This window comes from Capricornis sumatraensis, chromosome 1 (assembly GCF_032405125.1).
Source record: "Capricornis sumatraensis isolate serow.1 chromosome 1, serow.2, whole genome shotgun sequence".
NCBI classification, from domain to species: Eukaryota; Metazoa; Chordata; class Mammalia; order Artiodactyla; family Bovidae; genus Capricornis; species Capricornis sumatraensis.
The window spans coordinates 149,083,724-149,155,812 of record NC_091069.1 but is presented as its reverse complement, the minus strand read 5'-3'; the positions used below and the strand labels follow the sequence as shown (position 1 = coordinate 149,155,812).

Here is a 72,089-nt window from a genome sequence, read left to right as displayed (position 1 = left end):
TGGAGCTATTTCAAATCCTAAAAGATGATGCTGTGAAAGTGCTGCACTCAATATGCCAGCAAGCTTAGAAAACTCAGCAGTGGCCACAGGACTGGAAAATGTCAGTTTCCATTCCAATCCCAAAGAAAGGCAATGCCAAAGAATGCTCAAACTACCGCACAATTGCACTCATCTCACACACTAGCAAAGTAATGCTCAAAATTCTCCAAGCCAGGCTTCAGCAATATGTGAACTGTGAACTTCCTGATGTTCAAGCTGGTTTTAGAAATGGCAGAGGAGCCAGAGATCAAGCTGCCAACATCTGCTGGATCATTGAAAAAGCAAGAGAGTTCCAGAAAAACATCTATTTCTGCTTTTTTGACTATGCCAAAGCCTTGGACTGTATAGATCACAACAACCTGTGGAAAATTCTGAAAGAGATGGGAATATCAGACCACCTGACCTGCCTCTTGAGAAATCTGTATGCAGGTCAGGAAACAACAGTTAGAACTGGACATGGAACAACAGACTGGTTCCAAATAGGAAAAGGAGTACGTCAAGGCTGAATATTGTCACCTTGCTTATTTAACTTATATGCAGAGTACATCATGAGAAACGCTGGGCTGGAGGAAGCATAAGCTGGAATCAAGATTGCCAGGAGAAATATCAATAACCTCAGATATGCAGAGGACACCACCCTTATGGGAGAAAGTGAAGAAGAACTAAAGAGCCTCTTGATGAAAGTAAAAGAGGAGAGTGAAAAAGTTGGCTTAAAGCTCAACATTCAGAAAACTAAGATCATGTCATCTGGTCCCATCACTTCATGGCAAATAGATGGGGAAAGAGTGGGAACAGTGGCTGACCTTATTTTTCTGGGCTCCGAGATCACTGCAGATGGTGATGGCAGCCATAAAATTAAAGACGTTTACTCCTTGGAAGGAAAGTTATGAACAACCTAGATGGCATGTTAAAAAGCAGAGACATTACTTTGTCAAAAAAAGTCTGTCTAGTCAAGGCTATGGTTTTTCCAGTGGTCATGTATGGATGTGAGAGTTGGACTATAAAGAAAGCTGAGTGCCAAAGAATTGATGCTTTTGAACTGTGGTGTTGGAGAAGACTCTTGAGAGTCCCTTGGACTGCAAGGAGATCCAACCAGTCCATCCTAAAGATCAGTCCTGAATATTCATTGGAAATACTGATGTTGAAGCTGAAACTCCAATACTTTGGCCACCTGATGCGAAAAACTGACTCATTTGAAAAGACCCTCTGAGTCCAAAAGTCCGTTATACACAGCTGTGTCTTTTTTCCTGTCTTGCATACAGGGTCGTCATTGCCATCTTTCTAAATTCCATATATATGTGTTAGTATACTGTATTGGTGTTTTTCTTTCTGGCTTACTTCACTCTGTATAATCGGCTCCAGTTTCATCCATCTCATCAGAACTGATTCAAATGAATTCTTTTTAACGGCGGAGTAATACTCCATTGTGTATATGTACCACAGCTTTCTTATCCATTCATCTGCTGATGGACATCTAGGTTGTTTCCATGTCCTGGCTATGATAAACAGTGCTGCGAGGAACATTGGGGTACATGTGTCTCTTTCAATTCTGGTTTCCTCGGTGTGTATGCCCAGCAGTGGGATTGCTGGGTCATAAGGTAGTTCTATTTGCAATTTTTTAAGGAATCTCCACACTGTTCTCCATAGTGGCTGTACTAGTTTGCATTCCCACCAACAGTGTAGGAGGGTTCCCTTTTCTCCACACCCTCTCCAGCATTTATTGCTTGCAGATTTTTGGATCGCAGCCCTTCTGACTGGTGTGAAGTGGTACCTCATTGTGGTTTTGATTTGCATTTCTCTGATAATGAGTGATGTTGAGCATCTTTTCATGTGTTTGTTAGCCATCTGTATGTCTTCTTTGGAGAAATGTCTATTTAGTTCTTTGGCCCATTTTTTGATTGGGTCATTTATTTTCCTGTAATTGAGCTGCATAAGTTGCTTGTATATTTTTGAGATTAGTTGTTTGCCAGTGCATTCTATCATGTATACTATCATGTAAGAATTGAATCGCCATTCTATGCCTGACGCAGGATACAGCATGCTTGGGGTTGGTGCATGGGGATGACCCACTGAGATGTTATGGGGAGGGAGGTGGGAGGGGGGTTCATGTTTGGGAACACATGTAAGAATTAAAGATTTTAAAATTTAAAAAAAATAAAATAAAATAAAATAAAAAATGAAAAGACCCTGATGCTGGAAAGATTGAGGGCAGGAGGAGAAGGGGATGACAGAGGATGAGATGTTTGGATGGCATCACCGACTCAATGGACATGGGTTTGGGTGGACTCCGGGAGTTGGTGATGGACAGGGAGGCCTGGCGTGCTGCAGTCCATGGAATTGCAAAGAGTTGGACATGACTGAGCAACTGAACTGAATAGTAATAATAAGTATTCACTTATTTCACAATCATTTGAACCAGATTATTGGCTAGTTATGAACATGTCAAACCAGAAATATATTAATTCACTGATTTGACAAGATAATTTACATTATAAATTTCTATTGTTGGTAAATATGCTACCTCTACTTAGAGTGTCTGTTGTCACAGAGTGGTGACATTCTCTAGAAGCTGGATTTAATTGAGAGTACTTATTGCCCTACCAGTTTTATAGAAAAAAAATTTAACCCCCAGCCTGGAATATTAATACAGGCAATGTAAATAAACAGTGGCAACAGCTGCAGTTGCTAAATATATGTTTGAATGTGCTTTCTTCTATATAATTTTAAACAATTCAACAAACAAAAAATTTCAATTTAATGTGTAAGTACTTGAGCCATAAATTTGAAAGAGCACTTAGGAAGCACTTTCTGCATACAGTTTTATATACATATATATGCACACAAACATATATATATATACATACACACACACACATACCTGCAACCTTTGTGAGTGTGTGTATATATATATGTATAAAATCAATTTCATATATATGTATGAAATTATATTTCAATGAAATTATTTTATTTCCAAACAAATTGCTGTCAGAATTGGGTTAAAGGAAAGAGAGGTTATTATTTCAGTGATTTAACTTGAAAATCAATCAAAGAATGTACTTAAGTTAATGGAATATATATTTTGAGCAAAATTATCAGAAGGATTTCTTACAGAGGAAGGATTATGATTCTATAAACTCACATTTATTTTTTTAATGTTCTAGTTCACCAAAACATATCCTATGAAATCATTATAATTAATCATATAATTATGTATCATTAAAGAGTACAATACAGTCTTAAATCTATTTTGCTCATCTAGATTTGACTCATAATAATAAAATAGACAGATTATTCACTATTTGTTTTCCATTCTCAACTGTCTTTGTTGGCATTTTGTAAACCAAATCAAATTAGTATAAAATTTAACAGTATTTTAACATCAGTTTTAAAAATAGATGTTATGGAAATCGTTCTGTCTTACCTATAACTACCCAAGTTGGCATCCTTTTAGTGTTTGACTATTCAAAGTAAAAAATAGTGCAAAAGTACTGCTTTGACAAGAACACCAGCAGCAATATTTTGCACATTGATTCATTTTGGAGGTTTCACTTTCCAAGCTCAGGAAAATGCTTTTTATATGAATTTGTTTTGAACACAAGACTCAACCAGTTTTATAACTGTGTGCTTTTGGCAGAAAAAGTGTGATTGAAGAACTGTTAATAAGATTCCCCTGATAGATCCTATGGACTCCCATTAGGACAAACCTAAGATTTTCTTCTCCTGGGCATTTTGAGCTTGGACATTTATGAAAAATTCAGGTTGTTACACAGGAAATTATAGACTCTGAAATCATAAGAAGCAGTCACTATAGAGAGTTCAGTTTTTAAATTAATTTTTGTTGGTATATAACTGCTTTAGAATGTTGTATTAGTTTCTACTGTATAGCAAAATGAACCAGTCATACATGTATATTTACCCCCTCCCTTTTGGACTTCCCTCCCATTCAGGTACCACAGTGCATTGAAACTAGTACACTCCCTAACACCATACACACAAATGAACTCAAAATAGATTAACCTGAATGTCAGGTCAGACACAATGGAACTCTTAGAGGAGAACATAGGCAGAACTGTGACATAAATTTCAGCGAGATCTTTTCTGACCCACCTCTTAGAGTCATGAAAATAAAAACAAAAATAAATAAATGGAATTGAATGAAACTCAAAAGCTTTTTCACAGCAAAGTAAACTATAAACAAGTTGAAAAGACAACCCTCAGAATAGTAGGAAATATTTGCAAACAAAGCAATGGACAAGGATTAATCTCCAAAATATACAAGCAGCTTATACAGCTCAATATCAAAAAGCAAACAACCCAATAAAAAATGGGCAGAGACCTATTAGACATTTATGTCTAAATAGACATTTATGCAAAGACATACAGATGGCCAACAAACAAGTGAAAAGATGCTCAACATCACTAATTACTAGAGAAATGCAAATCAAAAATATTAATACAATGAGGCATCACTTCACACAGGTCAGAATGGCCATCATCAATCTACAAAGAATAAATGCTGAGGAGGGTATGGAGAAAAGGGAACCTCCATGCCCTATTCTTGTGAGTGTAAAAGTAGACAACCACTCTGGAAAACAGTATGGAAGTTTCTTAAAAAATGAAACATTCAATTACCATATGACCCAGTAATCCCACTCCTGGGTGTATACCCAAGAAAATCACAATTCAAATAATACATGCAGCCCAATGTTCATAGCTGCACTATTTACAAGAGCCAGGACATGGAAGCAACCTAACCTGACAGCATCAGAAAGTGAATAGCTGTTGCACTGAAACTCCTCTCCTTGACATCCCTGAAGGACACTGGTGATGGGAAAACATTCCAGTGAGCAGAACTGTAATCATTGCACCTGGTTGTTCAATTTATTCTGGAGAAATGGACAGATATGTGACTATATACCCATTCATTGGCTTTGGCCAGTGGTTTGGTGGGATGTTCAAAGCCTTTAAAGGAAAATGACTGGAAATTGATGACAAGGAAATCTGTAAAAGAGTTATATTAATAATTTATCTAAATGGGCACAAACATGAAGATATTTGTGTCCCATGTGAATGTTCACACACACACACACAAATATATATATATATAGTGACCTCAGCAGAATAGGATATTAAGTGATTTAGATAACCCAATGACTGGACACTAGTTACTCTTTCTCAAGTAACCTTGTCATCATTCAATTGTTGTTCAGTTGCCCAGGCATGTCCAATGCTTTGCAATTGTACGGACAGAAACACGCCAAACTTCCCTGTCCTTCACCATCTCCCAAAGTTTGCTTAAACTCATGTCCATTGAGTGGATGATGCCATCCATCCATCTTGTCCTCTGATATTCCCATCTCCTCCTGTCAGCTATCTTTCCTAGAATCAGGGTCTTTTCTAATCAGTCAGCTCTTCAAGTCAGGTGGCCAAAATATTGGAGATTGCTTCTCAACATAAGTTCCTCCAACAAATTTTCAGGATTGATTTTCTTTAGAATTGAATGGTTTGATCTCCTTGCAGTCCAAGGAACTCTCAAGAGTCTTCTCCAACACCATAGTTCAAAACCATCAATTCTTTGGTGCTCAGCCTTATTTATGGTCCAACTATCACATCTATACATGACTACTGGAAAAATCATAGCTTTGACAACATGGACCTTTGTTGGCAAAGTAATATCTCTGCTTTTTAATATGCTGTCTAGGTTTATCATAGTTTTTCTTCCAAGGAGCAAGCGTATTTTAATTTCATGGCTGCACTCACCATCTGCAGTGATTTTGGAGCTCCCCTCAAAATAAAGTCTTTCTCTGTTTTCATTGTTTCCTCATCTATTTGCTACGAAGTGATGGGACTGGATGGCATGATCCTAGTTTTTTCAATGTTGAGTTTTAAGCCAGCTTTTTCACTCTCCTCTTTCACCTTCATCAAGGGGCTGTTTAGTTCCTCTTCCTTGTCTGCCATAAGGGTGGTGTCATCTGCATACCTGAGGTTATTGATATTTCTCCCGGCAATCTTGATTCCAACTTATGCTTCATCCACCCTGGCATCTTCACATGATGTAATCTGCATATAAGTTAAATAAGTGGGGTAACAATATACAGCCTTGATATACTCCTTTCCCAATTTGGAACCAGTTCATTGTTCCATGTCCAGTTCTAACTGTTGCTTCTTGACCTGCATGCATGTTTCACAGGAGGCAGGTAAGGTGGTCTGGTATTCCCATCTCTTTAAGAATTTTCTAGTTTGTTGTGATCCACACAGTCAAAGGCTTCAGCATAGTCAATGAAGCAAAAGTAGGTGTTTTTCTGGAATTCTTGCTTTTTCTATGATCCAACAGATGTTAGAAATTTTATCTCTGGTGCCTCTGCTTTTTCTAAATCCAGCTTTAACATCTGGAAGCTCTCAGCTTAGAGAATTTTGAGCATTACTTTGCTAGCATGTGAGATGAATACAGTTGTGTGGTAGTCTGAACATTCTTTGGCATTGCCCTTCTTTGAGATTGGGATGAAAACTGACCTTTTACAGTCCTGTGGCCACTGCTGAGTGTTCTAAATTTGCTGGCATATTGAGTGCAGCTCTTTAACAGCATCATCTTTTAGGATTTGAAATAGCTCAACTGGAATTCCATCACCTCCACTAGCTTTGGTTTTAGTGATGCTTCCTAAGGCCCACTTGACTTCACACTCCAAGATGTCTGGCTGTAGGTCATTGTGGTTATCTGTGTCATGAAAATCTTTTTTGTATAGTTCTTTTGTGTATTCTTGCCACCTCTTCTTAATATCTTCTGCTTCTGTTAGGTCCTGACCATTTCTGTCCTTTAGTGTGCCCATCTTTACATGAAATGTTCCCTTGGTATCTCTAATTTTCTTGAAGAGATCTCTAGTCTTTCCCATTCTATTGTCTTCCTCTATTTCTTTGCATTGCTCACTTAGAAAGGCTTTCTTATCTCTCTTTGCTGTTCTTTGGAACTCTGCATTCAAATGGGTATATCTTTCCTTTTCTCCGTTGTCTTTCACTTCTCTTCTTTTCTCAGCTACTTGTAAGGCCTCCTCAGACAACGATTTTGCCTTTTTGCATTTCTTTTTCTTGCGGATGGTCTTGATCACTGCCTCCTGTACAATGTCATAAACTTCTGTCCGTAGTTCTTCAGGCATTCTGTCTATTAGATCTATTCCCTTGAATCTATTTGTCAGTTGGCTGTATAATCATAAGGGGTTTGATTTAGGTCATACCTGAATGGTCTAGTGCTTTTCCCTACTTTCTTTAATTTAAGTCTGAATTTTGCAATAAGGAGTTCATGTTCTGAGCCACAGTCAGCTCCCAGTGTTGTTTTTGCTGACTGTATAGAGCTTCTCCATTTTTGGCTGCAAAGAATATAACCAATTTCACTTCAGTATTGAGCATCTGGTGATGTCCATGTGTAGAGTCATCTTGTGTTGTTGGAAGACAGTGTTTGCTATGACCGGCTCATTCTCTTGACAAAACTCTGTTGGCCTTTTCCCTGCTTCACATTGTACTCCAAGGCCAAACTTGCCTGTTACTCCAGGTATCTCTTGACTTCCTGCTTTTACATTCCAGTCCCCCATGATGAAAAGGACATATTTTTTGGTGTTAGTTGTAGAAGGCCTTGTAGGGGAATCTTAGACGCTATCCTTGATTCTCCAGACAAGAATACTGGAGTGGATTACCACACCCTCTTCCAGAGGATCTTCCTTATCCAGGGGTCAAACCCGTGTCTCCTGTGTCTCCTGACTTTCAGGCAGATTCTGTACCTCTGAGGCACCAGGGAAGCCCCATCATTTAATGGGCTCCTAACCAAAGTGGCCATGGTGGCAGGGACTGAGGTTATTGATTGGCTCAACAATATTGACTTTCCCTTCCGAAGTCCCTAAACTTTACTCTGTCCTCTGCTGGGTGTGCAGCCACAGCTGAGACCAACATTGCATCCTTAATGTGGCCCCATCATTCATTAGAGTGATCAGTTGTGTATTTGGTGGCAGCATGATTTCACTGGAAGTGGAAGTAGAAATGGAAATAAAAGTGGAAGTAGAAATGGAAATAAAAGTGATCTGTTCTACTGGAATAGATACTTACTCTAGATACAGATATGTCTAGATATGTGACATTCCTGCAGTCAATGCTTCTGCCCAAATTATCAGCCTTATTCTAAAATATTTCCTATTCCAATGTCATAATGTTCTTAACAGTACTGATTATGGTCAAGGAACTCACTTCAGAGCTAAATAAGTGTGGCAGTGTGCCCCTGCTTCTGGAATTCAGTGGCCTTACCCTGTGCACCACTCTCTGAAGCATATAGTTTGATAGAATGGTAAATGGCCATTGTAAAGCTTCAGTTATAGCAGAACTATATGGCAATATCTCACAAAGCTAGGACAAGTATCTCCAGAAAGCTGAAATTTCTGAACCAAACACCAGTGTATGATACTGTTTCATGGGTCTAGGAATCAAGGGGCAGAATTGGGAGTGGCAGCAGTGACTACTGCCCCTAGTGACCACTACAAAATATTTATTTCTTGTTCCTGTGTTTTTCTGCCCTTCTGGCATTGCACTCTCCCTTCCAAATGGAGGATTGTTTCTACCCAGACACAAACTGTGATTTCATTGACCTGAAAGTAAACTACCACTCACTACTTTTGAATCTGTATTCCTCTGTGTTATCAAACAAACAAAGGAGTTACTGTGCTGATTGAGGTGATAGATGGCAACTACCAAGAGGAAACAGGACTGTTCCACAAAGATAGTAGGAAGAGTAGATCTGGAATGCGAATGATACACTAGGGTGAAGCTTTCAGACTATTTTTATCGTGCTATTCAAATAGGAACCAGTAGATGTGTAGAAACTCCATTCTTCTTGTTCTCTAAATATCTTAATATTGTAAATTTTTTGCCACTGATTGTTTCAAAATAGTGGGTTTTTTTTTTATTAACTCACACTTTCTATAATCAAATATCATAGATTTTTGGCCTTATAACACGGACATTTATTTTTTACATTCTGGAGGTTGGGAAGTCTGAGTCCAAGGGTCCAACAAACACTCCACTGGTGAGAACTTGCTTTCTGGCTGGCAAACAGCTGCCTTCTCATATGGCCTTTCCTAGCTGAGTACACCTGTAGAGGAAGCTAGCTCTCTTGTCTCTCTCTCTCTTACTATAAGGGGACAAATCCCATCATGAAAAGCCTTACCCTTATGACCTCAGTTAGTCAGTTCAGTCACTCGGTCATGTCCAACTCTTTGCAACCTCATGAATTGCAGCACACCAGGCTTCCTTGTCCAGCACCAAATCCCAGAGCTTGCTCAAACTCATGTCCATTGAGTTGGTGATGCCATCAAACCATGTCATCCTCTGTCATCCCCTTCTCCTCCTGCCTTCAATCTTTCCCAGCATCAGGGTCTTTTCCAATGAGTCAGTTCTCCACATCAGGTGGCCAAAGTACTGGAGTTTCAGCTTTAGCATCAGTCCTACCAATGAATATTCAAGTCTGATTTCCTTTAGGATTGACTGGTTGGATCTCCTTGCATCTAAGGGACTCTCAAGAGTCTTCTCCAACACAACAGTTCAAAAGCATCAGTTTTTTGGTGCTCAGCTTTCTTTATAGTCCAACTGTCACATTCATACATGACTAATGGAAAACCATAGTTTAACTAGATGGACCTTTGTTGGCAAAGTAATGTCTCTGCTCTTTAATATGCTGTCTAGGTTTGTCATAGCTTTTCTTTCAGGGAGCAAGCATCTTTTAATTTCATGGCTACACTCACCACCGGCAGTGATTTTGGAGCCCCCCACAAAATAAAGTCTCTCACTGTTTCCACTATTTCCCCATCTATTTGCCATGAAGTGATGGGACCAGATGCCATGATCTTAGTTTTCTGAATGTTGAATTTTAACCCAGCTTTTCCACTCTCCTCTTTCACTTTCATCAAGAGGCTCTTTAGTTCTTCACTTTCTGTCATAAGGATGGTGTCCTCTGCGTATCTGAGGTTATTGATATTTCTCCCGACAATCTTGATTCCAGCATGTGCTTCATCCAGCCTGGCATTCTGCATGATGTACTCTGCATATAAGTTAAATAAGCAGGGTGGCAATATACAGCCTTGACGTACTCCTTTCCAAATTTGGAACCAGGCTGTTCCATGTCCAGTTCTAACTGTTGCTTCTTGATCTGCATACAGCTTTCTCAGGAGACAGGTCAGGTGGGCTGGTATTCCCATATCTTTCAGAATTTTCCACAGTTTATTGTGATCCATATACAGTCAAAGGCTTCAGCATAGTCAATGAAACAGAAACAGATGTTTTTCTGGAATTCTCTTGCTTTTTCTATGATCCAAAAGATGTTGGTAATTTGATCTCTTATTCTTCTGCTTTTTCTAAATCCAGATTGAACATCTGGAAGTTCATGGTTCGCATACTGTTCAAGCCCAGCTTGGAGAATTTTGAGCATTACTTTCCTAGCATGTGAGATGAGTGCAATCATATGGTAGTTTGAATATTTTTTGGCGTTTCCTCTCTTTGGGACTGGAATAAAATGTGACCTTTTCCAGTCCTATGGCCACTACTGCATTTTCCAAATTTGCTGGCATATTGAGTGCAACACTTTAACAGCATCATCATTTAGGATTTGAAGTAGCTTAACTGGAATTCCATTGCCTCCACTAGCTTTGTTCATAGTGATGCTTCCTAAGGCCCACTTGATTTCACATTCCAGGATGTCTGCTCTAGGTGAGTGATCAGACCATCATGGTTATCTGTGTCATGAAGATCTTTTTTGTATAGTTCTTCTGTGTGTTCTTGCCACCTCTCTTAATATCTTTTGCTCTGTTAAGTCCATACCATTTCTGTCCTTTATTGAGCCCGTCTTTGCATGAAATGTTCCCTAGGTATCTCTAATTTTCTTGAAGAGATCTCTGGTCTTTCCCATTCTATTGTTTTCCTCTATTTCTTTGCATTGATCACTGAGAAGGCTTTCTTGTCTCTCCTTGCTATTCTTTGGAACTCTGCATTCAAATGGGTATATCTTTCCTTTTCTCCTTTCCCTTTAACTTTTCTTTTCTCAGCTCTTTGTAAGGCCTCCTCAGACAATCATTTTGCCTTTTTGCATTTCTTTTTCTTGGGAATGGTCTTGATCACTCTTTCCTGTACAATGTCATGAACCTTTGTCCATATTTTTTCAGGCACTCTGTCTATCAAATCTAATCCCTTGAGTTTGTTTCTCACTTCCACTGTATAATCATAAGGGATTTGACTTAGGTCATACCTGATTGGTTTCGTGTTTTCCCTACTTCCTTCAATTAAAGTCTGAATTTTGAAACAAGGAGTTCATGATCTGAGCCTCATGATCTTATGACCTCATCTGAGACTAATTACCTGCCAAAGAGTCTACTCTAATACCACCATATTAAGGGGTTGGTGCTTCAACATACAAATTTGGGGAAAAACTGACATTCAGCCCCTACGGTAGTCTGCACTTGTGTGCTCATTGTGTGCTCAGGACTCTTTGTGACCCTGTGGACTGTTCCACCTGACTCCTCTGTTCGTGGAATTTTCCAGGTAGGAATACTGGAGGGGGTTGCCATTTCCTCCTCTAGGGGATCTCCCTCGCCCAGGGATCTAACCCACATGTCTTGTGTCTCCTCTATTGGCAGGCAGATTCTTTACCACTGTGCTAATTGGCAGATTTCAAAGACTGAGACCATTTCCTTCCTATTCTGCCACTTGTTTCTTTCCCATGCCCATTTCAAATTAGGTCCTCAATTTAAACTGTTAGCTTTCTGACACAGTGAAGATTTCCAGACTACCCAATAGCTAGAAGGGGCCTTAGAAAGCATTATGGACAGTGAGAGGCAACTCACTCCTTTTTGGTCCTCATAGAAGCAGGCTGAGTAAAGACTTCAACAGTGAAAGTCAGGTCAAAATCCTTGAATCCTTTCTCATGTTTTCTTCATTGCTTTCCCATTGTGTTTATAGTTCTGTGTCAAATGAAAGTTGAATACACAAGAAGTGAGCTCACTATGTCCTAAATATAGTAGAATAGAAGACCTTTCGATGGTCAGCAACGTTCCTGGGATCTACCTCTGTTCACTCAAACCCTACATGCTTACTGTGTGGAGTTATATGTAATATGAGTCTCCAGACTATATGATTGATTACGGTCAAAGGCCTATATTTGAGTTCTTTGCAGAGGTACAGCACAATTTTAGTGCTTAATATATGTTTAGTAGATACACTTATAAAACCACAATGAAGACTATGCAAGAATGTAAAATATTTTCATTTCTCCTTATTTTTGTATGATATGAATACTTGATTAAAATTTCCTGTGTGTTTAAATAATATATATAAATATTTAAAATCACTTATTAGATATTAAAACCTTAAGTGATTAAAATAATAGAACAGTTATGAATGCAAAAAACTTTAAACATTAAACACAATTAAACATTTAATCTACATAATTTTATGCTGTTTTCATATAAGAGAGCACATATTAGTATTAAATCTAAATGTTTCTTTTTAATATTTTTAGCAGTGAATATATGACTTTTTTATTTCTCAGGCTGTAGATAATGGGATTTAGGAAAGGAATTATGACAGTGTAAAACAGAGAGTCCATCATATCCTGATCATCTGCTTGTGTGGATCCAGGGCGCACATACATAAAAAGAAGAGGGCCATAGTATAAACAGACAGAGAGAAGGTGGGCCCCACAGGTGGAGAAGGCCTTCCTTATGCCTTGCACAGACTTCTTTTTTAAAATTGTGAAGAGAACTAGTGTATAAGAGATAAGAACAATAAGAATGGTGAACACCTGTATTGAACCAGAGAAAATAAATATCATCAGAACATTAATAGAAGGGTCAGTGCAAGAAATTTTAAACAAGGGCATGATGTCACAATAAAAGTGATGTATTATGTTGTTGTTACAAAAGGTTAATCTGAATAAAAAGCCTGTATGAATTAAGGCATGAAAAACGCCACCAACAAATGATGAAACTAACATTCCCAAGCATTGTCTATGAGTCATAATCGCTGGATAAAGTAGTGGGCTGCATATGGCTAGATAACGATCATACGACATCATTGCCAGCAGAAAACATTCCGTAGTTGCACTGACTGCAAACGAAAAAAATTGCACCATGCATTCAGAGAGAGATATCCTCTTATTCTGGGTAATAATGTTGACCAGCATTTTGGGAGTCACTGTGGAGGATAACCAAATATCCACTAAGGCCAAATTCCCCAGGAATAAGTACATGGGAATTTGAAGATGAGGGTCGTTCCAGATGAGAGCAATCAGACAAAGGTTTCCCATGATAGTGATGAGGTATATCATCAAGAACAGCAGGAACAGGGGGACTTGCCATACTGGTTCATATGTAAGTCCTGTGAGGACAAACTCTGTCAGCTCTGTTGCATTTTTTGTTTCCATATCCTTAATAGACGGTCTCTGAAATACAGTGCAGTAGATGGAAAAAGGACAGTCACCAGTTATTAAAAAGAAAATTTCAGGAAGAGAATAGAAATACAAACATACACTTTATTTTATTTACTCTTACTGAAATACATGAAAAGTATTTGGTGGAAATTATTGTGCTGGGAAAAAACCAACTATTACGTTGGCCAAAAATTTTGCTCAGTTTTTCTGTATGGTCTTATGGAAAAACCCAAACAAACTTTTTGACCAACCACCTAGTGTATCTCAAAATGTATATGAGAGTGAACAGACGTAGAATAGAGGAAAGACATTCTGAACATGAGCAAATTTATGGGAAAACTGCTGCTGCTGCTGCTGCTAAGTTACTTCAGTCATGTCCGACTCTGTGAACCCCAGAGACGGTAGCCCCCCAGGCTCCCCCATCCCTGGGATTCTCCAGGCAAGAACACTGGTGTGGGTTACCATTTCCTTCTCCAATGCATGAAAGTGAAAAGTGAAAGTGAAGTCACTCAATCGTGTCTGAATCTTAGCGACCTCATGGACTGTAGCCTACCAGGCTCCTCCGTCCATGGGATTTTCCAGGCAAGAGTACTGGAGTGGGGTGCCAGTGCCTTCTCCGATGCACATCATAAGAGTCAGACATGACAGCAACTTTCACTAGCCCACTCTTCATATCTCGTGTGTCACCAAGTCCCAGTAACTCTACATTGTAATTTATTTTGATCGGTTTCTTTGCCTTCTCAAAAACTCCCAATGTCATATCACATATGAACTAAAAACTTCAGATACATTTAAATCACTTGGGGAGCACTTATAAAATAAGTGATTTAAATCTATTTCAAGTTTTTAGTTCATGTGTGATATGACCTTGGGAGTTTTTGAGAAGGCAAAGAAACCGATCAAAATAAATTACAATGTAGAGTTACTGGGACTTGGTGACACATGAGATATGAAGAGTGGGCTAGTGAAAGTTGCTCAGTCATGTCTGACTCTTTGCCACCCTATGGACTATATGGTCCATGGAATTCTCCAGGCCAGTATACTGGAGTGGGTAGCCTTTCCCTTCTCCAGGGGGATCTTCCCAATTCAGGAATTGAACCAGGGTCTCCACCATTGCAGCAGATTCTTTACCAGCTGAACCACAAGGGAAGCGCAAGAATACTGGAGTGGGTAGCCTATCCCTTCTCCAGCAGATCTTCCTGACCCAGAAATCAAACCAGGGTCTCCTGCATTGCAGGCAGATTCTTTACCAACTGAGCTATCAGGGAAGCAGAAAGAGTGGGTTAGTAAAGATTAAAGTCACTTGGTATCTTACTAGGTGATCATGGAAAATTAAGGAAACTTCAGATGCAGAGGCCAATTTTTGCAAGAAACTTCTGAATATCAAAGTGACATAAATTTAGCAATAATAATCTATAAGAGCTTAAAAGAAATAATGACTCACGAGACATTGAGGTGGCTGAAAGCATAGTGTGTATGGCCATCCAGAAGAGAGTGGACAGTGTGGATAAGGTAAAAGAAAATACATGTGGATGTGTTATATTAAATTAAAATAGATACCCATCATGTATTAGTTAATAATATTTGATTCTCTTTTCTGCCATATGACTCTTGGTGTTAGACAAAAATAAGCATTTACTCTAGAAGTCAAATTTCTAAAAACTGACCTTCTCTTCCCCCTGAACCTGGAGTGAGGGGACCAGATCTAACATTAGCCACTCAAACTCATCTACACTGAATTTGGATATGAAGGGGGGAGAAAGGTCAAATGTTGAGAAAAGAGATTTTCCAAGTCAACAAAGTTGCAATATCGTGTTGCCAAAATGCATCCTGCACCCACAACAATAGCATTTTCATTGTGAGCTTCAAATTCAGTATTCAAATTCAAATTCAAATCAGCAGCAATGGCAACAGGTCTCACTGAGCTAGAGCTGCAATATGATTTTGGTGGTTAACTGTTCAACTTCTTTTTGTGTGTGTTCCTGCCCATTTGTCCAGTGGATTTATGTAACTTTCCTTGCACTTACTTGTTAGAGCCAATTTCCATTGAATTAACTCATTTCATATTGCAACCAGGAACACTGGCTCACATAAGGAGGGAAAAGAAAAGACCAGAAAAGGCTACTGAACAGTGACCAGAGAAGCAGGAGGGAATTAGAAAGGTTGTTTTATGAACCTAAAGAGTGGAAAGTACAAAAAAGACAAAGGAAAGTACAATTTATTTGGTAAGAAAAAGAGCGAACTGAAATCACTGAGTAGGATTTAAGAGATTTGTAATGGCTTTAATGAGATGAGTTCATTTGTGACAGAACAGATGTCAGATACTAATGAGTAATGACTGGGACGCAAGTGGCATCGCAGTGAGGAGAATGAAGAAGAGTATCTGAGATGTGGAGACAGATGCAAATTATTTTTTGTCTTGAGAAACAATGTCATTAAATTTTCGAAAGAAAGAGGAGCATGCATTGAGAAGAAAGAGGATAAAGGAATACAATGGGAAATTTGGAGGGGGAGGTGAAAAGGAAACAAGAAGCAGAAAGAGGAGAAGGGATATAGATGGATAAGTGTAGGACAGACAAAGCACTGAAGAGGGAATGAGGAAGTATCAGAGAAAAGCTTAGATGAAATAAGGAAAGGCTAGAGGTATGGCTTAAATATTTGTCTTAAATTTGATTTTTGTTAAAAGCTATCAGTACTATAAATCATTTTTCTTTTATTCAAAACCCTGTTTATTTCTTATGGAACTTGTATATGAAACAGAGACTTTCATTTCAATTTTACTTTATAAATTTGTATTGTTGTTAAATATTCTACCACTGCACAGTATCTTTGTTATTAATATGATTACAGCTGACTTTCCCTAGAAATCCTGCTGGGTTTACCTGACAGAGTCTCCTACCAGCTTGATAGCAGAAAAAATTGAGCCAAATACTGAAACTAAATACAGGCAACATAAATAACCAATCTAAAAATTTGAATTTGTTCAGTGTATATTTGGAGTGGGTTTTGTTGCATGTGGTCCCCAATAACTAATGAAAATCAAATTTTCAATTCAATATGTGGGTGATTATTAAGTCATAAGGCAGAAAAGAGCACTGGGAAATATTTTCTGAATTTTTCCAGATATATTTTTTTTCAATGAAATTATTGTCAGAAGTTGGTGAAAAGATAGAGAGGTTATGGTTTAAGCAAATTAACAAAATTTAATTTGTTAATGTGGTTAATTAAATGAATATTCATTGGAAGGACTGATGCTGAAGCTGAAACTCCAATACTTTGGCCACCTGACGCAAACAGCCAACTCATTGGAAAAGACCATGATGCTGGGAAAGATTGAAGGCAAAAAGACAAAGGGGTGGCAAAAGATGAGATGGTTAGATTGCATCACCAACTTAATGAACTTGAATTTGAGCAAACTCCAGAAGATAGTGGAAGACAGGGGAGCCTGGAGTGCTGCAGTCCATGGCATCACAAAGAGCTGGATACAACTTAGTGACTGAACAACAGCAACAAAATGAAACGAGTGTTTTGAATACAATTATCAGAAAGATTTCTTATACAGGAAACATTATGACTTAAATCCCCAAACTCACTTTTAATTTTTTTGACATTCTACTTCACCAAAACTTATCCTACAGAGTCATAGTAATTATTCTAACTAAATAATTATATATCATTAAGGAATACAGTGTAGTCTTAGAGCTATTTTGCTCATCCAGATTTTACTCACAATAATAAAAGTTACAGATTATTCACTGTTCATTTTTCATTTTCAGTTGGCTATGCATTGGCTTGAATTGGCTTATAAATGAAATCAAAGTTGTTACACATTTAATAGTATTTTAACTTTTTATAAAAAAATAATGAGTATTATAGAAATCATTCACTCTTACCATTATCTCTTAAGAAACTGTGGAGATCCTTTCAGTTTTTTACTTTCTGAAGTAGAAAACAGGACAAGAACACTGCAGTGACTCTACATAGGCAGCATCATTTTGCACACTGATTCATTTTGGAATCTTCATTTTCCAAGCTCAGGAAAATGTTGTTTATATGAATTTGTTTTGAACCACATCAACCAATTACATAACTGTGCGCTTTTGCCAGAGGAGGAAGTGAAAAACCCCAATTCCCCTGATAGCACCCAAGGATTCTCTTTAAAACAGTCCTAAGCTTTTCCACTGGGTGTTATGGACATGGACGTTTATGAGGAATCCAGGCAATACCACAGGGCATTACAGACTCTGAAATAAAAATCAAATCAGTGTTGACAGTTCTAGATTTTTTTTTAAACTGAAATTGCACTACTTACATCACAGATGACAGTTCTAACATGTTTATACAAACCCCAGTTTATCTATGAATTTTGATACTCTGTGTGCTTTGGTCAGTATGGTCTGATTTAACTAATCACACTTGGTTTTCAGAAGCCAAAGTTTTAAATTCCCTTTATGAGCCAACCCCAAGAAAGTTGTCCTCCTCATGAAGACTGTAGCTCATATCCCATGCCAATTTCTAACTTTCCACTTTACAATGAAATTTGATGAGAAATCTTCCTAGGCATAGGTCAAGGGGAGGCACAAAAGAAAAATGAAAAGAAAGAATGCATGGGAAGTAGCTTAGATCAATGCTCCTCAGATTTCAGGTCCTGTGAATCTCCTGGTGAGTTTCTTAAAATGCACATTCTGTTTCAATAGGTTAGAACTGAGTCCTGAGTGTCTTCATTTCTAACACGGATTTACCTCTGAACATTTGCACTCCTCATTTGCAGGTCTAGCTTTTTGGGGAGCTAGACCATTATAGAAAGAAAAAAAATTGCAAATGGAATTGGCATGCAGAGAGAGCAAAGAAGAGCTTTTTTGGGAGGCCAGCACAGATAGCATCACAGAAGATCTGGAGTCTGGGTTAGGGACTTTGTTCTTTATTTCGATTGAAAGGGAAACTATTGACGGATTTTGAACATGAGGGTTACATGTTCAGATTTGCCTTTAATTATTAACAGAGAAGTTGCCATTAAACATTTATTTATAAATACAGTGACATTATTTATGTCAAAGTAGTGTAATATGAAAATGATAATATTTAGTTTTGATATCTGAAAAATAGAAAAATGCTTAACCTCCACTAGGGACCAACTCAGTAGCTAGGAAAAAAAAGAAAAGGCATAGACTTTGGTAGACTCATTAATCAGTTATCCTGTGTTCTTAGAAGTACGCTAGTGAAAGCAGAAAAAGGCATGAAAAAAAACACCATAGACCAAATAGAAGTCAGTATGAAAACTCAGCCAAGGATGGAGTAGGCAGTATAACGTGCATTAGTAGCTTCAGCATAACTCAAACGCAACAATCTGCTGCCCACTTCAGCTGTGTATGTGTTCAGTCACACAGTCATATCTGACTCTTTGCGACCCCATGAACTGTAGTCTGTCTGGCTCCCCTGCCCATGGATTTTCCAGGCAGGAATACTGGAGTGGGTTCCCATTTACTTCTCCATCAGTTTTGTATAATTACCTTTTAACTCATTTTGTTGCCTATGAATGAGTACAAAGGTCTTCATTGCTGCTGTTAGTATGAATAGTCTTTTCAATTTTAGTCATGTGAAGGATAAGTTGTTGTATCTGGCACCTCCTACAAAAGAAAAAATAAAAAGGCACAACACCTAGTGGGACCCTGTGGATTTTAGAAATAACACCAGCATCATTTCGGTGTGTTATTCCAGCCCATTCCAGCCAAAGCTGCTAGCTTTGAGTGTGGCTCAGAACAGGAAAATGTTTACAAAAGGTCCAGGCTGCTGTGCAAACTGCTCAGCCAATTGAACCACATGATCTCACAGAAACTATGGTGCTTGGAGGGCAGTGGCAGACAAGGATGCAGTTGGGAGTCTTTGGCAGGCCTCTTGGGCAGCCCTGGTATCTCAGATGGTAAAGAATCTGCCTGCAGTGCAGGAGAACCAGGTTCGATCTCTGGGTCAGGAAGATCCCCTGGAGAAGGAAATGGCTCCCCACTCCAGTATTCTTGCTTGGAGAATTCCATGGACAGAGGAACCTGGCAGTCTACAATCCATGGGATTGCAAAAAGCTGGACATGACTGAGTGACTAGGACACACATAGGTAAAAAGTAGAGCAGACTCTTGGTTCTGGAGCAAAGGCCTGCATCCACTGCAAATAACTACTCTCCTTGCGACAAACAGCTGTTGGCCTGCGTCTAGGCATTTTTAGAGTCTGAATGCTTAAACATTTATTCATTTATTTTTTATTTTACTTTACAGTACTGTATTGGTTTTGCCACACATCAACATGAATCCGCCACGGATGTGCATGAGTTCCCAATCCTGAACCCCCTTCCTACCATCCCCATACCATCTCTCTGGGTCATCCAAGTACACCAGCCCCAAGCATCCTGTATCCTGCATCGAACCTAGACTGGCGATTCGTTTCTTACATGATAGTATACATGTTTCAATGCCATTCTCCCAAATCATCCCACCCTCTCCCTCTCCCACAGAGTCCAAAAGTCTGTTCTATACATCTGTGTCTCTTTTGCTGTCTCACATACTGGGTTATCGTTATCATCTTTCTAAATTCCATATATATGTGTTAGTATACTGTATTGGTGGTTTTCTTTCTGGCTTACTTCACTTTGTATAATCGGCTCTGGTTTCATCTACCTCTTTAGAACTGATTCAAATGTATTCTTTTCGATGGCTGAGTAATACTCCATTGTGTATATGTACCACAGCTTTCTTATCCATTCATCTGCTGATGGACATCTAGGTTGCTTCCATGTCCTGGCTATTATAAACAGTGCTGCAATGAACACTGGGGTACATGTGTCTCTTTCAATTTTGGTTTCCTCGGTGTGTATGCCCAGCAGTGGGATTGCTGGGTCATAAGGCAGTTCTATTTCCAGTTTTTAAAGGAACCTCCACACTGTTCTCCATAGTGGCTGTACTAGTTTGCATTCCCACCAACAGTGTAAGAGGGTTCCCTTTTCTCCACATCCTCTCCAGCATTTATTGCTTGTAGACTTTTGGATCACAGCCATTCTTACTGGTGTGAAATGGTACCTCATTGTGGTCTTGATTTGCATTTCTCTGATAATGAGTGATGTTGAGCATCTTTTCATGTGTTTGTTAGCCATCTGTATGTCTTCTTTGGAGAAATGTCTATTTAGTTCTTTGGCCCAGTTTTTGATTGGGTCATTCATTTTTCTGAAATTGAGCTGCAGCAGTTGCTTGTATATTTTTGAGATTAGTTGTTTGTCAGTTGCTTCATTTGCTATTATTTTCTCCCATTCATGCTGGTTAAAATGCCAGTTTTCCATGAGACCAGAGCAGCTTTTCATAAACTTGGTGTTATATGACCCACCAAGCCATAAAATTGGCAGTACACTGCCATAACTTTGTCAAATGGAAGAGAAAGTTACCCACTCTGGCCTGAGCAAGCCCTCAGGGCACCAGTATGTTTCTTGAAGAAACATGATCCCCATACCTGCTTCAATGACTTCTCTAGCCCAGCCTGCACTATGGCTTTGTGGGTTGGTCTCTATAATCCATGGAAAGAGGAAGAGATTACCTGGAGCTGATTTAACAATGATTCTGTACCACATGAAGACACCATCTGAAGGTGGACAACTACCGCACTCCTGACACTCTCCGTAACATCCCTGTAGGATAGTAGTGATGGAATATCCTCCCAATGGGCAAAACTTTGAGCAGTCTACCTGCTTGGTCCTGGAAGGAGAAATGGCCAGATTTGTCATGATATGGGCTTCCCAGATGGTGCTAGTGGTAAATAACCCACCTGCCAATGCAGGAGACATGAGACACAGGTTCAATTCCTGGTTCAGGAAGATTCCCCAGGAGAGGAAATGGCACCGATTTCAGTATTCTTGCCTAGAGAATCCCATGGAGAGAGAAGCCTAGAGGGCTACAGTTCATAGGGTCTCACAGAGTGAGACATGACTGAAGCAACCTAGCACACACACACATGATGATATATAATATATTTGTTTCAATCCCTGGGTTGGGAAGATCCCTTGGAGAAGGGGATCCACTCCAGGGGACCCACTCCAGTATTCTGGCCTGGAGAATTCCACAGATTATATAGTCCATGGGGTCACAAAGAGTTGGACACGACTGAGTGACTTTCACTTTCACATATTAGTTTCAGGTATACAACATAGTGACTCAAAATTCTTATAGATTATGCTCCATTTAAAGTGATTATAAAACTGGTTATCTTGCCTGTGCTATACAATAGATCATTATAGTGTACTTGCTATGCATTTTAGTTTGTACTTCTTAAGTTCCCAACCCTGTCTTTCCCTTCCTTTTTTCCCTATCCCCACTGGTAAACACTAATTTGTTCTCTATATCTGTCAGTCTGTTTATGTTTTGTTATCTTTATTCCTTTGTTTTATTTTTAGGTTCCACATACACGTGACAACATGTGGTATTTGTCTTTCTCTAGCAGATTTATTTCACTGTCATTGCAAATGAAAAAAATTATTTATTTTTCTTGGCTAAGTAGTATTCCATTATATGTATGTACATTTATTTATGCGCATGTGTTAGTCACTCAGTTGTGTCCAGCTCTTTGCGATCCCATAGACTGTGGCCTACCAGGCTTCTCTGTCCATGGGATTCTCCAGGCAAGAATATTGGAGTGGGTTGCCATTTCCTCCTCTAGGGAATCTTCCCAACTCAGGGATTGAACCTAGGTCTCCTGCATTGCAGGCAGTATATATATATATATACACACACACATACCTTATCTTCTTTATGTATTCATCTGTTGATGGACTCAGACTGATTTTGTATCTTTGTTATTGTAAATAACGCTACTATGACTATATTGGGGTCCATGTTTCTTTTCAAATTAGTGTTTTCATTTTCCTCAGATATATACCTGGAAGTGGCTTTGCTGGTTCATATAGCAGTCTATTTTTAGTTTTTTGAGGAACCTGCCTACTGTTTTCCACAGTCACTTCACCAAATTACACTCCCATCAGCAGTGTAAAAGTGTTCCCTTTTCTTCATTCTCACCAGCATTTGGTTTTTGCTGTCTCATTGATGACAGTCAGTCTAAGAGATATGGGGTGATATTTCATTATGCTTTTGATTTGCATTTCTCTGATGGTTAGCGATGTTGATCATCTTTTCATTTGCCTGTTGGCCATTTGTATGCCTTCTTTGGAAAAATGTCTATTCAGGTCCTCTGTATATTTTTTTAATCATGCTATTTTATTGTTACATGTTGAGTTTATGATCTGTTTGTATATTTCATATATTAACCATTTATTTGTCATATTGTTTGCAAATTTTTCTACTATTTGTTAGTTTGTCTTTTTATTTTGTTAATGTTAAGGAATTTAAGTTTAAGTAGACCCCATTTGTTTATTTGCTTTTGTTTCCTTTGCCTTAGGAGACAAAAATATATTACTAAGATTTAGGACCAAGAATGTTCTGCTTAGGTTTTCTTCTAGAAATTTTATGCTTTCTAATTTTACACTTAGATGTTTATTTTCCATTTTGAGTTTATTTTTGTATATGATGTGCAGAAATATTCTAATTTTATCCTTTTATATGTAGCTATCAGTTTTGTGAGCAAAACTTATTGAAAAAACTTTTTCTCATTTTATGTTCTTGCCTCCTTTGTGGTAGATTCCTTGACCATAACTACATGGCTTATTGTTGGGCTTTCTATTCTATTCTGTTGCTTTATGTGTCTCTTTTGTGCCAGTACCATACTATTTTGATTACTATAGCTTTGTAATATAGAATGAAGTCAGGGCGTGTGATACCTCCAGGTTGATCTTCTTTCTTGAGATTGTTTTGGTTAGTAAAGGTCTTTTTTTTTTTCTATACAAATTTTTACATTACTTGTTCCAGTTCTATGAAAAATGTCATTAACATTTTGATCAAGAGTGCCTTGACTATATTGACTTGGATAGTATGGTCAGTTTATCAATATTAATTCTTAGTGTGCTGGTTGGAAGGACCTGTGTCTGGGCCAGGGTGTCCTAGGGTTGATGTCTGCTCACTGATGAGTAGAGCTAGGGCCTGGGGTCTCTGGCTGCAGGAGCCTGGGGTTCTGAAGTTTATTGTCTGCATGCTGATATGTGGGGCCATGTCCCTCTGGTGGACAGGCCTCTATGACATTTTGGAGGGGCGGGTATTTAGGAGTAGTCTCTATATCCCACAGTCCTCTGGATCATCCAGAAGAGAGCCCCAGTGGCCTTCAAAGACTAATGTTCTGGGAGCTCATCTTTCTGGTGCAGGAGGACCCCCAAGGTGAGGAGCCTGATGTGGGGCTTGCCCCTCACTCCTTTCAGAGAACCTCTTCAATTGTAATTACTCTCCCAGTAGTGGATTGCTCACCATGGGTGTAGGTCTTAACTATACTGCAACTTGACTCACCTCCTACCTGTCTCACTGTGGTTCCTTCTTTATAGCTTCAGTTTTGGAAGATCTGTTCTGGTTGATTTTGGTCTTCTCATCAATAGTTGTTCTATAAATAATTGTAATGTTGATATACCTTGGAGAGGAGGTAAGCTCATAGTCTTCCTACTCTGCCAACTTGGCCCAGGGGTGCCATTGTATTCATTTAAAGTTTAAGCGCAGTTTAAGGAATTGTATATGGATACCAACTTGACAATGAGTAGGCTTGTAATGATTCCTTTTATGGATTAAGCTGACCTGATCTAGGGAAGCCTAAATATTTGGTTAAACATTATTTTTGTTTGTGTCTTTCGAGAGTTGGTGTTTTGGAAAAGTGTTAAATTAGTGAGCTGAATAAAGTTGATGGCCAACCATTTGTGAGTTGGAATCTATATCTTAAACACTTGTATTCTTAAGCCTTGAAACTGCCATCAGCATTTCTGGGTCCCTACTTTGCAGAAAGCAGATGATGAAACTTCTTAGAGTCAATAAACATGTGAGCCAATATCTTACAACAAATGTCTTTAGTTGCAGATATTGATATATGTTTAGATGTAGATATAGATAGATTTAGATCTACATTGATCTAGATTGATATATATATATATATACTCATTGTACATTGTAATATTAAAAAATAAAGGGAAATATCATCTTGCAATTGTTAACTGTTACCCTCAAATAAGACTAACTTAGAAGATACCTTCTCAAATAAGATGAAGTCTTAAAAGTTGATCCATCCTGACAACTCATTTTTCTAATTAACAAATGTATCTCCCATTAACCTTACTGACATGATGCAATGGGATTTTGATTGGATACCAACACTGTCAGTTATGTTTTCCAAGAAAAGTTTATAAAAACGTCCACAGTATTTCATCCTCTGGAAAAGATGCCCCATTAAAATCTGGATCCAGCTGCCTGACAAAGGAAGGAAAATATAAAACCTAGAGTGGAAATCTTCAGAATATTTACATCATGCTGTTTAAGTAGAGAATAGAAGTACAGAAACTCCATTTTGATTTGCCTCTAATATCTTGATTTTAAAATGTTTATTTCACTGATTATTTAAAAGAGTGGCCATCCCATAGGGTCCCAAACCAAAAGCAATGGCATTTGAAACAGATATTTTCCTGACAAAGCCCGTAATCTGTGTTTCCACAAGCCCTCCAGGTGATTCTGAGGCCACTATAGTTTGACAGCCACTTTATTAGTGAGAAACAACAACAAAAAAGTCTGGTGTTCATACTTCCCAATGTATACTAATAAAATTCTGTCATGTAGTTCACAGCTCAGAATGAAAATTACTAGTCTAGATTTGATGGTGTTTGTTTTTACCTAATGTTTGTGTTGGTTCTTTGAACACAGTTGTAGGGTAATGTTTTTGGCAACTTGTCAGCAGCACAACAATGGGAATGTTATGAAGCAACAAAACTTGGCCAACGAGGAACATATGCAATGGCATAGATTCTCTAAGGAGAAATGGTTAAGGTTCCTGGACTGTGAATCATTTACTTTCTCTCCAGGGCTTGAAAATATCCTTCAGGATACAGAAAGAGAGCAGAAGACTTGTTCTACTCTTGTGACCTGCACTCCATAAATATGTAATAGTTATATTTTCTATAAATATTTATAGTTTGTATCTTTAATCCAAACATCTAATTAATGTTCTTCTCCTGATATATCCCATGAGCTAATCTTTATGATAAAAAGAACATGATTAATTCACTTTAGGTGTATGATCCTTGAGATTGTCTTGAAAAAGACTTAGGAAGGTGATCTGGCACTTAGTAGCCATCCCAAGCCCAGTAATCTCCCTGGACTCATCACTTGAAAACAGTTCAGTTCAGTCACTCAGTCGTGTCCGACTCTTTGCGACCCCATGAATCGCAGCATGCCAGGCCTCCCTGTCCATCACCAACTCCCGGAGTTCACTCAGACTCACGTCCATCGAGTCAGTGATGCCATCCAGCCAGCTCATCCTCTGTTGTCCCCTTCTCCTCCTGCCCCTAATCCCTCCCAACATCAGAGTCTTTTCCAATGAGTCAGCTCTTCGCATGAGGTGGCCAAAGTACTGGAGTTTCAGCTTTAGCATCATTCCTTCCAAAGAAATCCCAGGGCTGATCTCCTTCAGAATGGACTGGTTGGATTTCCTTGCAGTCCAAGGGACTCTCAAGAGTCTTCGCCAACACCACAGTTCAAAAGCATCAATTCTTCGGTGCTCAGCCTTCTTCACAGTCCAACTCTCACATCCATACATGACCACTGGAAAAACCATAGCCTTGACTAGACGGACCTTAGTTGGCAAAGTAATGTCTCTGCTTCTAAATATGCTGTCTAGGTTGGTCACAACTTTTCTTCCAAGGAGTAAGCATCTTTTAATTTCATGTCTGCAGTCACCATCTGCAGTGATTTTGGATCCCCCCAAAATAAAGTCTGACACTGTTTCCACTGTTTCCCCATCTATTTCCCATGAAGTGATGGGACCAGATGCCATGATCTTCATTTTCTGAATGTTGAGCTTTAAGCCAACTTTTTCACTCTCCTATTTCACTCTCATCAAGAGGCTTTTTAGTTCCTCTTCACTTTCTGCCATAAGGGTGGTATCATCTGCATATCTGAGGTTACTGATATTTCTCCCAGCAATCTTGATTCCAGCTTGTGTTTCTTCCAGTCCAGTGTTTCTCATGATATACTCTGCATAGAAGTTAAATAAGCAGGGTGACAATATACAGCCTTGAAATACTCCTTTTCCTATTTGGGACCAGTCTGTTGTTCCATTCCAGTCCAGTTCTAACTGTTGCTTCCTGACCTGCATACAGATTTCTCAAGAGGCAGGTCAGGTGGTCTGGTAGTCCCATCTCTTTCAGAATTTTCCACAGTTTATTGTGATCCACACAGTCAAAGGCTTTGGCATAGTCAATAAAGCAGAAATAGATGTTTTTATGGAACTCTCTTGCTTTTTCCATGATCCAGTGGATGTTGGCAATTTGATCTCTCGTTCCTCTGCCTTTTCTAAAACCAGCTTGAACATCAGGAATTTCACGGTTCATGTATTGCTGAAGCCTGGCTTGGAGAATTTTGAGCATTGCTTTACTAGCATGTGAGATGAGTGCAATTGTGTGGTAGTTTGAGCATTCTTTGGCATTGCTTTTCTTTGGGATTGGAATGAAAACTGACCTTTTCCAGTCCTGTGGCCACTGCTGAGTTTTCCAAATTTGCTGACATATTGAGTGCAGCACTTTCATAGCATCATCTTTCAGGATTTGAAATAGCTCAACTGGAATGCCATCACCTCCACTAGCTTTGTTCATAGTGATGCTTTCTAAGGCCCACTTGACTTCACATTCCAGGATGTCTGGCACTAGATGAGTGATCACACCATCGTGATTATCCGGATCGTGAAGATCTTTTTTGTACAGTTCTTCTGTGTACTCTTGCCACCTCTTCTTAATATCTTCTGCTTCTGTTAGGTCCAGATCATTTCTGTCCTTTATTGAGACCATCTTTGCATGAAATGTTCCCTTGGTATCTCTAATTTTCTTGAAAAGATCTCTAGTCTTTCCCATTCTGTCTTTTCCTCTATTTCTTTGCACTGATCACTGAAGAAGGCTTTCTTCTTGCTATTCTTTGGAACTCTGCATTCAGATGCTTATATCTTTCCTTTTCTCCTTTGCTTTTCACTTCTCTTCTTGTCAGAGCTATTTGTAAGGCTTCCCCAGACAGCCATTTTGCTTTTTTGCATTTCTTTTCCATGGGGATGGTCTTGATCCCTGTCTCCTATACAATGTCATGAACCTCACTCCATAGTTCATCAGGCACTCTATCTAACAGATCTAGTCCCTTAAATCTATTTCTCACTTCCACTGTATAATCATAAGGGATTTGATTTAGGTCATAGCTGAATGGTCTAGCAGTTTCCCCTACTTTCTTCAATTTAATTCCGAATTTGGTAATAAGGAGTTCATGATCTGAGCCACAGTAATCTCCTGGTCTTATTTCAGCAATAATTATTACTTATTTACCCAATAAAGAGCTCAAGGTGATGCTAAAAAAAAAAAAAAAGTAATCTCCTGGTCTTGTTTTTGTTGACTGTATAGAGCTTCTCCATCTTTGGCTGCAAAGATTATAATCAATCTGATTTCAGTGTTGACCATCTGGTGATATCCATGTGTAGAGTCTTCTCTTGTGTTGTTGGAAGAGGGTGTTTGCTATGACCAGTGCATTTTCTTGGCAAAACTCTATTAGTCTTTGCCCTCCTTCATTACGCATTCCAAGGCCAATTTTGAAAAGAGAGATGTGAGTAGTTCTAGGGTGAGGACCGCACTCTAAATGTATGTAGAACAATGGGGAGAATGGAAGGTCAGGAATGAACCTGAACATGAATCACTTCTTCTTCATACTGTCTAGAAAACGACAAAAGCTACCATAACATTTGAAAAGTGTGGGGGCACAAAACATGCAAACTCTTGCTCATGTTCATGTCTTTTCCCAGCTAGTCACTGAACTGATATCCTATCAGCATCTGATATCCTATCATCATCTGATATCCTATCATCTTAATGTTATTTGAATTTTGGCAATATGCAATTGAAGACTCTTGCTTTCAACAACACAATCCTGTAAACTCAACATTTTTTTTCCTGTTAGTTTCATTATTTTTAAATTGTTGTATGGTTGAAACCATTACCTTCCTGTTTTGCTAGTTCTCTTTTCCTTCCTATTCCCATCTCAGTTAAATCTGCATCTCATCTCTTAGCTTTCTGAATTAGTGACATGGCAACATGACAAGTAAGTACCCTCTTACTCTTTCAGGATTGGCCTCTGTTCACTCAAACACAACCCTGTCTCCATTGTAGAGTTAAATGTACTATGTATCTCCAGGCTGCACAGCTCTACTACTAGCAAATGCATCATATTCATATTTTTCTCAGATTGATTACAGTATTGTAGTGCTTAATGCATGTATGAACCCATATTGAGAACATACGTATAAAACATTTTATTGTTTTCCTTAATTATTCTAATATGACATGAATACTTGATTAAATATTATTCTGTTTTCTAAAATTTTTAATTACATATGCACATATTTTAAGAGGTTTACTAGCATGCCTAACTTAAGTCATTAAAACTCTAGGGTGGTCATAAATGCAAAGAACTTTGAACATTTACTGTCATATAGCTGATTCCTAGAATGTTGATGCTCACTCTTGCCATCTCCTGTTTGACCACTTCCAGTTTGCCTTGATTCATGGACCTAACGTTCCAGTTTCCTATGCAATATTGCTCTTTACAGCATTGAAGCTTGCTTCTATCACCAGTCCCATCCACAACTGGGTGTTGATTTTGCTTTGGCTCCATCCTTTCATTCTTTCTGGAGTTATTTCTCCACTGATCTCCAGTAGTATATTAGGCATCTACCTACCTGGGGAGTTCATCTTTCACGTCCTATCTTTTTGCCTTTTCATACTGTTCATGGTGTTCTCAAGGCATGGCATCCAGTCCCATCACTTCATGACAAATAGATGGGGAAACACTGGAAACAGTGGCTGACTTTATTTTTCTGGGCTCCAAAATCACTGCAGATGGTGACTGCAGCCACAAAATGAAAAGACACTTACTCCTTGGAAGGAAAGTTACGACCAACCTCGACAGCATATTAAAAAGCAGAGCCATTGCTTTGCCAACAAAGGTCCGTCTAGTCAAGGCTATGGTTTTTCCAGTGGTCATGTATGGATGTGAGAGTTGAATTATAAAGAAAGCTGAGCACTGAAGAATTGATGTTTTTGAACTGTGTTGTTGGAGAAGACTCTTGAGAGTCCCTTAGACTGCAAGGAGATCCAACCAGTCCATTCTAAAGGAGATCAGTCCTGGGTATTTATTGGAAGGACTGAGTTGAAGCTGAAACTCCAATAATTTGGCCACCTGATGCGAAGAGCTGACTCATTGGAAAAGACCTTGATGCTGGTAAAGATTGAGGGAAGGAAGAAAAGGGGACAACAGAGGATGAGATGGTTGGATGGCATCACTGACTCACTGGACATGGGTTTGGGTGGACTCTGGGAGCTGGTGATGGACAGGGAGGCCTGGCGTGCTGCAGTTCATGGGGTCGCAAAGAGTCAGACGTGACTGAGCGACTGAACTGTCATATAGCACCATCTAATCTGTGTTATTATTAGCACCATCCAATTTGTGTTATTATATGACTGTATTAGTGAAGGAGGACTGATACTAGTATGAATTCTAAGCATTTTACTATTTTTGTCAGTGAGTCTACAACTCTCTTATTTCTTAGGCTGTAGATAACTGGATTTAACAAAGGGATTATGACAATGTAAAACAGAGAGCCCATCAAAGCCTCATCATCTGCTTGTGCAGATCCAGGGCACACACACATGAAGAGAAGGGCCCCATAGTATAAAGAGACAGATAGCAGGTGGGCTGCACAGGTGGAGAAGGCCCTCCTTATGCAAAGACTTCTTTTTCAAAATTGTAAAGAGAACAAGTGTATAAGAGGCAAGAACAATGAGAAGAGTGAACACCTGTATAGACCCAGAGAAAATAAATATCACCAGAAATTTAATGGAAGGATCAGTGCAGGAAATCTTAAACAATAGTATTATATTACAGTAAAATTGATGTACTTGTTGGAATTGCAGAAAGTTAATTTGAATTTAAAAAGCATTATGAATTATAGCATGGAAAAGGCCACCTAAAAATGACAAAACTAATGGCTAGATCCATAGTCTACTGGTCATGATCACTGGATAAATTAATGGTTTGCAAATGGCCATATAGTGATCATATGCCATTGTTGCCAGCAGAAAACGTTCTGTGGTTACACTGATTGCAAAGGGGGAAAAAATATATTTTGCATTCAGTGAGAGAGATTATTTTGCTCTTGGAACAGAAGTTGACCAGCGTCTTGAGAATCACTGTGGAGGATATCCAGGCATCCACAAAGGCCAATTTTCCAAGGAATAAGTACATGAGAATGTGAAGGTGATGGTCATTGCAGATGAGAGCAATCAGACCGAGGTTTCCCACAATGGTGTTGAGGTATATCACCAAGAACAAGGGGATTTGCCACTGTGGTTGATACTTAAGTCCTGTGAGAACAAACTCTGTCAGTAATGCTGTCGCTCTTCCATGTCCTCACTGGATATTGCCTGAAATCAATGGGATAAATATTTATTACCTATTTAACATGGATTTTGAGGGGAATGGAAATAAATTCTTATTTAAATTCAAAAATGTGAAGCAATGAACAGATTTAGAAAAATGAAAGACATTCTAAACACATGGGAAATTTGTGGAAGTAGGGTGGAGTGTCATAGGGAATTATATCTAGGGCATGGATATAGGGTCTAGGGAAAAGAAGTTTGAAAGACTTAGATAATGAAATGAATTGAATGGCTTGCAAAGTATCTTGAACATTACTCAACAGCTAGTAAGTATACACTGAAAATAAGAGATACAAGGGGCACTGTAAGATATTTTTTAAAATGTATATGAGGTAGTATATAAAATAAACTATAGGGAGTGGAAATTATAGTCAGAAATACTAGCCAGGAAGCTGTTACATTGTCCAGTGGTTTCCAAACCAGATTACACATTAGAATTGGCTAAGGAACTTTTTGTGTAAAATATGGGTTATGAGGTTTAATGTACATATTGATTTAGTGGGTTAATAATAAAGTCTAATAATCTGTATGTTTAAATTGTCCTTCAAGTAATTAAAGCAACTCAAGATATTAAAACTTTTGGCTTAAAACTCAGCATTCAATCCCACTGTTGGGCATACACACCGAGGAAACCAGAATTGAAAGAGACACATGTACCCCAATGTTCATCGCAGCACTGTTTATAATAGCCAGGACATGGAAGCAACCTAGATGTCCATCAGCAGATGAATGGATAAGAAAGCTGTGGTACATATACACAATGGAGTATTACTCAACCATTAAAAAAATACATTTGAATCAGTTCTAATGAGGTGGATGAAACTGGAGCCGATGATACAGAATGAAGTAAGCCAGAAAAAAAAAAAAAACACCAATACAGTATACTAACACATATATATGGAATTTAGAAAGATGGTAATGATAACCCTGTATGTGAGACAGCAAAAGAGACACAGATATATAGGATGGACTTTTGGACTCTGAGGGAGAGGGAGAGGGTGGGATTATTTGGGAAAATGGCACTGAAACATGTATACTATTGTGTAAGAAACGAATCGCCAGTCTATGTTCAATGCAGGATACAGGATGCTTGGGGCTGGTGCACGGGGATGATCCAGAGAGATGATATGGGGTGGGAGGTGGGAGGGGGGTTCAGGATTGGGAACTCATGTACACCCGTGGTGGATTCATGTCAATGTATGGCAAAACCAATACAGTATTGTAAAGTGAAACAAAACAAAACAAAAAAACAAAAAACTCAGCATTCAAAAAACTAAGATCATAGTCCCATCACTTCATGGCAAATAGATGGGGGAAAAAATGGAAACAGTGGAAGATTTTCTTTTCTAGGGCTCCAAAATCACTGTGAACCATGACTACAGCCATGAAATTTAAAGGCACTTGCTCCTTGGAAGAAAAGTTATGACAAAACTAGACAATATATTAAAAAACAGAGTCATCACTTTGCTGACAAAGGTCTATATAGTCAAAGCTATGGCTTTTCCAGTAGTCATGTACAAATGTGAGAGTTGGACCATAAAGAAAATTGAGCACTGAAGAATTGATGTTTTCGAGTTGTGGTGCTGGAGAAGACTTTTCAGAGTCCCTTGGACTGCAAGGAGATCAAGCCAGTCAATCCTAAAGGAAATCAAGTCTGAATATTCACTGGAAGGACTGATGCTGAAGCTAAAGCTCCGATACTTTGATCACCTGATGTGAAGAGCCAGCTCATTGGAAAAGATCCTGATGCTGGGAATGATTAAGGGCCTGAGTAGAAGGGGACAACAGAGGATGAGATGGTTGGATGGCATCATCAGCTCAATGGACATGAGTTTGAGCAAATGGCTGCTAAGTCACTTCAGTTATGTCCAACTCTGTGTTCCCGATAGACAGCAGCTCACCAGGCTCCCCGATCCCTGGGATTTGCCAGGCAAGAACACTGGAGTGGGTTGCCATTTCCTTCTCCAATGCATGAAAGTGAAAAGTGAAAGTGAAGTCGCTCAGTTGTGTCTGACCCTCAGCGACCCCATGGACTGCAGCCTTCCAGGCTCTTCCGTCCATGGGATTTTCCAGGCAAGAGTACTGGAGTGGGGTGCCATTGCAGGAGATAGTAAAGGACAGGGAAACCTGGTGTGCTGCAGTCCATGGAGTTGCAAAGAATCAGACATGACTGAGCGACAACAACAACAATTTTGAACTCCAAGACCAAACTTGCCTGCTATTCTGGGTATCTCTTGACTTTCTACCTTTGCATTTCAATTCCTTATGCTGAAAAGGACACCTTTTTTTGCTGTTAGTTCTAGAAGGTCTTGTAGGTCTTCAAAGAACCATTTGACTTCAGCTTCTTCAGCATTAGTTTCTGGGACATAGACTTGGATGACTGCAGTGTTGAATGTCTGCCTTGGCAATGAACTGAGATCATCCTCCCATTTTTGAGATTCCACCCAAGTTCTGCATTTCAAACTCTTTTGTTGACCATGAGAGCTACTCCATTCTTCTAAGGGATTCTTGCCCACAGTACTAGATATATGGTCAACTAAATATATATTTTTGGTTCTGTTATTCTGGAAGACCCTATACTAATAAATGTGCACTGTTCCTTTAATGAGTTTTTGCTTTATTTTGAAAACTAAAAGGAAATATAATAACAGAAGCCAAGCTGCATGAAGTAACCATCTCAAACCAAGGAATTTTCTTGTGCTTTGTTACAAGATACAAAAAGAGTGATGCATTCTTACTGCATTCTATATATTTGTACTGTGATTTTTTTTTTAGTTTCATAAATATTTCACAAATATTTGTTTAGAAATTCATATGTGCAAGCTATTCTGCCATTCACTGTAAAAAATAAAAAGTGTTAAGATTTCTAAGTTGCTATCTAAAAGAGTTTTTAGGCCCAAAATAAGTAATATCCAAGCCCAAGGGTGGTCTAAGAAGAATAAATAAACCAACAGTGTTTCAAATGAGTGGGCATTGCCATCCTCTTTAGGGCAATCTGAAAGTGGATCTTCTACACTCTAAGGTACAAGATAGACCTTGAAGAAAGACACCATGGAAATTATGAAGGAGCAGTTGGGGGCTGGGGAGGTGGAATCTCTGTGGGGAGACCAGCAAGAGCAAAAGGACATAACTGATGAGGGAAGTGTATCCAGAGTCTTTCAGTAACTTATTGTTGATATAAAAGAGAGTCCATAGGAGAATTGTGAAGGAAAGGACTTGGAGTTCAACCATAGTATAATTGAAAGGACCTCAACTTATACCACAGTGAACAAATGAAGGGTAAGGAAGATAGAGATAGAAAGTTATATAAACATATACATATATATATATATATATATATATATATACACACACACATACACATCATATAGTGTGAACATGCACATGTATAAATAAATATATGCTAAAGTATGTATGTTGTGTGTATACATACACACACACCACACAGAAAACCTGGTAATGGCAACCCATTATAGATCTTTGAAGAGTAATATGACTTAATCTGACTCCTTTTTACAAAGAAATATCTGGCAGATTTGTTTGGAAAATAAGAGAGAATGAGCAGAATGAAGTAGATAAGTAACTGGGATTTTGTAAATCACAGAGGTAGGTGGTTATGAAAGTGAGGGTCACAGTGGTATCAGTAAGAATGTACCTAGGATGAGTGACGAGAGGAAGAGAAGGGGTGGACCTGAAGGTGAATCACTGATTATTCTTGGAGTATGGAGTGTGATGAAAATGAACATTTAAGGACTTTGGGGCAAAATATGCAAAGTCTTGTTCATTTTCATTTCTTTCCCAGCCACACCACGGGCATGAAGATATCATATCTTAACATTATTTGAACTTTGATGAGATGCATTTAGATTTCCTCATTGTCCACCATACATCTTGATAATCTGATAACCTTTAAGTTTCTAGTTTCTTACTAGGTTTACTTTTTAAAAATTCAAAGAATATTCATCCATTTTTTCTATCCTACCCCTTCATTCTTCTTCTTTTAGGCCATACAGCATACATCTTCAATCTAATCTCCTAGCTTTCTTAGTTTATGAAGCTTCTCAAGTTGATCAATAGAATACAGACACAAAAAGGACTGTAGAAGTCATACACAATGAAAGGAAACATGCCTCTTTGCCTTTTCCTAAGCATCACTCTAAGCTAAGAGCATCTCTTGCAGTGTAGCTCTGTTTTCACTGTCTTACTCCCATGCCATTTTTTTCCTCCTTGTTTTTCCTTTTCTTTGTGTGATATGACAGGTGATTACCACAATAAGTGAAAGTTCAGTTCAGTTCAGTTCAGTCACTCAAGTGGTGTCTGACTTCTTGCGACCCCATGAACCGCAGTACGCCAGGACTCCCTGTCCATCACCAACTCCCAGAGTCCACCCAGACCCATGTCCAGCGAGTCGGTGATGCCATCCAGCCATCTCATCCTCTGTCGTCCCCTTCTCCTCCTGCCCTCAATCCCTCCCAGCATCAAGGTCTTTTCTAAAGAGTCAACTGTTTGCATGAGGTGGCCAAAGTATTGGAGTTTCAGCTTTACCATCAGTCCTTCCAATGAACACCCAGGACTGATCTCCTTTAGAATGGACTGGTTGGATCTCCCTGCAGTCCAAGGGACTCTCAAGAGTCTTTTCCAACACCACAGTTCAAAAGCATCAATTCTTCGGTGCTCAGCTTTCTTTATAGTCCAACTCTCACACCCATACATGACCACTGGAAAAATCATAGCCTTGACTAGACGGACCTTTGTTGGCAAAGTAATGGCTCTGCTTTTTAATATGCTGTCTAGGTTGGTGATAACTTTCCTTCCAAGGAGTAAGCGTCTTTTCATTTTGTGGCTGCAATCACCGTCTGCAGTGATTTTGGAGCCCAGAAAAATAAAGTCAGTCCCTCTTTCCACTGTTTCCTCATCTATTTCCCATGAAGTGTTGGGACTGGATGCCATGATCTTCGTTTTCTGAATGTTGAGCTTTAAGCCAACTTTTTCACTCTCCTCTTTCACTTTCATCAAGAGGCTCTTTAGTTCTTCACTTTCTGCCATAAGGGTGGTGTTATCTGCATATCTGAGATTATTGACATTTCTCCTGGCAATCTTGATTCCAGCTTGTGTTTCCTCCAGCCCAGCGTTTCTCATGATGAAAGTTACCATAGCCTAAATAAAGTGGAATATGGGACCTTTCACAGCAGACGAAATTCCTGGGATTTGCCTCTGTTCAATCAAATACCAACCTGCCTTCACTGTGGAATTAAAAGTAATGAGTCTCTGTCTCTAGGTCTATGGTTTATATGGTATCAAAGATACCATAAATAATTCCCCCTTAGAGGAACTTCGCTATTTTAGTACTTTATGCATTTTTAGTCATGTTCTAGAACATAAACACATATAAAATGATTGCTTACCTTTGTTTTTTGCTTTATTTTGGTATTCTATAAACAATAAGTTTAAAATTTTGTTACAAGAAGTAAGAATTATTTAGGGAATTTATTAGGTACTAACATAAGTCCTAAAATTATAGGACATTATAAGTACAAAAAATTTTTAATACTAACCACTACATAGCAAGATTAAAACTATACAATTTAGTTAATGCTTTAATAAAAACAGATATTACTATGAGATCTAAGAATATCTCTTTAACACTTTTGTCAATGAATCTATGACTTTTTTATTTCTCAGGCTGTAGATAATTGGATTTAAGAAAGGAATTATGACAGTGTAAAATAGAGAGTCTATCATATCTTGATCATCTGCTTGTTCAGATCCAGGGTGCACATACATGAAGAGAAGAGGCCCATAGTATAAAGAGACAGACAGAAGGTGGGCTCCACAGGTGGAGAAGGCCTTCCTTATTCCTTGTATAGACTTCTTTTTTAATATTGTAAAGAGAATAAGTGTATAAGAGATAAGAACAATGAGAATGGTAAACACCTGAATTGAACCAGAGAAAATAAATACCATCAGAACATTAATAGAGGGATCAGTACAAGAAATTTTAATCAGTGGCATAATGTCACAATAAAAGTGATATATTATATTAGAGTTACAAAACGTGACTCTGAGTAACAAACCTGTATGAATTATGGAATGTATAAGGCCACCTAAAAATGATAAGACTAATAGTTGCATGCATAGTCTATTGGTCATAATCACTGAATAAAGTAATGGTTTGCAAATAGCTACATAGCGATCATACGCCATTGTTGATAGCAAAAAGCATTCCGTGGTTACACTGATGACAAAGGAAAAGAATTGTACCACGCATTCAGAGAGAGAGATCATCCTACTCTTGCCCAGGAAGTTGACCAGCATTTTGGGGGTAACTGTAGATGATACCCAGGCATCCACAAACGCTAAACTCCCAAGGAATAAGTACATGGGGATGTGAAGGTGAGGGTCATTGTAGATGAGAGCAATCAGACCAAGGTTCCCCATGATAGTGATGAGATATATCATCAAGAACAGAAGGAACAGGGGGATTTGCCACTCTGGTTGATGTGTGAGACCTGTGAGAATGAACTCTGTCAGCTCTGTTGCATTTTTTGTTTCCATATCCTTGATAGATAGCCCCTGAAACAAGTGCAGTAAATGGAAAAAAAGTTATCAAGAATTTTAAAACTAATATTTATTGAAGGTAATTGAAATAAAACCATATACTATCTAAATGCTTTCTATTAATCTTACTACATAGTACATAAAAATTACTTGTATAAATTATGTTAAAACAGTGCAATTACAACATTTAAAAATTTGTACAGAAATGAAGAGATTTAGAAGAGAAGAAAGACTTTCTGGAGATGAGCAAAATTAGGGGATGCTCTAGAATGAGGTCAAGAAATTCTATGTTTAGGACATGGATGCAGCATCTAAGTACAGATGTTAGAAGGACCCAGTTTATAAAATGAATTGAATGCCATATGAATGATCTTGAGCTATATTCTTCAAGAAATAAGCAAGAAATGAAAACATATAAAACAGGAAGTGGCAACATCAGTTATTTTTGAAATTAAATATTTGATTGAAGAAAATAGACTGCAGGGAGAGAAACTTGGATCATAAATACTAATCAGGAAGTTGTGGCTATTGTCCAGTGACTCCCAAACTAGATTACACATCAGAATTGTCTGAGAAAATTTCATTCAAATTATAGATTCTGAACTATTACTGTAGACATTGGATCAGTAGATCTTGAATGAAGTCTAATAATATACATTGTATAAATATTCCCCAGGTGATTTAAATGTATGGGAAATTCTTAGTTCATGTGTGATATGGCATTAGGAATGACAAAGAAGACAAAGTGAGAGATCAAAATAAATCAGAATGAAGACTCATTTGTGTTGCGGAATGCAGGTTTGTGTCCTTGATGCACTGTGAGGTCAAACAAACTAAAATGTCTGAGTTTGGAGTAGAGAAAGGTGTAATGCAGGGACTAACAAGGAGAATGGGTGGCTTCAAAAAATCCTAACTCACCAACGGTTTTCAAAAATTGATGTTGAAAGCTCAGATGAAATGGCCAGTTTTTGCAAGGAGCATCCTCTGAACACCCAGGTATATAATTCTACAAAACCTTAATAAAAATAAAATATAATGACTTAGGAGTCATAGAAGTGGCTAAAATATAGTATGATCTATCCATTGGAAAATGTGTATAAGGTAAAGGGAAATAAAGCATGAAAATAAATTTGAGGAAATTTAAAAAGATTTAAAAATGGATATATATGTGTGTATATATGTATATATGTGTATATATATATATATATATAGGTATATACATAATTTTAGATACATAACACCTGATCCTATTTTCTACCTAATAAGTCTAGAAACCAAACTTCTAGAAACTGACTTTTCCTTGAACCTAAGGTAAGGGGACTTGATCTACTGCTAGTAATGCTGCTGCACATACACTGAATTTGGAATATATAGAGAGAATGACAAAGACTTGATGTGTGCAGAAGAGAATTTTGGTTGCCAGCTCAACCAAGGGAACAGTATCATGTCCTCAGAAAATGAATCCTGTGCCCATCACAATGGCATTTTCAGTGTGATTTGTGGTATTTAAATTCAGCGACAATGACAACAGGGCTATTGAGCTAGAGCTAGAACATGATTTGGAGTGCTGACTACCCATTTCTCCAGTGGGTTTCTCCAACTTTCCTAGCATGTCTTTGTTGGATTCAGTTTTCATTCAATTAACTGTTTTCCTCTTGGAAACAAGAGTACTGGCTCACCCAAAAAAGAGAAAAGGAAAGACCAGAAAAGGCTACTGAGCAAAGTAAGCAGAGAAGAGGGAAGGGGTTGGAAAGCTGGATGTAGGGAACTCAAAGAGAGGACAATACTTTAAAAGCACACAGGAAAGTAGAGTGCCAAAAGTGAAATAACTGCTCTTGTAAGATAAGGAGGGAAAAGAGATAATTGAGTGTGGGAATGAAGAGATTTTTAGTGGCTTTAGTGAGAGCAGTTTCCATTTTGTTATAGAACTGAATCAAAGAACACTGGAAAGCGGATGGAAGCAAATGGCACAGCAGTGAACAGAACGAAACAGAGCATCTGAGATGTGAAGAACAGAGGAGATTTTTTTTTCTTGTAGAAAAATGTCATGAACATTTTCAAAAGAGATAGAGGAGGGCATTGAGATGAGAGTGGGTAGAGAAGTAGAATGAGAAGAGGCAGTATCAGAGAAAGGCTGAAGATGAAGTAAGGGGAAAGTCTCAACAGTTTGGGGGCTTTATGTTTCTATTAACCCTGGTTTTCCTTGAAATTGCTCAACACTGGGAAACTTTCCTTTTTCTTTCCTTCAAACATCCAAGTTTTTATTCCTAAGGAATTTGTGTATGACAGTGTTTAATTTAAATAAATTTACTTCAATTGTCTATAAATATACTAACACTGCATCAAACTTCTTTTCATGTTTGAAAGATACTTTACCTCTGCTATTACTGAGATTAGAGCTGACTTTCTCTAGAAATCCTTCTGGTTTTCCATCACAGCATTTGCTTATCCACAGGTTTTATTAGCAGAATAAAATTGAGCCAAAGACTAGACCTGAATAATGGTAATATAAATAACCAATGCCAATAACTGCAGCTGTTAACTGTGTATTTATTTGAAATATTCTTTCCTTCCAGTCAGTCCCGTATCAGTAAATAATGAAAAATTCTCAATTCAGTGTATGGGTACCTATGAAGTTATAGAGGTCAAAATGATTGAGGACTATTTCCAGCACTTTTGCATATATATGTACACAGATATACTCAATGAAATAATTAAGGAGTGGATGAAAGGATAGAGGGGTTACTATTTAGGTGATATAACTTAAAATTTAATCCACCAGTGTAGTTAGTTAAATAGAATAAATATTTTGAACACAATTATCAGAAAGATTACTTACACAGGAAACATTGTGACCTAAATATTTAAATCAACTTTTAATTTAACGTTCTAGTTTACCAACTCTTATCCTGTAGAATCTTGTGATTACACTAAGCAGATAATTAAGTATGATTAAATGGTAAAATGTAGCCTTAGAGCTATTCATATTTACTCACAGTAATATTTCAACTGACTGTTCAGGTATCTTGTAAACCAAATCAAAATTATTATAAATTTAAAATTCTTTTAAATTTCTATTAAAAAGGAATATTATAAGAGTCATCCTCTCTTACCTATATCTGTTTAGAAATTGTTGAGATTCTTTGAGAGTTTGGCTTTCAGAAGCAAAAAATAGTACAAGAGCACCAGAATGACAGTAACCTGATAGTTCTTTCCACAGATTCACTTTGGAGGCTTAATTTTCCAGGCTCAGGAAAATGCTGCTTATATACATTTTAACTATGTGCATTTGCCAGAAGACGAAGGAATAATAAAATAAAATTCCCTTGATAGCACCATCGATTCCCTTGATGACAACCTAATGTGATGTTAAAGTGTTGCACTCAGTATGTCAGCAAATTTGGAAAACTCAGTAATAATGAGAGTCCATTAAAAATCCTTGAAGAGTTATGTGATTTAATCTCAGTTTCTTTTACAAAGAAAAATCTGGCAGATATGTTTAGGACATAAGAGAGAATCAGCAGAATGAAGGCAACAAGTAATTAGAGTTTTAGAGGTAGGTGGTTCTGAAGGTGAGGGTCGCAGTGATATCAGCAAGAATGTACCTAGAATCAATAGTGAGAGGCAGACAAGGGGTGGACCTGATGGTGAATCACTCATTAGTCTTAGAGTATGGAATGAAAATGAGCATCTGGAGCACACACATCCAAACTCTTGTTCGTGTCTTTCCTAGCCACTCACTGGGCAGTATGGTATCATACCTTAACATTATTTGAACTTTGTTAGTATGCATGTTAGTATGCAAAACTTCTCATTGTCATCCACACATTCCAATAACTTTACATGTGACTGTTTCTTTTTCTAATTAATTTCACTTAAAAAAATTCTAGGAATATTGACCATTATTTTCCTATTCTGCCTCTTCATTCTTATCCATCCTAAACCTTCAGTTTATCTATTAACTTTCTTAGAAAAGTTTCCCAGGTTGACCTGCAAATATACACAGCTAGAAAGGACTTTAGAAATCATCATAGATAGTAAGAGATAACTTGCCTTTTGTCTCTCTCTTGGAGCACACTAAGGTAAAAGCATCTCTCATAGTGTAGCTCTTTGTCTTCATTATCTTAGATCCTCTGTCATTTTTTTTTCTCATTGCTTTCCCATTTCTTTCTGTGATATGAGAGTTGATTCCCATGAGAAGTGAAATTTACCATGCACCAAATAAAGTGGCATGTAAGACGTTTTGATGGCCAGCAGAATTCCTAGGGGTTGCCTCTCTTCATTCAAATACCAATCTGCCTCCACTTTGGAGTTAAATGTGATTGACTTATAAGTGTCAAAGACATCATAAACAAGTCTCCTTCAGAGGAACTGCTCTGTGTTAATATTTAATGCAAACCACATTGAAGAATATACAGGCATAGAAAATGTTTGGGGTTTTTGTTTTATTTCAGTGTTCTATAAAGAGGATTAAATTTTTTATGTGTTTTTGAATAAGAATATAAATCTATTTTTTGGGATTTATTAGTTACTAATGTCTTAAGTCACTAAAATAATAGAACAATTATACATCCAAAAAAACCTGAACACTATCACATAGCAACATCTAAACCATATAATTTTGTTAATATTTAAATGAAAAGAGTACCGATAATACTATAAGATACAACCATCTCTCTTTAACATTTTTATCAGGGAATCTATAACTTTCTTATTTCTCAGGCTGTAAATAATTGGATTTAAGAAAGGAATTATGACAGTGTAAAACAAAGAGTCTATCATATCTTGATCATCTGCTTATGAAAAGAAGAGGCCCGTAGTATAAACAGACAGACAGGAGGTGGGCCCCACAGGTGGAGAAGGCCTTCCTTATGCCTTGCAAAGATTTCCTTTTTAATATTGTAAAGAGAACAAGTGTATATGAGACAAGAACTATCAGAATGGTGAACACCTGTATTGAGCCAGAGAAAATAAATATCATCAGAACATTAACAGAAGGATCAGTACAAGAAATTTTAATCAGTGGCATGACATCACAGTAAAAATGAAGTATTATGTTAGAGTTACAAAAGGTTAATCTGAATAAAAGACCTGTATGAATTACAGCATGAAGAAGGCCACCTACAAATGATGAGACTAGCAGCTGCATGCATAGTCTATTGGTCATAATCACTGGATAAAGTAATGGTTTGCAAATGGCCACATAGCGATCATATGCCATTGTTGCCAGCAAAAAACATTCTGTGGTTACACTGATTGCAAAGGAAAAGAATTGTACCTTGCATTCAGAGAGAGAGATCATCTTACTCTTGCCCAGGAAGTTGACTAGCATCTTGGGGGTCACTGTGGATGATAACCAAGTATCTACAAAGGCCAAATCCCCAAGAAAAGAGTACATCGGAATATGAAGTTGAGGGTCATTGTAGATGAGTGCAATCAAACCAGTGTTTCCCATAATGGTGATGAGATATATCATAAAGAACAGCAGAAACAGGGGAATTTGCCACTCTGGTTGATGTGTAAGTCCTGTGAGAATGAACTCTCTCAGCTCTGTTGCGTTTTTTGTTTCCATACCCTTAATAGATGGCCCCTGAAATGCAATGTAGTAAATGGAAAAAGGACATCATTTATTTTTAAAAGTGAATCTGCTGAGGGTAATTGAAATAAAAGCATATGCTAACCTGAATATTGTTTATTTTATTTACTCTTACTATGATATATGAAAAATAGTAGTGGAAAAGTTATATATATTAAAATAATGCAATTGCATCATTTAAAATTTTTTTCAGAAGTGAGCAGATTTAGAACACAGAAAAGCATTATGTCATTTAAAACTTTGCACAGAAATGAGAAGATTTAGAAGAGAAGAAAAACATTCTGAAGATGAGCAAACTTAGGGGATACTAAATAACCTTAGATATGTAGATGACACCACCCTTATGGCAGAAAGCGAAGAGAAACTAAAGAGCCTCTTGATGAAAGTGAAAGACAAGAGTGAAAAAGTTGGCTTAAAACTCAACATTCAGAAAACAAAGATCATGGCATCTGGTCCCATCACTTCTGGCAAATAGATGGGGAAACAATGAAAACAGTGACAGACTTTATTTTGAGGGGCTCCAAAATCACCGCAGATGGTGACTGCAACCATGAAGTTAAAAGACACTTGCTCCTTAGAAGAAAAGCTATGACCAACCTAGACAGCATATTGAAAAGCAGAGACATTGCTTTGTCAACAAAGGTCCGTCTAGTCAAAACTAGTCCAGTAGTCAACTATGGATGTGAAAGTTGGATTATAAAGAAAACTGAGCACTGAAGAATTGATATTTTTGAACTGTGGTGTTGAAGGAGACTCTTGAAAGTCCCTTGGACTGTAAGGAGATCAAACCAGTCCATCCTAAATGAAATCAGTCCTTAATATTCATTGGAAGGACTGACATTGAAGCTGAAGCTGCAATACTTTGACCACCTAATGCAAAGAACTGACTTGCTGGAAAAGATCCTGATGCTGGGAAAGATTGAAGGCAGAAGGAGAAGGGGACAACAGAGGATGAGCTAGTCAGATGGCACCACCGACTCAATGGACATGAGTTTGAGCCAGCTCTGGGAGTTGGTGATGGACAGGGAAGCCTGGCGTGCTGCAGTCCGTGGGGTTGCAAAGAGTCAGATACAACCGAGTGACTAAAATGACTGATAGAGTAAGGTCAAGAAATTCTTTGTGTAGAACATGGATGTAAGAACAAAGTAACAATGTTAGAAGGGACCAGTTTATAAAATGAATGAAATGCCATAGGAAGAGCTTGAACTTCATCCTGCAAGCATTTGGCAATAATTTAAAACTTATTAGACAAGGAGAGAGAACATCACTTATTTTTTAAGTTAAATGTTTGGCTATAGAAAATAGGGTGCAGGGAGAAGAAATTTGCATCTTAAACAATAATTAGGAAGCTGTAGCTATTGTCCAATGATTCCTAAACCAGATTGCACATCAGAATTGTCTGGGGGAGTTTTGTGCAAAATACTGATTCTGAAGTATAACTGAAGAAATTGGTGCAGTAGATCATGAATGGGCTCTGATAAAAGGCATTTTCTAAATATTCACCAGGTGATCTAAATGTATGTGAAATTCTTAGTTCATGTGATATAACATTAGGAATGATGAGGAAGAGAAAGAGATCAAAATAAAATGAGAATGAAGATCATTTGTACTGCTGAACTCAAGTTTGTGTTCCCAATGCATAGAGAGACCAAACAAACCAAAAAGTTTGGGAGTTTGGAACAGAGAAAAGCTTAGTACAGGGCTAGGCAAGGGGAATATGTGGCTTATGTTCTAAAATCCTAACTCATCCTTGGTTTTTGAGGAAGAGTTTTTAAAGGCAAAACTTGGGATGAGGGCTGCGGAATGTATGACTCTCTTCTGATTGGTTTGTGGTGAGGTAGGTAACAGGGTGTGTTCCAGGAATCTTGTGCTCAGCCTGAAGTTACCATCTTCTACCTGGATAGAGGCCTTAAAGGAAAACTTAAAGCTATGTTGTTATGTATATTCCTTGAGGGAGAACAAGGACCCTGCTTCATCTCTGCAATATTGTTTGCTGACCATTCATCTTTGCTTCTGTATTCCCTCCCTTTTCCTAATTAAAAACTGTTTGAATCTGACCTTAGGAACTCAGAGAAGGTCTAGGAGCTAAAGCTTTTTTCCTGCAAAGAAATGGGAAATAATGAAAGTCTTTTGTACTTATGAGGGTCCCACAGGGTCCTGCTCAGTTTCGCTGGAACTTGGTGACATGTAAGATGTGAAGGAGTGATTAGTAAAGGAAGAGACTAACTAAGTGACTGGGCAGTTGGACATCAAAAATTGACATAGAAGATTCAGAGGCAGTAGCTAGTTTTTTCAAGAACATCCTCTGGATATTCAAGTTAGATAAACTTCACAGTATGATTCTACAAAAAAATTGATAGAAATAATGACTTGGGAGTCATTGAGGAGGCTGAAATACATAGTATGTATGACCTTTCCATTGGCCAGTGTGAGTAAGGTAAAAAGAGAGAAGGCATGAAAATAAACTTGAGGAAGTTATATTAGAGAGAAATGGATGTATATCATTTATTAGATGGAAAAATCTGATCCTCTTTTTTTACCATATGAGTCTTGGTGGCAAACAAAAACTGTCATCCACTCTAGAAGCCAAAATTCTAGAAAGTGACTTTGCTCTCCCCCTTGAACCTAGGATGGGGTGGGGGTGGGAGGGCGGTTGGTGAGGCATTTTATTTAGGGTTAGACACTCAAACTCTTCCCTTGTGGCTCAGCTGGTAAAGAATCTGTCTACAATGCAGCCCACCTGGGTTTGATCCCTGGGTTGGGAAGATCCCCTGGAAAAAGGAAAGGCTACCCTTCCCCAGTATTCTGGCCTAGAGAATTTCATGGACTATATAATCCACAGGGTCGCAAAGAGTCAGACATGACTGAGCAACTTTCACTTTCACTCAAACTCAGGGCTTCCCTGGTAGCTCAGCTGGTAAGGAATCTGCCTGCAATGCAGGAGACCTGGGTTCAGTCCCTGAGTTGGGAAGATCCCCTGGAGCGGGACTTGGCAACCCACTTTAGTATTCTTGCCTAGAGAAATCCCCATGAACAGAAGAGGTTGGTGGGCTACAGTTCATGGAGTTGTAAAGACTGGGACATGACTGAGTGACTAAGCAAAGCACCCAAACTCACCACACTGCATTTAGAATATATATAAAGACAAAAATCATATGGGCACGAAAAGAATTTTGTTTGCCAACTCAACAAATGAAAAAGTGTCATGACCCCAGAAAATGAATCCTATGTCTACAACAATGGCATTGTCAGTGTGCAGTGTGGCATTTAAGTTCAACTACAATGATAACAGGTCTTACTGAACTAGAACTGAAACATGATTTGGGTGTCAGCTGTCTGATTTCTTTCTTATTTTAATTTAATTTAATTTTTTTTAATTTTTATTTTTACTTTATTTTACTTTACAATACTGTGTTGGTTTTGCCATACATTGACATGAATTCACCACGGGTGTACATGAGTTCCCAAACATGAACCCCCCTCCCACCTCCCACCCCATATCATCTCTCTGGATCATCCCCGTGTGTACCTTCCCATTTATCCAGTGGATTTCTTCAACTTACCCTAGCATTGCTTCATTGGAGCCAATTTCCATTCAATTAACTTAATACTTCTTGCAACCAAGAGCTCTGGGTCACCCAAAAGGAGAAAAAGAAAGACAAAAAAATGCTACTGAGCAGGGTGAATAGAAGAAGCAGGAGGGAATTGGAAAACTGTGTTGGGAACTCAAACAGAGGAAAATACTCAAGAAGAACAAAGTCAAATACAGTCCTTAAAGCAAAATGAATATTCTGATAGAATAGAGTGAAAAGAAATCTTTGCATGTGGGAATTACGTGACTTTTAGTGGCTTTAGTGAGAGCAGTTTTCATATTGTGATGGAGTTGAGTTAGAGAACAATGAGAAGTGGCACAGCAGTGAGGAGAATGAAAGAAAGTATCTAATACGGTAAGAACAGTTTAAACTTCTTGACCAAACTAGATAGCATATTAAAAAGCAGAGACATTACTTTGCCAACAAAGTCAAGGCTATGGTTTTTTTCAGTGGTCACGTATGGATGTGAGAGTTGACTGTAGAGAAAGCTGAGTGCTGAAGAATTGATGTTTTTGAACTGTGGTGTTGGAGAAGACTCTTGAGAGTCCCTTGGACTGCAAGGAGATCCAACCAGTCCATCCTAAAGGAGACCAGTCCTGGGTGTTCATTGGAAGGACTGATGCTGAAGCTGAAACTCCAATACTTTGGCCACCTCATGCGAAGAGTTGACTCAATGGAAAAGACCCTGATGCTGGGAGGTATTGGGGGCAGGAGGAGAAGGGGACGACAGAGGATGAGATGGCTGGCATCACCGACTCGATAGACATGAGTTTGGGAAAACTCCAGGAGTTGATGATGGACAGGGAGGCCTGGTGTTCTGCGATTCATGGGGTCGGAAAGAGTTGGACATGACTGAGCGACTGAACTGAACTGAATCAAACCACTGGAAGACAGATGTGATTTTTTTTTTTTTCCTGTAGAACAATATCACGTAGTTTTTCAAAAGAGAAAGAGGAAGGTATTGAGGTAAGAATGGGTAGAGAAGTGAAGTGGAAAATTTGATTAAGTGAAAAGAAAACAGAAAGGAACAAAAAGCAGAAAGAGATTAAGGACCATGGATAAGCATAGGAAAGATCAGGAAATGGAGAGAGAGAGAAGTATTAGAAAGGTTGAAGATGAAATAAAAGTCTCAGAGTTTGGGGGCTTAGTGGTGGCAAATATTTGTCTTAACTCTGGTTTCATCAAAAGTTGGCAGCACTGGGAAACCTTTCTTTTACTTTTATTCAAAATTCCAAGTTTATTTTCATATGGAATTTATATATGAAATAGTATTGCATTTTCAATTTATTTTAAAGTTGTTCATAAATATACTAGCATTGCCTCAGTTCTTTTCATATTTAAAAGATGCTTTATCATTGTTATTAATGTAGTGAAAGCTGAATTTATCTAGAAATTCAGCTTTTCTTTATAGCATTTGCTTCTCCGCAACTTTTAGTAGCAGAATCAAATTGAGCTAAAAACTAAAGCTGAATAAAGGCAATGTACCTGTAATTGCAGTTCTTCCATGCAATCCCAAATTAATAAATAATCAGAAATTCTTAATTCAGTGTGTGGGTACTTAAGGCCTACCTATTACTAAAGGTCAAAAGAGACTAGAAGGGTATTTTTACCATTTCAGAAGATACATAAATAGATAGATAGATGATATATTTACATATTCAATGAAATAACCTAAGAAATACACGGGAAAGTAGTGAATGTAGGTTAACTAAGTAAAACAAGTATTTTGAACACAATTGTCAGGAAGATCTTCCATGGGAAACATTGTGGCCTAAATATTTCAACCCACTATTAATTTATTTAATGTTCCAGTTTACCAAAGCTTATCTTATGGAAAATTATATAATAATTATAGTAACAAAATAATTAAATATCATTAATGATTACAATGTGGCCTTAGAGCTATCTTGCTTAACCATATTTACTCACAATAATAAAATATACAGATTATTCACTATTTTTCATTTTCACCTGGCTATTTTGGTATCTTGTGAACCAAATCAAAATTATTACAAATTTTATAGTATTTTTAACTTTTGGTTCAATTCAGTTGCTCAGTCGTGTCCGACTCTTTGTTTTCAGTAAAAACATAATGATATTATAAAAATCATTCTCTCTTGCCTGTATCTACTAAGAAGTTTTCAAGATCCTTTTAGAGTTCAGCTTTCTGAAGTAGAAAATAATACTAGAGCACTGCAATGACAATAACACAGGCAACAGTTCTTTAGACACTGTTTCATCTTGAAGGCTTCATTTTCCAAGTTCAGGAAACTGTTGTTTATATGAATTTGTCTTTAACACAGAGTCAATAAGTTGTACAGTTGTGTGCTTTTGTCAGAAGAGGAAAGAGCTTAGAACTCAAATTCCCCTGATAATGCCCAAAGATCCCCTTTAGGGCAAAGCTAAGCTGGTCTACTGGGCATTTTGGACTTGGACATGTATGAGAAATCCAGGTTGTCTCATTGGACATTACAGACTGAAATGATAAACATCAAGTCCTTGTAGACAGTTCCCAAGTTTATCAATTGAAATTGCACTTCATACCACTTCTTTCCACCACAGGCACTTTTGAAATGTTTATGCAGACTCCAGTTTATCTATAAATTCAATAGTCTAAGTTCTTTGATGAGTACAGTATTATCTGAGCTCATCACACATGATTTGAGTGAGGCCAAAGTTACAGATTCTCTTTAGCCGTCAACTCCTAAATTTTTCCTTCTTGTGCAAACCATGGCTCACATTCCACAACTACACCTGACTTCCTACTTTAAGCTGAAAACTAGTGAGAAATCTTACTAGGCAAAATCCGCGGGAGGAGAAAAGGAAAAAGAAAACTGAGGACCACTGTGGGAAGTGGCCTAGGTTAGTGCTTCTCAAACATTATTCCAGAGGTTTTTTTTAACTGCAAATTCTGTTTAAGTAGTGATGACTGTGTTTCTACATTTCTAATATGGTGTTGTCTCCAGACATTTGCCTTCTTCAGTTTCATCATCTGCAGGCCTATCTTATCAAAAAACCAGATAATTAGATAAATAAACCAAAAAATTTTGCAAATGTAGCAGAAATATAAAAAGAGAAGCAAAGAGGAGTCAGAGTGGTCAAGGGAGGCCAGCATTGGTGGGGTCCCATCAGATCTCATGGTAGGTGAGATTTTGTTCTATACCCCAACTTAAATGAAAACTGTTGAGGGATTTTGAACATGGTGGTCACATGTTCAGATTTGCCTTTAAGTATAAACAAAGTTGCCATTGAGCATCACTGAAGAAAATAATGGCATTATTTACATCAAAATATTATAATATGACAATTGTGATGCTGTGTTTTATATCTGAAGTGTACAATGAATGTTTAACCTCTGCTTGGGATTTGATTGGAAGTTAGAGGAAAAGCAAAGGACATTTTTGGGTCATTTTTCAATTCTTCTATGAATTAGAATTCTGCTAGTGAAAGCTAAAAAGGAGGTGAAAAAGAAAATATAGATAAAGAGAAGTCACTGTGGAAACTCAGCAGACAAATGAAGTAAGCAGTATAATGTGCATCAACACATATAATATGTAGCTTTAAGATAACCCACCCTTGCCTTAAACATATTGCCCACTTCAATATTGTGTAACTATCTTTTCACTCTTTTTTTTAATCTATCAGGTTTTTGTTTGTTGTTGTTTTTTTTTAATTTAACATGTGTCTGCATTGTTGCTTCCAGTATAAGCAGTCTTTCCAATTTTATCATTTCAGTAGGTGGGTCATGATATCTCACTATGGTCTTAATTTGCATTTCTCCCAATGACAAATTATATTGAGAATGTTTATTCTGTCCTACTAAATAAATCCAAAAGATATTACTATAATTTATGTCAAATAATGTTCTAGTATGTTTTCTTGTAAGGATTCATGCATGCTAAGTCACTTCAGTCGTGTCTGACTCTTTGCAACCCTATAGACTGGGGCCCACCAGGCTCTTCTGTCCATGGGATTCTCCAGGCGAGAATTTTGGTGTGGGTTCCCATTTCCTACGCCAGGGGATCTTCTCAACCCAGGGATCAAACCTACATCTCTTATGTCTGCTGCATTAGCAGGTGAATTCTTCACCACTAGTGCTACCTGAGAGTTAGGCAATGGCAACCCACTCCAGTACTCATGCGTGGAAAATCCCGTGGATGGAGGAGCCTGGTAGGCTGCAGTCCATGGGGTTGTGAAGAGTTGGACACGACTGAGCAACTTCACTTTCACTTTTCAGTTTCATGCACTGGAGAAGGAAATGGCAACCCACTCCAGTGTTCTTGCATGGAGAATCCCAGGGACGGCGGAGCCTAGTAGGCTGCTGTCTATGGGGTTGCACAGAGTCGGACACAACTGAAGCAACTTAGCAGCAGCAGCAGCAGCAGCAGTGCTACCTGGGAAGCCACTTTAAGGATTAATGTCTTACATTTTGGTCTTTAAGCCATTTTGAGTTTATTTTTGTATATGGTGTGAGAAAGTGTTCTGACTTCATTCTTTTATATGTAACATCCAGTTTTCCCAGGAGCACTTATTTTTTAAATTTATTTTTAATTGCTGGATAATTGCAATGTTGTATTGGTTTCTGCCATACAATAACATGAATCAATCATAGGTATACACTTGTCTCCTCCCTCTTGAACCTCCCACCTCTCTAGGTCATCACAGAGCACCAGATTGAGCTCCCTGTGTTATGCAGCAACTTCCCACTAGCTATCTATTTTACACATGATAATGTGTATGTTTCAATGCTGCTCTCTCAATTTGTCCCACCTTCTCTTTTCCCTGCTGTGCCCACAAGTCCACTCTCTATGTCTACATCTCTATTCTTGCCATACAAATAGGTTCATCAGCACCGTTTTTCTAGATTTCGTAAATATGTGTTAATACATATTTGTTTTTCTCTTTTTAACTTACTTCACCCTGTATAACAGGTTCATCCATCTCAGTTCCGCTAACTCAAATTTATTCCTGTTTATGGCCAGCAGCACTTACTGAAGAGACTGAATTTTCTCATTGTATGTCATTCTTTTATTGTAGATTAATTAATGATAAGTTTATGGGTTTATGTCTGGGCTCTCCTTTGTGTTCCATTAATCTATACATCTGTTTTTGTCCCAGTGCCATATTGTCTTGATGACTTTAATTTGTAGTATATTCTCAAATCAGGGAGTATATATACCTCCAGCTCTGTTATTTCTTCTCAGGATTGTTTTGGCTATTTGAATTATTTTGTTTTTCAATACAAATTTTAGTACTATTTGTTCTATCATGAAAAATGCCACGATACTTTGACAGGGGTTGAACTGAATCTGTGTATTACCCTGCGTAGTATGTCATTATAACAAGGTTGATTCTTCCAATCAGAGAACACAGTGTATCTTTTCATCTATTTGTGTATGCTTTCATCTATTATCAATGTCACATAGTTTTCTTAGTTAATCTATGTCCTTAGGTAGGTTTATTGCTAGGTATTTTATCTTTTAATCTAACTATAAATGAGATATCTCCTTAATATCTGTTTCTGATGGTTCATTGTTAATTCATAGAAATGCATCAGATTTCTGTATATTAATTTTGTATCTTGCAACTTTATTGATGTTGAATTTTTTCAAAAGGTTTTTCTGCATGTATTGAAATGATCATATGATTTATATTCTTCAATTTTTTTGCTGTGGTGTATCACAGTGATTGACTTGCAGAACCATCTTTGCATACTTGGTGTAAAACCCACTTAATCATGTGTGATATTTTTAATATATTGTTGAAATTGGTTTGCTAACATTCATTTGAAGATTTTTGCCTTGGTGTTCATCATAGATATTGGCCTATAACTTTTGTGATATATGTATTTCTAGCTTTTATATCAGGGTAATCCTGGCAATGTACAATGAGTTTGGAAGCTTTCTTTCCTTTGTAATTTTTAGAATACATTGAGAAGGATGAATGTTAACTTTTCTCTAAATGTTTGATAGAATTCACCTGTAAAGCTATCTTGTATTGGATTTTTGTTTGTTGGGAGTTTTTGTTGTGTTTGTTGTTGTTACTTTACTGATTCAGTTTCTCTGCTGGTAATTGGTCTGTTCATATTTTCTATTTCTTTCTGGTTCTGTCTTGAGAGACTGTACATATCTTGGTATTTATCCTTTTCTTCTGGGTTGTCCATTTTATTGACATATAGTTTGTTCATAGTACTCTCTTATGATCCTTTGTAATTCTATGGCGCTGGTTGTCATTTATTCTTTTCCATTTCTTATTTTTTGATTTGGACCCTCTTTCTTTTGATGAGTCTGGCTAAAGTTTTAACAGTTTTATTTATCTTTCAAAGAACCAGTTCTTAGTTTCATTAATCTTTTATATTTTTTCTTTTAATCTCTTTCATTTATTTCTGCTTTGACCTCTATGTTTTATTTTCTTTTACATAGGAATGAGATTTTTCTTATTTCTGAGGTTGACTTGTTTTGCTATAAACTTTCGTCTAATAACTGCCTTTGCAGGATCATTGTGTTTTCATTATTTCCCCCTCTTTAAAAAAATTTCTTCTTTGATTTCTTCATTGACCTGTTGAATTTTTAGTAGTGTGTTATTTAGCTTCCACATTTTTGTGTTTTCTGGAGGAATTTGTTTTTCTCATTATTGATTTCTAGTCTCAAAACATTGTGGTCAGAATGCTTGATCTGATTTTAATTTTCTTAAATTTCCTAAGGCTTGTTTTTGCTGCCATTCGTGATGTATCCTGGAGAGTGTTCCATATGCATTTGAAACAATGTGCTTTTGCTGTTATGGGGTGGAATGTCCTGTATACATATCTGTTAAGCCCATTTGATTTAAGAATCCTTGAAGATCAGTTTCCTTACTGATTTCCTGTGTGGATGATCCATCTACTAATGTAAGAGGAATGTTAATGTCCCCTACTAAGACTGTTTTATTGTCAACATCTTCCTTTATGTTCATCAGTATTTGCTTTCTGTATTGTGCTTCTATGTGGAGTACATACATATTTACAATGGTTATATCTTCTTGGATGATCCCTTGATCATTATGTAGTGTATTTCTATGTCTCCTGTTCCTGTCTTTGTTCTAAAGTCTATTTTATTTGATATAAGTATTGCTACCTTGTGGCTCAGCTGGTAAAGAATCTGCTTGCAGTGCGAGAGAAATGGGTTCGATCCCTGGGTTGGGAAGATCCCCTGGAGAAGGGAAATCTACCCACTCCAGTAATCTGGCCTAGAGAATTCCATGGACTGTACAGTCCATGGGGTTGCAAAGAAGCAGACATAATTGAGCAACTTTCACTTTCACTTCACCCTAGCTTTATTTTGATTTCCATTTATATCAAATAACTTTCATCCCTCCAATTTCAGTCTCTGTGGGTCTTTAGATCTGAAGTGAGTATCTGTGGGATAAATATGGGTATTGTTTTTGTATCCCTTCAGCCTTTCTGTATGTTTTGATTAAAGCATTGGACTCCTTGCAGTCCAAGTCTGTTTACATTTAAAATAATTATTGATAGTATGTACATATTGCCATTTTATTAGTTGTTTTGAGGTTATTTTGTACTTCTTTTTTATGCTTTCTTCTTCTTTGATTTCTTCCCTTCTGACTTGATAACGTTATGGCTTGTATTTCTTCCTACATTTTATGTGTTGTATCTATTATGATTTTTGGTTTGCGGTTGCCATTTGGTTTATACAAAGCAGTCTATATTGGGATATCGGTTCAGTTGCTCAGTCGTGTCCGACTCTGCAACCCCATGGACTGCAGCACGCTGGGCTTCCCCATCCATCACCTACTCCCAGAGGTTGCTCAAACTCATGTCCATCGAGTGGGTGATGCCATCAAACCATCTCATCCTCTGTTGTCCAATTCTCCTCCTGCCTTCAGTCTTTCCCAGAATCAGGGTCTTTTCTAATGAGTCAGTTCTTCTCATCAGGTGACCAAAGTATCAGAGCTTCCAATGAATATTCAGGATTGATTTTCTTTAGGATAATTGGTTTGATCTCCTTGCAGTCCAAGGAACTCTCAAGAGTGTTCTCCAACACCACAGTTCAGAAGCATCAATTTTTTGGTGTTCAGCTTTCTTAATGGTCCAGCTCTTACAAATTTACATGACTCCTGGGAAACCCATAGCTTTGACTATACAGACCTTTGTTGGCAGAGTAATGTCTTCTCTTTTTAATATGCTGCTTGTTTTGTCATAGCTTTTCTTCCAAGGAGCAAGTGTCTTTTAATTTCATGGCTGCAATCACCTTCTGCAGTGATTTGGGAGCCCCCAAAAATAAAGTCTGTCACTATTTCAATTGTTTTCCCAGCTCTCTGCCATGAAATGACAGGACCAATGCCATGATCGTTTTTTTTTTTAATGCTGAGTTTTAAGCCAGCTTTTTCACTCTTCTCTTTTACTTTCATCAAGAGGCTCTTTAGTTCCTCTCTGCTTTCTGTCATAGGGTGATGTCATCTGCATATCTGAGATTATTGGTATTTCTCCTTGTAATCTTGATTCCAGCTTGTGCTTCATTCAGCCTGACATTTCACATGATGCATTCTGCATATAAATTAAATAAGCAGGGTGACAATATACAGCCTTGATATACTCCTTTCCCAATTTGGAACCAGTCTGTTGTTCCATGTCCAGTTCTAACTGTTGCTTCTTAACCTGCATACCGATTTCTCAGGAGGCAGGTCAGGTGGTCTGGTATTCCCATCTCTTTCAGAATTTTCCACAGATTGTTTTGGTTTGCCATTTTTTCTCCAAAAAATCTTCTCAACCTGTAGATCATACCTGCTTCTCTTGCATCTCCTGCATTGGCAGTCGGTTTCTTTCCCACCAGCTATGTGTGGTAACTAAGCTGACAACAGGTGGACTTGTGGTGGTTCATATTTTGTCTCATGTTGACTTGGTCTAGATTGCCCAGATATCCAGTTATCATTATTTTTGTGTGTGTCTGTGTGTTTCTAAAAGAGGTTAGTATTGACTTAGTAGACTTAGTAAAGTGGATTACAGCACCCTTTGTATGTGAGTGAAATCTCATCCATTCTGGGCCTGTATGGAACAGAAAGTCAGAGGAAGGCTGATTGATCAGAACATGAGTCTTATTTTGCCCTCCATGCTATTGGTTCTCAGGTTTTCATACAAGGGCTGGAATGTATACCATCAGTTCTTCTATTTCAAACCTGATATCTGCCTCAGCTTTCTTGGAACTCTACCATGCAGATAACAGACCACGGATCTTCTCAGCCTGCATAATAAGGTGACCCAAATCTAATAATATATATCTTTAGATATAGATACATATGTATACATAGGTTTACAAAGAGAGTGATATAGGTTGATTTCTATATTTGTCTTCATATATGTATACCTACCATTGGTACTACCCTGGATAATTCTGATTGATATAAAGACTATATATTTAGTGAACCTTTTTATTTATGCTGAAAAATAAGTGGAAATATCATGATGCAGTCCTTAACTGTAACCCTCAAATGAGGCTGACTTACATCCCTTCTCATCATATTATTACAGCATAAGGAATAGCTTGTATATGAAATTTCTTTGAGAATTATGGTCCAAAAATCATATAATCCTGACAACTAATTCTTTTCAGTGATAACCAATGTATCTTTCCTGGAAGTTGACCTAGTTTAACTTTGTGAGTACCTCCAGAAATATGTAAAAATAAGATTATTGTAAATATTTTAATCCAAACGTCTAACTTAAGAGCTTCTCCTGATATATCCCAGGAAATAATATCCATGATAAAAAGAAAAAGATTTAATTCACTTTAGGTGTATGATACTTGTGATTTTCTTTAAAGACATTTAGAGTGTCTTTAAAGTACACTGACATGCAGTAGTTATCCCAGGGCAAGTGATCCCCCTGAACTCATTACAAAATTGATATCAAGTAAAAGACTCTAACTTCATTTGAAGTATTTTAAAGACAATGCTGTGAAAGTGCTGCACTCAATATGCCAGCAAATTTGGAAAACTCAGCAGTGGCCACAGGACTTGAAAAAGATAGTTTTCATTCCAATCCTAAAGAAAGGCAATGCTGAAGAATGCTCAAACTACTGCACAATTGCACTCATCTCACATGCTAGTAAAGTAATGCTCAAAATTCTCCAAGCCAGGCTTCAGCAATATGTGAACTGTGAACTTTCCGATGTTCAAGCTGGTTTTAGAAAAAGCAGAGGAATCAGAGATCAAATTGCCAACATCTGCTGGATCATGGAAAATGCAAGAGAGTTCCCAAAAAACATCTATTTCTGCTTTATTGACTATGCCAAAGCCTTTGACTGTGTGGATCACAATAAACTGTGGAAAATTCTGAAAGAGATGGGAATACCAGACCACCTGACCTGCCTCTTGAGAAATCTGTATGCAGGTCAGGAAGCAACAGTTAGAACTGGACATCGAACAACAGACTGGTTCCAAATAGGAAAAGGAGTGTGTCAAGGCTGTCTATTGTCACCCTGCTTATTTAACTTCTATGCAGAGTACATCATGAGAAACGCTGGGCTAGAAGAAGCACAAGCTGGAATCAAGATTGCTGGGAGACATATCAATAACCTCAGATATGCAGATGACACCACTCTTATGGCAGAAAGTGAAGAAGAACTAAAAAGCCTCTTGATGAAAGTGAAAGAGGAGAGTGAAAAAGTTGGCTTAAAGTTCAACATTCAGAAAACGAAGATCATGGCATCTGGTCCCATCATTTTATGGCAAATAGATGGGGAAACAGTGGCTGACTTTATTTTTTCTGGGCTCCAAAATCACTGCAGATGGTGATTGCAGCCATGAAATTAAAAGACGCGTATAAATTAAAAGATGCTTACTCCTTAGAAGAGCTTCCCTCATAGCTCTTTTGGTAAAGAATCTGCCTGCAGTGCAGGAGACCTGGGTTCAATACCTGGGTCGGGAAGATCCTCTGGAGAAGGAAATAGCAACCCACTCCAGTATTCTTGCCTGGAGAATCCTATGGACCGAAGAGCCTGGCAGGCTACAGTCCATGGGGTCACAAGAGTCGGACACGACTTAGTGACTAAACCACCACTTCTCCTTGGAAGGAAAGTTATGACCAACCTAGAGAGCATATTAAAAAGCAGAGACATTACTTTGTCAACAAAGGTACATCTAGGCAAGGCTGTGGTTTTTCCAGTGGTCATGTATGGATATAAGAGTTGATGCTTTTGAACTGTGGTGTTGGAGAAGACTCTTGAGAGTCCCTTGGACTGCAAAGAGATCCAAACAGTCCATTTTAAGGAGATCCGTCCTGGGTGTTCATAGGAAGGACTGATGTTGAAGCTGAAACTCCAATACTTTGACCATCTCATGTGAAGAGCTGACTCATTGGGAAAGACCCTGCACTGGTAAAGGATAAATAAAATTAACAAACCATTAGCCAAACTCATCAAGAAATAAAGGGAGAAAACTCAAATCAATAAAATTAGAAATGAAAATGGAGAGATCACAACAGACAACACAGAAATACAAAGGATCATAAGAGAATACTATCAGCAATTATATGCCAATAAAATGGACAATGTGGAAGAAATGGACAAATTCTTAGAAAAGTACAACTTTCCAAAACTGAACCAGGAAGAAATAGAAAACCTTAACAGACCCATCACAAGCACAGAAATTGAAGCTGTAATCAGAAATCTTCCAGCAAACAAAAGCCCAGGACAAGACAGCTTCACAGCTGAATTCTACTAAAAATTTAGAGAAGAGCTAACACCTATCCTACTCAAACTCTTCCAGAAAATTTCAGAGGAAGGTGAACCTCCAAACTCATTCTATGAGGCCAACATCACCCTAATACCAAAACCTGACAAAGATGCCACAAAAAAAGAAAACTAAAGGCCCATATCACTGATGAGCATAGATGCAAAAATCCTTAACAAAATTCTAGCAATCAGAATCCAACAACACATTAAAAAGATCATACACCATGACCAAGTGGGCTTTATCCCAGGGATGCAAGGATTCTTCAATATACACAAATCAATCAATATAATAACCACATTAACAAATTGAAAAGCCATGTGATTATCTCAATAGATGCAGAGAAAGCCTTTGACAAAATTCAACATCCATTTATGATAAAAACTCTCCAGAAAGCAGGAATAGAAGGAACATACCTCAACATAATAAAAGCTATATATGACACACACATAGCAATCATTATCCTCAATGGTGAAAAATTGAAAGCATTTCCCCTAAAGTCAGGAACAAGACAAGGGTGCCCACTTTCACCACTGCTATTCAACAAGTTCTAGAAGTTTTGGCCACAGCAATCAGAGCAGAAAAAGAAACAAAAGGATTCCAAATTGGAAAAGAAGTAAAACTCTCACTGTTTGCAGATGACATGATCCTCTACATAGAAAACCCCAAGGACTCCACCAGAAAATTACTAGAGCTAATCAATGAATATAGTAAAGTTGCAGGATATAAAATCAACACACAGAAATCCCTTGCATTCCTATACACTAATAATGAGAAAGTAGAAAAAGAAATTAAGGAAACAATTCCATTCACCATTGCAATGAAAAGAATAAAATACTGAATATATCTACCTAAAGAAACTAAAGACCTATATATAGAAAACTATAAAACACTGGTGAAAGAAATCAAAGAGGGCACAAATAGATGGAGAAATATACCATGTTCATGGATCAGAAGATCAATATAATGAAAATGAGTATACTACACAAAGCAATCTATAGATTCAGTGCAATCCCTATCAAGCTACCAACGGTATTTTTCACAGAGCTAGAACAAATAATTTCACAATTTGTATGGAAATACATAAAACCTCAAATAGCCAAAGCAATCTTGAGAAAGAAGAATGGAACTGGAGGAATCAACTTGCCTGACTTCAGGCTCTACTACAAAGCCACAGTCATCAAGACAGTATGGTACTGGCACAAAGACAGAAATATAGATCAATGGAACAAAATAGAAATCCCAGAGATAAATCCACACACCTATGGACACCTTATCTTTGACAAAGGAGGCAAGAATATACAATGGATTAAAGACAATCTCTTTAACAAGTGGTGCTGGGAAAACTGGTCAACCACTTGTAAAAGAATGAAACTAGAACACTTTCTAACACCATACACAAAAATAAACTCAAAATGGATTAAAGATCTAAATGTAAGACCAGAAACTATAAAACTCCTAGAGGAGAACATAGGCAAAACACTCTCCAACATAAATCACAGCAGGATCCTCTATGACCCACCCCCCAAATACGGGAAATAAAAGCAAAAATAAACAAATGGGATCTAATTAAACTTAAAAGCTTCTGCACAACTAAAAGAACTATAAGCAAGATGAAAAGACAGCCTTCGGAATGGGAGAAAATAATAGCAAATGAAGCAACTGACAAACAACTAATCTCCAAAATATACAAGCAACTCATGCAGCTCAATTCCAGAAAAATAAATGACCCAATCAAAAAATGGGCCAAAGAACTAAATAGACATTTCTCCAAAGAAGACATACAGATGGCTAACAAACACAAGACAAGATGCTCAACATCACTCATCAGAGAAATGCAAATCAAAACCACAATGAGATACCATTTCACGCCAGTCAGAATGGCAGCGATCCAAAAGTCTACAAGCAACAAATGCTGGAGAGGGTGTGGAGAAAAGGGAACCCTCTTACACTGTTGGTGGGAATGCAAACTTATACAGCCACTATTGAAAACAGTGTGGAGGTTCCTTAAAAACTTGGAAATAGACCATTTCATATTAGCTGCATGGTTAGTCAGCTTATAATTAACCATGAATCACTTTAGTGACCTGTGAAGCGGCCTGTGAAGTAACTAGTCCATTTTGTGGTCTTTTGCCACGCTGTTTTTATAATTTGCGTCATTGGCTAATTAGTTGATATTTAAAATTCTTTGACGATTTCTCTGTAGTTTCATGCTTAATTTCTTTCCGAATATTTGAAAAGAACAGTACTGTATGTTTTCCTTGCTGTTGGAGTGCTCTGGTGGTGTGTCTGCTTTCATCATTGGTTTTGATTTCCTGTCTCATCCTGTTGTCTGCTTAGTTGTCGTCAATCCAGACCCCCCGCCCCCGCTCCCGAGGCTGTAGTTTACCCATCCATCTCCCCTCCCCCGTCCCCCCACTTGTTCTGGTTATAGCAGTGCTGTGGTCCACAGCGTGTGTCCCCTTAGTCGGGTTTGTGCTTTGTCTTCATGTCTCATTAAATGGTGTTTTTCCCCCATAGCAGTAAGTTGAATTGGTGTATCGCTATGCAGTTACAGGAGAAGGCAATGGCAACCCACTCCAGTACTCTCGCCTGGAAAATCCCATGAACAGAGGAGCCTGGTAGGCTGCAGTCCATGGGGTCGCACAGAGTCGGACATGACTGAAGCAACTTAGCAGTAGCAATCCCACTGCTGGGCATACACACTGAGGAAAGCAGAATTGAAAAAGACACGTGTACCCCAGTGTTCATCGCAGCACTGTTTATAATAGCCAGGACATGGAAGCAACCTAGATGTCCATCAGCAGATGAATGGATAAGAAAGCTGTGGTACATATACACAATGGAGTATTACTCAGCCATTAAAAAGAATACATTTGAATCAGTTCTAATGAGATGGATGAAACTGGAGCCAATTATACAGAGTGAAGTAAGCCAGAAAGAAAAACACCAATACAGTATACTAACACATTTATATGGAATTTAGAAAGATGGTAATGATAAACCAGTATGTGAGACAGCAAAAGAGCCACAGATGTATAGAACAGTCTTTTGGACTCTGTGGGAGAGGGAGAGGGTGGAATGATTTGGGAGAATGGCATTGAAACATGTATAATATCATATAAGAAATGAATCGCCAGTCTAGGTTCGATGCAGGATACAGGATGCTTGGGGCTGGTGCACTGGGATGACCCAGAGGGATGGTATGGGGAAGGAGGTGAGGGGAGTCAGGATGGTGAACACGTGTACACCCATGGCAGATTCATGTTGATGTATGGCAAAACCAATACAATATTGTAAAGTAATAATAATAATAAAAAATTTTTTTAAAAAAATTAATGAAGTGGTCAGTACATGAAATCTTAAACAATGTCACAGTATATGTACTACATTATAAAATTACAGAAGGTTAATCTGACTTTGGTGTTAATAGTAAAAGATCTGCCTGTCAATGCAGGAGACACTGATCCCTGGGTCATGAAGATTCCCTGGTGGAGGAAATGGCAACCCACTCCAGTCTTCTTGCCTGGAGAGTCCCATGGACAGAAGAGCCTGGTGGGCTACAGTCCCATGGGGTTGCAAAGAGTCAAGACACAACTGAGCAACTAACACATACAATCTGAACTGAAAAACATGATGAAGTATGGCATGAACAAGGCTACCTAAAAATGACAAAAGTAACAGCTGGTTGACAAAAGTAACAGCTGGTTGCATAGTCTATTGGTCATATTTACTGCATAAAGTAATGGTTTGCATATGGCCACGTAGTGATCATACACCATAGTTGCTATCAAAAACCATTCTGTGGTTACTCTGATTGCAAAGGAAAAAATTATATCTTGCATTAAGTTAGACAGATCATTTTGCTCTTGGCAGAGATTCTCTAGCAACTGGCTGAGGGCAGGATGGTCATTGTGGATGATATCTAGGAATCTACAAAGGCCAGATTCTCAAGGAATAAGTACTTGGGCACATGAAGGTGGGGGTCATTCCATAACAGAGCAGTCAGACCAAGGTTCCTCACAATAGTGATGAGATATCAGCAAGAACACCAATGACCAGGGGATTTGCCATTTGGTTGATATGTAAGTTCTGTGAAAATAAACTGTCAGTAATATTGCATTTTCTTTTTCCATATCCTCACTGGGTGGTGTCTGAAATCCATGGAGTAAATGAAAAGAATAGCAGTCAGAAATTATAAAGTGAAATTATGGGGGAATAGAGATGAAATGAAACCTTGCACTTCAGAATTTTCTTAATTTTATTTCCTCCTTAATATAATAAAAGGGGTCTGTTTTGGAGGGTGGAAATAAATTTTGCTGTTGTTGTTCAGTCACTAAGTCCTGTCTAACCCTTTGAGACTCCAGGGACTGTAGCATGCCAGGTTCCTCTGTCCTCCAACTATCTCCTGGCGTTTGCTCAAATTCATGTCCATTGAATTGGTGATGCTATCCGGCCATCTCATCCTCTGTCGCCCCCTTCTCCACCTCTCCTCAGTCTTTCCCAACATCAGGGTCTTTTCTAAGGAATCGACTTCTCACATCAGCTAGCCATAGTATTGGATCTTCAGTTTCAGCAACAATCCTTCCAGTGAATAATCAGGATTGATTTCCTTTAGGATTGACTGGTTTGATCTTCTTGCAGTCCTAGGGACTTTCAAGAGCCTTCTCCAGGACCACAACTTGAAAGCATCAATTCCTAAGCACTCAGTCTTCTTTATGGTCCTATGGTCACATCCATATGTGACTATTGGAAAAAACGTAGCTTTGACTATATATATGAACCTTTGTTGGCAAAGTGATATTTCTGGTTTTTCATACACTGTGTAGGTTTATCATAGCTTGGAAAAAAATAAAATATGTTGCTGTTTCCACTTTTTTCTATTTACCATGAAGTGGTGGGATCACATGCCATGATTTTTGTTTTTTGAATGTTGAGTTTTAAGCCAGCTTTTTCACTCTCCTCTCTGAGTCTCATCAGGAGGCTTCTTAGTTCCTCTTCACTTTCTGCCATTAGAATGATATTATCTACATATCTGAGGCTGTTGATATTTCTCCTAGCCATCTTGATTCCAGCTTGTGATTCATCCAGCCCAGCATTTCACATGATGAACTCTGCATATAATTAAATAAGCAAAGTAGTAATTTTGTACAAGGTGGGGCTAAAGATGTAGTTTCTAGAGCCTACACTGGTTGTGAGATTGTTCTTGCTCTTTGCCCAATTTCTGGGGGTAGGGAGGGGTATCTAATCCCAAGTTGCTGAACAGAACCAGGAGGATTGGGCTTTGAGCTGACCCTGTCCCTCTTTTTTTCAATTTATTTTTTTAATTGAATAATAATTGCTTTACAGAATTTTGTTGGTAATCAACTATAGATACACTTATGTCCCCCTCCCTCTTAAACCTCCCTCCCATCTCCCTTCCATCCCATCCCCTATAGGCTTTTATAGAGCCCCTGATTGAGTTTCCTGATTCATGCAGCAAATTCCTGTTTACTATAGGTTTATCTATTTTACATACGGTAATGTAGGTTTCCATGTTACTCTCTCCATACATCTCTCCCTCTCCTTTCTCCACCACCTCCATGTCCATAAGTCTGTTCTCTATGTCTGTGTCTCCACTGCTGTCCTGCAAATAATTTCATTAGTACCATCTTTCTAGATTTCATGTATATATGTGTTCAGTTCAGTCCAGTCACTCAGTCGTGTCTGACTCTTTGTGACCCCATGAATCGCAGCACACCAGGCCTCCCTGTCCATCACCAACTCCTGGAATTCACTCAAACTCACGTCCATCTAGTCGGTGATGCCATCCAGCCATCTCATCCTCTGTCATCCCCTTTTCCTCCTGCCTCCAATCCCTCCCAGCATCAGGGTCTTTTCCAATGAGTCAGCTATTCACATCAGGTGGCCAAAGTATTGGAGTTTCAGCTTTAGCATCAGTCCTTCCAATGAACACCCAGGACTGATCTCCTTTAGGATGGACTGGTTGGATCTCCTTGCAGTCCAAGGGACTCTCAAGAGTCTTCTCCAACACCACAGTTCAAAAGCATCAATATGTGTTAGTATACAATATTTATCTTTATTTCTGACTTACTTCACTCTGTATAATAGGCTCTAGGTTCATCCACCTCATTAGAACTGACTCAAATGAGTTCCTTTTTATGACTGAGTATTATTCCATTGTATATACATACCACAGTTTCTTTATCTATTCAACTGTTGATGAACATCTAGGTTGCATACATGCTCTAGCTATTGTAAATAATACTGCAATGAACATTGGGGTACATGTGTTTTTTCAGTTTGATTTCCTCAGGGTATATGCCTAGTAGTGGGATTGCTGTGCCCTTTTCCTTTAAATGTGTCTTTTCCCCTCTCCCTACACACTCAGCAGAGGGGATGTTAAAATACATGGGTCACATGCACAAAGTTTCAGTGTGCTGCCTATTTAGGTATCTACGGCTCTGCTAAGAGATCTGGGAGGCCTCACAGGTGTCACTTCAGTAAATGCCATCAATGGCCACCACTGTCCCACCAAGGGTCTACCTTGGGACCTGCTGATCTCTAAACCCATGATCAAACATTTTCCCCAGTTGTGGCCACCCCAAATCTAATCTATTTTGCTTAATTATCCTGCAGAAAGATTGTATCAATTTTAGAGGTATAACTGCTGTATTATACTCCCCCCCCCTTTTTATTGTTTTAAATTTTTACTACTGTATACTTTTAAGTATGTGTATTTTGGCATTATTGAAATTCATTTATTTACCTTTTTATTTTATTTTACTTTACAATACTGTATTGTTTTTGCCATACATCAACATGAATCCACCATGGGTGTACACGTGTTCCTAATCCTGAACCCCTCTCCCACCTCCCTCCCTATACCATCCCTCTGGGTCATCTCAGTGCACCAGCCCCAAGCATCCTGTATCCTGCACCGGATCTAGACTGGCGATTCGTTTCTTATATGATATTACCTTGAGAGTCCCTTGGACTGCAAGGAGATCCAACCAGTCCATTCTGAAGGAGATCAACCTGGGGGTTACTTTGGAAGGAATGATGTTAAAGCTGAAACTCCAGTACTTTGGCCACCTCATGCAAAGAGTTGACTCATTGGAAAAGACTCTGATGCTGGGACGGATTGGGGGCAGGAGAAGAAGGGGACGACAGAGGATGAGATGGCTGGATGGCATCCCAGACTCAATGGACGTGAGTCTGAGTGAACTCCAGAAGATGGTGATGGACAGGGAGGCCTGGTGTGCTGCGATTCATGGGGTCACAAAGAGTCAGACATGACTGAGCAACTGAACTGGACTGGACATGTTTCAATGCCATTCTCCCAAATCATCCCACCCTCTCCCTCTCCCACAGAGTCCAAAAGACTGTTCTATTCATCTGTGTCTCTTTTGCTGTCTCGCATACAGGGTTATCATTATCATCTTTCTAAATTCTATATATATGTGTTAGTATACTGTATTGGTGTTTTTCTTTCTGGCTTACCTCACTCTGTATAATCTGCTCCAGTTTCATACACCTCATTAGAACTGATTCAAATGTATTCTTTTTAATGGCTGAGTAATACTCCATTGTGTATATGTACCACAGCTTTCTTATCCATTCATCTGCTGATGGACATCTAGGTTGCTTCCATGTCCTGGCTATTATAAACAGTGCTGCAATGAACATTGGGGTACATGTGTCTTTTTCAATTCTGCTTTCCTCAGTGTGCATGCCCAGCAGTGGGATTACTGGGTCATAAGGCAGTTCTATTTCCAGTTTTTTAAGGAATCTCCGCACTGTTCTCCATAGTGGCTGTACTAGTTTGCATTCCCACCAACAGTGTAAGAGGGTTCCCTTTTCTCCACACCCACTCCAGCATTTATTGCTTGCAGACTTTTGGATAGCAACCATTCTGACTGGCATGAAATGATACCTCACTGTGGTTTTGATTTACATTTCTCTGATAATGAGTGATGTTGAGCATCTTTTCATGTGTTTGATAGCCATCTGTATGTCTTCTTTGGAGAAATGTCTATTTAGTTCTTTGGCCCATTTTTTGATTGGGTCATTTATTTTTCTGGAATTGAGCTGCATGAGTTGCTTGTATATTTTGGAGATTAGTTGTTTGTCAGTTGCTTCATTTGCTATTATTTTCTCCCATTCCGAAGGCTGTCTTTTCACCTTGCTTATAGTTCCTTTAGTTGTGCAGAAGCTTTTAAGTTTAATTAGATCCCATTTGTTTATTTTTGCTTTTATTTCCCGTATTTGGGGGGTGGGTCATAGAGGATCCTGCTGTGATTTATGTCGGAGAGTGTTTTGCCTATGTTCTCCTCTAGGAGTTTTATAGTTTCTGGTCTTACATTTAGATCTTTAATCCATTTTGAGTTTATTTTTGTGTATGGTGTTAGAAAGTGATCTAGTTTCATTCTTTTACAAGTGGTTGACCAGTTTTCCCAGCACCACTTGTTAAAGAGATTGTCTTTACTCCATTGTATATTCTTGCCTCCTTTGTCAAAGATAAGGTGTCCATAGGTGTGTGGATTTATCTCTGGGCTTTCTATTTTGTGCCATATCCTTTTAAATGTTTTCCAAACTGATAGATCTTCATTCCCCTCATACAATAGAAGTAAAATAAATAAAGCCAAAAATAATTAATTTCACATATTTAAATTGAAATAAGTGAAATATATTTCTTAAGATAATTAGATTTGCAATTTTTTCTGTTGAATGTCCATTGCCCCTTCCTTTCACTCAGATGTTTGCCTGTCTTTTATGAATTATAGTAGTTTCTTATATATGTGTTAACCATTTTCTTTCTCTCATAAATCTCTTCAATTTTTTTGTATTTTATGTGGCTATTAACTCTGCTGTTTTATTATTACGTAAAGGTTTTAAAATTTATATAGTCATTGTAAGAAGAATAATGCAGGAAAACAAAGACTTTGCCCACTAGTTAAGGAGAGAAATTTAACTTAGTAAACAGTTCAAAAGTATTGTTAAATCAAAAAGTCAAACAGAATAGTAAGGCAGCTCAGATATTACTATTAGTGAGGAGTTTCTACAAGGGTGAGTGGTTAGTTAACATAATCTATGATTTCACACACATGAGCAACTTTCTTACAGTAGGTGGACTCAGTGATTAGATGCAACTTGTGCTTGGAGACACTCCCTTTAGCAGTGGGAGAGGGAAGAAACATTTTGGGTTTTCCCCCGTCTTTAGTTACACTGCTCCTCATTGTCCAAATGTAGATAGAAGACATTTGAAAGGGAAGGAGTCTGAATTTGACAGTGGTCCTTAATTATAAAACAAATAAGGGAAAGGAAGTAGGAAAATGGATTGAGGGCAAAAAGGAAAATGAAAGAATGATCAAAGAATCACATGCATCAGTTAATCTGCTTATTATTTCTAGGTTTGGCATTTTGGTAATAAACCCTTTTCTTGACTTGTCAATGTGTGGAATTTTTACTGTGGAAAGACATGAAAAATCTTGTCTAACTATTTGGTAGGTAACATATATGAAAGTTTTAGTTTAGTGCCTAGCAGTTGGTAGGTTCTCAGTAAATTATTTCTTTCATAATTGTACATGTAAGGATCAATACATGCTTTTGTTTATAAATGTAGAATTATTAATATTTTCTGTCTCAATTATGTTTGATCAGCATCTCCAGGTTTTTGTTAATGCTATCCATGCATTAATACTCTAAATTGGAATCAGCCCAGGATAGAGATATTCATAATAATAAGCAAGTCAAATAGTAATATGAGAGGAAGAGACATTTATTTAATTAATATATTTAGTAATTAGACTGTCATATATGATGGGCTGCCAGTCAAAAGTAAACAGCATGAAAATATCAAATACATAAGGGTATCAATATAAGTAGCAACGTATTCAACTACAGATTGATAAATCAACAATAAATTAAAATACTCTATTTCAGAAAAGTTGATAGAAAATTGACTAACAATAAAGAGGAAAGTGTTGATTAGGAAATACATATTTTATGTGAATTCATATTCAAATAGAATATCTTAAACTCAAAATTTATATTCAAATGGAAATATATAGCTTACTTCTGTCACACGGTATTGCCTAAGAAGGAATTATTTTTTGAGAACTTGAGGTATGAGGAGTTTGTTAGATTATGGCTTCCAATTGCAGAAATTTACCAGCAATATTAAATGAAGGCAACTGTTGTATATAACTTCTAGTTCTAGGATTTGTTGAAAATTGTAACTATTATACTCTGAAACTAATAGTAACTGTTGGAACTAATCATAGTGGAACACAGTTTTGTGTTACTCAAGAGTACTCTTATGTTACTCAAGATTAATTATTTAGTTTATCCCTGATGAAAACTAGTAACATATTTTGGAGTACATTTTAGCAGAAAGTCGTTTTTCTGAACTTGTTTATTCAGCTCAGAAACTAGTCATGTGTTAATAATTTGATATTTTATATTGAAAGTTGTCATTTCCCATTTTTCTCAATATTCTTTGATTTTGAAAAAAGTTTTCTCAAATTGCAATCGGCTGTCCACATGGCACGGTAATTGTTTCAGAATGTTATGATATGTTCATAATTTTTTTCATAACATTTATTACTTCCTTATTTCTTAAACTATAAATAAAAGGGTTTAATAAAGGAATAACTAGAGTATAAAAAATAGCAACAGGTAAATCTTTATCTTCTTCATTAACTGAATTCGGTCAAATGTATGTGAAGAGAAGAGAACCATAGAATATTGAGACAGAGAGAAAGTGGGATGCACACGTAGATAAAGCTTTCTTTCTTCCTTCTTTAGATTTCATCTTGAAAATTGTGAAAATGATATAAAGGTAAGAAATTATTACTATGGTAATAGTGAATATTTGAACTGATCCTCCAAAGATAAATATCATTAATTCATTGATATAAGGGTCCACACAGGAGAGTCTGTATAATGGAAGAACATCATAAAAAAAGTGATTGATTTGATGAGACCCACAGAAAGTTAACCTAAACAGAAACCCTACATGAATCATAGAATGCAGGTTTCCAGCTACGTATGCCCCTGTGGTCATCTCAATGCAGAGTTTCTGTGACATCATGATGTGGTACTGCAATGGTTTGCAGATGGCCACAAAGCGGTCATAAGCCATTGCTGCCAGGAGAAAGGAGTCTGCACTTTCAGCAAGACAGAGAAAATAAAATTGTGCCATGCATTCATAGAGAGAAATCATCTTGTCCTTAGAAAAGAAGTTCTCCAATATTTTGGGGGTAATGGCACAGGAACAACAGGAATCCATCAGAGCAAGATTACCCAGGAAGATGTACATTGGTGTGTGAAGACGTTGCTCTGTTACTATCAATGCCACCAGGCCAAGATTCCCCACCATGGTGATCAGATAGATGATAAAGAACACCAGAAACAGAAGAATCCTCAGATCTGGGTGTTCTGTAAATCCTATGAGGATAAATTCAGTTGCCAAGGAGCAGTTATCCTCAGCCATCTCTACCTTGTTTGTTGAGATAAGAATTATGGAAATATAAGATTCTAATTTAGGGCACGTATTATTTTATCTTCAAAATTTTTATTTTTACAACAAGGAGAGGAGCTTCTTCTTCAGATTCTCCTACTGGCTCTGTGATACAGGCACACAGACTTCTAAGGGACATATGTTCCCTTAACATGTCAGCTTCTATGACCTCAAATCTAAAACTCAGGTTCATGAGACTGTTTTGATAATTCCAGGGAGGATGCTTACAGTGGGAAAAGTTTGTCTTTATGAAATTGCACAAGTACAGTGTACAAATTTGATATCCATATTTGGTTCAGTGTCCTCAAATAAGTTCAGTGTCAGCATTTAAAATTTTTTAGAATAATTTTAAAATCAATTTTTCCTTTATATATATTTTTTTCATTGAGCAAAAGGTTTCATATAATCTCCCAGTGGAATGCCTGTTTTAAAAAAAAATACAGTAGACAGCTTAAAGTTTTGCCTTAGGAGTTGCACAAAGATTACTAAGATTAAGGGGAGGACTATTCCCTACTCAGTTTTAAAAACAGTAATCTTTGGTAGCTAAGGAATTAAATATCCATTGATTAGCATGTCTTTTATTCCTTTTCCTAGTGTCATATCTATTTCCATAAATACTGACTCTGTCCACGATTATTTCTTGTGCTTTTGCCCATATATCTAAATCATTCACTCTTTTTATATAAAGCATAATTTACATTTAAGGCTATTTAAGAAAGTTTAAACTAAATGCCCCAGATCACACTGATCTCCATTTTGTCTGCTCTCAAGCATGTCTTATATATGCAACACAATCTAGAATACCTTATGTATAATCTACCTTTTTTTATTTGAAGGCACAATTTGCTTATTAAATTATAGATATTTTGAAGTTAACTGTGACTTGTACTTCTTATGACAGCTGTACTGTGCTACAAAGAGAAAACAGTATTGATTTCAGCCCTGCCTCCATCCCAGTGACCTGGAAGGGGTCAAGTTGTTTTCAGAATCCTATCAGTGACCCTTAGTGACCTCTCCTGCAAGTTGAGTCTATTAATTTTGAAGAAGAGTCTACAAAGAAAAATTTTCAAACCTCATCATTCAAAAATTGGGGATTAATATCCAAAATATATAAGGAACTCATACAACTCAATGGTAAAAGTAAATCTGATTTTAAAGTGGGCAGAGGAACTAAAAGGGAATTCTTCCAGAAGACATTCAAATAATCAACAGCACATGAAAGGGTATTTAGTATCACTAATCATTAGGAAAATGCAAGTCAAAAACACAAGATATTACCCTATACCTCTCAGAATGCCTGTCATCAAGAAGGCAAAAAATAACAAGTATTGGCAAAGATATAAAGAAAAGAGAACTCTTATGCACTATTGGTGGGAATGTAAATTGGTTCAGCTATTACAAATAAGATTGATTTTCCTCAAAAAATTAAAAATAAAATTGTCATATGATCCCTAGGTGCCACATCTGGGTGTATAATTAAAAGGAAATGAAAACAAGTTATAAAAGGGATATCTGCACTGTAATATTTATTGCAACATTATCCACAATAGACAAGACACCTAGTGTCCATCATAGGATGGGTGGGTAAAGAAGACAAGGTGGATAGTGCAGTGTGTATGTGTGCATACATACATATATACATATATACATATACACAAACACACACACACACAATTGAATATTATTCAGCCATGAGGAAGAATGATACTCTGCCATTTGTGAAAACATGAAAGGACCTGGAGGATGTTATGCTTGCTAAGTGATTGAGAAAGACAAATACTGGATACAGGATGCTTGGGGCTGGTGCATGGGGATGATTCAGAGAGATGATATGGGGTGGGAGGTGGGAGGGGGATTCAGGATTGGGAGCTTGTATACACCCATGGTGGATTCATGTCAATGTATGGCAAAACCAATATAGTATTGTAAAGTAAAATAAAGTAAAATAAAAAAAAGAGAGAGAGAAAAACAAATACT

General features: G+C 37.8%; 3 protein-coding genes and 3 pseudogenes across 3 annotated transcripts; all 6 read right to left on the bottom strand.

Annotated features, from left to right (window-relative positions):
* Positions 1-12,553: 12,553 nt before the first annotated feature.
* Positions 12,554-13,504, bottom strand: LOC138082002 (olfactory receptor 5H2-like). Its single transcript, XM_068975210.1, has one exon. It carries the CDS (start codon positions 13,481-13,483, stop codon positions 12,554-12,556), a length of 930 nt encoding a protein of 309 aa, XP_068831311.1. The 5' UTR covers positions 13,484-13,504.
* Positions 13,505-30,144: 16,640 nt separating this feature from the next.
* LOC138076048 (olfactory receptor 5H8-like) lies at positions 30,145-35,137 on the bottom strand (annotated as a pseudogene).
* Positions 35,138-36,742: 1,605 nt separating this feature from the next.
* On the bottom strand, positions 36,743-37,681 carry LOC138081449 (olfactory receptor 5H8-like). The gene has a single exon (XM_068974598.1). It carries the CDS (start codon positions 37,670-37,672, stop codon positions 36,743-36,745), a length of 930 nt encoding a protein of 309 aa, XP_068830699.1. The 5' UTR covers positions 37,673-37,681.
* A 4,650-nt stretch (positions 37,682-42,331) lies between these two features.
* Positions 42,332-43,247, bottom strand: LOC138076038 (olfactory receptor 5H2-like; annotated as a pseudogene).
* A 10,991-nt stretch (positions 43,248-54,238) lies between these two features.
* Positions 54,239-62,724, bottom strand: LOC138076028 (olfactory receptor 5H14-like; annotated as a pseudogene).
* A 6,434-nt stretch (positions 62,725-69,158) lies between these two features.
* On the bottom strand, positions 69,159-70,085 carry LOC138084263 (olfactory receptor 5K1-like). The gene is given in 1 exon segment (XM_068978449.1): positions 69,159-70,085. A coding segment is annotated over 1 exon segment (927 nt).
* Between the last annotated feature and the right edge of the window lie 2,004 nt (positions 70,086-72,089).

Coding starts and splice junctions, on each gene's coding strand:
- LOC138082002 (XM_068975210.1), bottom strand. CDS start 13,483: ATGGAAACAAAAAATGCAACAGAGCTGACAGAGTTTGTCCTCACAGGA.
- LOC138081449 (XM_068974598.1), bottom strand. CDS start 37,672: ATGGAAACAAAAAATGCAACAGAGCTGACAGAGTTCATTCTCACAGGT.